The sequence below is a fragment of the Dendrobium catenatum genome, unplaced genomic scaffold, assembly GCF_001605985.2.
Source record: "Dendrobium catenatum unplaced genomic scaffold, ASM160598v2 fragScaff_scaffold_1497, whole genome shotgun sequence".
Taxonomy (NCBI): Eukaryota; Viridiplantae; Streptophyta; class Magnoliopsida; order Asparagales; family Orchidaceae; genus Dendrobium; species Dendrobium catenatum.
In genome coordinates, this window is record NW_021319959.1 from 1,810,472 (window position 1) to 1,882,560 (window position 72,089).

A 72,089-nucleotide genomic window follows, 5' to 3' on the forward strand; every position below is an offset into this window, starting at 1 on the left:
CGATCGTCTCACGTACGCGAACGTCTCGTTTTCGCTATTACCATTTGCCCTACCTCTTTAGCAGCGGCCTCAAACTTGAATCGCTAACTGTAATTGCCTCCACCTTTAGTGGCCACGACCTCTCTCATTTGGGTGTTGATATGAGTTTCTTCACTCACAATTCTTCGGACAATCCCGCAAACTTGTCTCCCTCGATTTTTCCTTCTCAAGTTATCCCTATTACCCTTCTTCTTCTTTTCATTTCAAAATTTTATGATCTTCTTTATCTTATGCTTGCCTTTCATTTTTATGATATCATTCAACGTTGTTGATTGTTATAGTTGTTTTAAGAGGTTAGGGTTGATTTTCAATGGTTGAGTAAAAAAGATCAAATGGTTGCTTCTATGTTGATTTTTACTCTCCTCTCACTATTTTGCATTTAGTATTTTTTTTCTTTTTTACTCAGTCCCTGCTAAATTTTCTCAGAGGCCAGTGATAGCTTGCTAGGTGTTTGTATTTTAGGACTTACGAGAATATTTTACCTCTGCATATTTATGTTTTTCTTTCTCATATCTTTTCCCAACTCTGTTAACTCTTTATTTTCTTATCTTTTCTAGACGTGAGTAGTCTTTCTTACTGAAATTCCCTCATGGGTCCTGCTGACAGCCATGAATCCTTTGTGTTATTGGACTGTTGGAGTATTAAATATCATAGTTTTTTTTTTTTTGAATTAGCATTGTAGTTGAATTTTCCTTAAGCATAATTGTATTTAATAGTGAATTTTCTTCAATGATTTCTCATCTTACTTATTTACATGATAGCAAATATTTTATTTAGTATTGTTAGGTAATCAACTATCTTGACAAGATAATTGTCAGATGCTGATTAGTGGTTGTAATAGCCATAGCACTTTGGTTGGATCCTTTTGATATGATTCACTAATGTGTTAAGTTATACTGATATATTAATTTATGTTAATTTGTGTTGACTGAACCCACAAGTGCATTGTTTCCTTGTGGAACTCTATTTACTCAATTTTATTTCCAAGAATAAACAATGTGCTTATTTTGGCCTTTTCTTATTAGAAAATAATGTCTAATTATTTCATACTTTTTTGTGTAATGATATTTGTGGCTAAATAAGAGCAAAAATAGAGGGACAATGCATTGTTTAAGAGAAACTACACATACAATTTTTCGGCTTTACTTGCATAACGTGATTCTATAGGCTCACTCTTTTATTCAAATCATGGTGGAATATATGATCTAATTGTTGCAGACTAGAATATACGCGGCGATAGAGTTTTAATCATTTATCTTAGCGTTATATGGATATCAAGCTCACACGTAGAGAACACAAGATTTTTTACGTGGAAAACCCTTGAAAGGGGAAAAACCATGGGGCCTAGCCCAGTTGAAAAGATTTCACTAGAACTTGAGTTGGTTATAATGGGCTGACTCATCTTTGAGGATGATCAGATTACAAGTAGCAATTATACAAAAAAAATCCAGGTGTCAAGAGATGATCTGACAGTGCTTCGGGCCTCAGAGGATGGTCTGACAAAAAGTCGGGCCTTAGATGAGGACCTGGCAGAGATAAGGGCCTCGGGTGGAGGTATGAAGAAGATGAGGGCATCTGACGGTAGTCTAACAAAGGTGAAGGCCTTAAGTGGTGGTCCGGAAGAACAATGGTGTTAGACGATGGTTTGGTGGAGCACAGGGCGTCAGGTGGTGGTCCGACGGAGCAACGGTGTTAAGCGGTGCCCCAGCAGAGCACAAGGCGTCAGATGGTGGTACGGTGGAGAAATGGTGTTAGGTGGTGGTTTGGCAAAGCACAGGGTGTCAGGTGGTGGTCCGGCGGAGCGATGGTGTTTGGTGGTGGTCCGGCGGAGCACAGGGTGTCAGGCGGTGGTCCGGCGGAGCAATGGCGTTAGACGGTGGTTTGGCGGAGCACAAGGTGTCAGGTGGTGGTCCGACGGAGTGAAGGCGTTCGGAGGTGGTTCGGCGGAGCACAGGGAGTCAGTTGGTGGTGCGGCGGAGCAACAGCATTAGGCGGTGATTCGACGAAGCACAGGGCTTCAGGTGGTGGTTCAGCGGAGCAACGGTGTTAGGCGCTGGTTCGACGGAGCACAGGGCATCAGATGGTGGTTCGGCGGAGCAATGTTGTTGGGATGTGGTCCGGCAAAGCACAGGGCGTCAGGTGGTGGTCCGGTGGAGCAACAGTGTTAATAGTGGTCTGACGGATGTCCGACGTTGGTGGAGCAATGGTGGTTCGGCGAAACTCCGGCGGTGGTCCGGCGAATCTCCGGCGGTGGTAGAGGAGGCTAGGAAGCAAGATCGATCTTTGATCTCTCTCTTTTTTACTTAGGCTCAGGGGGTGATTTTTAAGAGGAGAGGGAGCTCTATTTATAGATTTTGGGAATGACATACCCCGTAAATAGATGGAGGATCAAGGGTAAGTTGGGAGTGGTTGGATGGACAGCCGATCTTGAATCCCTTGATCATGAATCGTTTGATGGACATTTGAATGTGTTAGTGATGTTGAAATTCAGTTATCTTGGGCTCGTTAGATTTGGCTCATCGAGCCGCTTGATTCGAGTATAAGTTCGTTAAGTTTGGAAACCATTTGGTAATCCAAATTGGGGTTTAAAACTTCCAATAGTGCTACGGGTCCATTATTTGGACTGATTTGGGCTCGGATTGGGTCAAATTTGGTGTCGTTGGATTTGTATTTCCGAGATGCTTAGTTTGAATGTAAGTTTACTGAAATCGGAGATCGGATGATCCTGATTTTAATTTTGAAAGTTTCTAACTTGATTTTGCTTTGAGATTCATGCCCGATCAAGATTATTTTTGGACGATGTATCAGTTACCCCATATTTTCAGACGTCGAAGCTCCAGGAGTCCAAAAATATGCATTATAATCGGTGGAAATTTTTTTGCGTGTTTTGAAACTTGAATGTAGTCTGATCATGGGCGTAGAGGAGAGTCTCGAATCACTTTAAAAGTGCAAAAATTGAGTCTGGAACGTCAAAAAACGGTTCCGAAGACCCAAAAAATATTCGATTTGACCTTTCTGGGCCCGAAATTGGGCCAAAATATATTATGTAACTTATAATTTAAATAAAAAAATATGTATAATTATATCAATTCTTCCTTAGTGGATGAGTAGTAAACCTTTTGTCATCCATGCCTAAGGTCTCGAATCCAGGGGAAGGCAAGGATTTTTTGTGGTGATGATGTGGCAGTGACATATAGGACGGATCGATGATGTGGCAGTGGCATGTAGGACGGATCCATGATGTGCCACCCATAACCTGTTGGTTCGTGGCTAACATGGCCACGTCACAGATCATGGTTGACATGGCACCCATGACCTGTTAGGTCATGACTGACGTAGCCACGACATACAGGATCATGGGTGACATGGCCATGACACGCAGATCGTAGCTGATGTGTCACAAATGATCTGTTGGGTCATGGCTGAAGTAGCAGTGCCATGCAGGATGGATCGATGATGTGGTAATGCCACACATGATGAATGGTGACATGGCGTATATATACAGGTTGGATTGATGATGTGGAGCTGATGTGGCTGATGACATGGCACCCAAAATTTTTTTTTAGGACTACAATGCCTCTAACTCCCCTATAAATAGACCCCCCTGGGCCTTATTCCTTGCACCTTCTTCTACTCTTCTCTTATCTCATTAGAGGCCTTCCTCTGCCCTTGGACGATTGGTATCCATTGTCCAACAGCAGGGCCTCTCTTTGCGAGAAAGAGTTTTCTTCCTCTCCCTTATGCGCTCTTGCTGTACGGGAGGCTTCCCCTCGCCCTTGGATAATTGATATCCATTGTCCAACAGCAGGGCCCCTTCCTATACTGGAGTAATATCAAGTGACCACTTTCCTTTGAGAGATTCCACGGTCAAGGAAAATCCTGCCGTTCTGCCTGATAGTGGGCGGAGGCCTGACAAAGGAGCTAGGGTAGATGATCTGGCATCCACCATCACTAGTGATTCTTTGATTATTCTTCACAAGAAGTTTCACTTCCCAAATGACGTGGTGGCGGTGGCCCCTAAGAGGTCCTATCTTGCTTGCACTCCTACTTCCAGGTACTTGACCATCTGTGAGACCCATTTGCGATCAAGGCTGCGCTTTTTGCCTCCTACTGAGCTGATCAAAATTTTGATGCATTGTGGGATGTCTCTATCCCAATTTATGTATAGAGGCATGTCGATGATGATCAGGATGATTGCATTATTCAGGGATCGAGGGGCCGTTATGACACCTGAGTGTCTTTCCCGGATGGGCCGATATACCAGTGACACACAGGGGCGCATTACTTTCAGATACAAATAGTTGGACATGCATACCCGGGATCCCGCAAAGAGTTTGGCCAATATATTTTTCTTTGTGAAATTAGAAAATTAGAAGGTGAATTAAATGTTTAGGACCTATTAAATTGGCTACTCGTACTAGAAAATTAGAAGGTGAAATAAAGGTCAAAGTGGGGAACTCTTCCCCTCTTAACCATTAATGGATTCCTTAATTTTTTGGAATTGTAGAGGACCTAGGAATAGAAAGGCTTCTCTATATTTAAAAGAGGTGGTGAGGGATTATAATGCGTTTTTTGTGGGTTTATTAGAAACAAAGTTGGAGTCCTTTGATAACAGAGATGTTATTTCCTTAATTGGCAATGGGTAGGATTTTCTACATGTCCCTTCCATTGGTCTATCAGGTGGTATTGTAGTTTTATGAGAAAAGAACATTGCTTCCTTCAAAATGCTGGAATTATCTTCTCAGTTTATTATTGGTTAATTGGAAGTCCCTAATAAAGGGAAATGGAGAGTGACAACCATTTATGGGAGCACAGATGCTTGCAAAAGAAGGAATTTGTGGGAAAATTTGAGTAATTATTCCAAGACTGATGTGTATTTGATTTTGGGAGGAGACTTCGACTGTTTACTCTCAAGAGATGATAAGAGGGGAGGTAGAAGGTTTTATCTATCTTTGGGCTCTAAAGAGATGAAACAATTCATAATTTGCAATGATCTTTATGAAGTTGGCTTTGTTGGACCAAGGATTACTTGGTGTAACAACAAAAATGGTGGTGATCGCATCATGGAAAGGCTGAACAGATGTTTTGTTAATCATGCGGGTTTAAATTTATCTCAACATTTGTTGGTTAAGCATTTGTCTAGAGTGGCCTCAGACCACTATGCGATCATGATAAAGCTTTTTCAGAATTTTCCTGCAGCTAAGAGAAGTATGAAGTTCAAAGATATTTGGGCATCATTTCCAGCTTCTGTTGCAGTTGTAAAGAAAGTCTGGAATTCAAATTATCAGGGAAATTCACCTCAAATTCTAAATGCTAAACTGCAGAGAACTCTCAGATCCATGTACTTTTGTAATAGAGAGAAGCATAAAAGTTTGACACAGCTAAAAGAAAAATTAAATAAGGAAATTCTGGAGATTCAAAATAAAGAAGCAGAGGAAGGAAATATTATTGCGGAAGAAATTTAGCTTCTCAGTGCAAGATCAACGAGTTGAATTCAACGTTGGCCCGTCTGAACACGTGGTGGCATCCACGGGCAAAGGTGAAGTGGATTACTGAAGGTGACTATAATACAAGATTCTTTCAGTCTTATGCCAATGCTAGAAGAAATCAAAATTTTATCATGTGCATCAAGAATAAAGATGGAATTCTGGAGGATGAGCGAGATAAAATTTACGAGACTTTGCTGGATTTCTTCAAACATGAATGGCACTAAAGGAAATGCTATTTGGATGGATGGCCAGAGGCTTGGAGTTCAATTTCTGAAGAAGACTTCAATCTTCTAAGTAAAGATTTTTCTTTAAAAGAAGTGGAATTGGTGATTGAGCAAATAGGTGGCTTCACAGCTCCTAGAAGTGATGGAATAACTTACTCTTTTATTAAGAGTTACTGGAAGATTATGCAGTCTGATTTCTGGAGTGCTCTGCAGCATTTTTTTTCTTACAGTTGACATGAATAAGTCCTAGAAGGAGACACTTATTCTACTAATCCCGAAAGTTAGCAACCCTTCTACTCCCTCAAACAATAGACCAATCAGCTTATGTACCACAATTTACAAAATAGCAGCTAAAGTTTTGGTAAATAGGATGTCTTCCATCATTCCAAAACTCATTTCTAAGGAGCAAGTTGCGTTTATCTCAGGCAGATCCTTATATGATCATGCTCTCTTGGCTCAAGAAATTTTCCACAAGTTCAGGTACTCTAAATCTTGCAAAGGTTTAGTCTCTTTTAAAATAGATATGGAACAAGCTTATGATTCCATGGATTGGCAAACTTTGAATAAAGTTTTAAATATTTGTGCTTTTCCTACTTGCTTCTTTAATTTGATTATGGAATGCGTTTGTGATCCTTCCTTCACTTTATTAATTAATGGCAATCAAACTACTCTGATTGAAGCTAGAAGCGGGTTTAAACAAGGTCATCCCTTATCTCCATTCCTTTACATTCTATGTTCTCAATTATTGTCCAATGTTCTTAAGAGGACTGACGACATTGCTATTCAAGTTAGCTCCAATGGGCCTAAGATTTCTCATCTGCTCTATGCAGATGAAATCTTATTTTTTTCTGAAGCAAATAAGAAGAATGCTAAGGATATTAAATCTATTCTAAATAGATTTTGTGGTTGGACGGGTCAATTGATCAATAAAGATAAATCTATTATCTTGTTTGGGAGGTCAGTAAAGAGAAGAAAGAAGAGAGCAATATCTCATATTATGGGATTTAAGGTAGTTAATGAATTTAACTACCTTGGCATAAAGATTGCATTGAGAAGATTGGTGAATTTGGATTTCCAATTCATCATTGATAAAGTGCTGAAGATGTTAAACACTTGGGGTAGGAAATATATCTCTTTGGCGGGTAGAATCACTCTGGTTAAATTGGTACTGCTCTCTTACCCAACCTTCCATTATACTCTTTCTTTAATTCCAAAGAGTTTATTATATGAGATAGAGAAGCATTGTAGAAGTTTTTTATGGAATAAAAGTGATGGAGGATATGGTCTTCATTATGTGGATTGGAACACTATGTGTCAGCCGATCAATATGGGTGGTTGTGGCTTACCTTAATGTTAAAAAAAGATTAGTCCACTAAGAGCTAAATTAGCTTGGAATTACATTCAAAATAAAGATTCTTTGCTTGATAGTATTCTTTATCCGAAGTATGGTGACTTTTGGAACTATAATGGTGGTAGGAAAAATTACTCGCCAGCTTGGAAATTGATTTTGGATGGTTGGAAAGCTCTTAAACCCGTTGTCAGGTGGATCATTGCTACATGTGATTCTATTGATATCTATGATGATATCTGGATAATGGATAAACAGATTAATAAGTGGTCAACTTTCATTGTTCTAAAAGAAATTGATGAAGACAATGCAACTGTCAATAAGCTCATCTCTGAAGGCAGTTGGAATACTCTTGAGCTGGAAAGAAGATGCGGTAGTGACCTTGTGAAGTTTATTTGTAACATCAAAATCTATTCTGAACTGACAGAGGATCGGATTGAGTTGGTTAAAAATGTTTCTGGAAAATCCATATCTGGCTTGGCTTCTTTGACAATGGTAGACTCTACCCCGATTCATGTTTACTGGAAATGGATTAGAAAAACTAAACTCAATGCTAGAGTTGAAAATTTTTGGTGGAGAATGTTTAATAACTCTATACCAACTTGTAAATATCTTTCCTATATAAGATTGCAAACTGGAAGTCTCTGTCCTAGAGGCTGTAATGAAGATGAAGATTTACATCATATTTCTAACAGCTGCATTATGATTAATGAAGTATTCAGTAACTTAAATAACTAGAGATTTAATATTAAGAGCTGCTAATCTTTCTAAGATAGATGTAATTGGGTGGAGAAAAAGAGCTTTTTCATGATCAATAATTTTTGTAGCACAATTTATCTCTTTTGGAAAGATAGGTGCGGACTGGTATGTGGTAAAACAGAGAAAAGCTCCAAGTTTGTTGCAACTGAAGCAATTGGGTATGCTACTACTTCTTTAAGCTGTAATCCTCAGAATTCAGGCCGGTTGGGTGTCAATCAACAAGTATTGTTGGATAATTCTTGGCATCCTCCTCCACCTGATTGAATTAAATTCAATCTAGATGCTTCTTTGCTTTGCTCTTACAAAGGAGGCGTAGGAGGTGTGTGCCGAGATCAAAAAGGCATATTGTTGTTAGCCTTTGGGAAATCGTGTGTTCATTGGGACATAGCTCAATTGAAGTTATTAGCCATTAAAACTATCAATGAAGTAATCAAAGAGTGGATGCTTGAGTATAAAGGTATTATCATCGAAGGTGATAATATAAACATCATTAATTTCATCCATAAGAAGATCAAAGGTGGATTGCAACGTACGGAAGATCTTTCTTTTACTAAAAGCTTTAACTATGTCATTTGTAATTGGATTAATCGTGATAGTAATAAGTTAGCAGATTTTTGTGCTAACTATGCTATTTTTTCTTCTTTTGTTTGGGAATATGTAAACTTGAATAAGATTCCTCCTAAATTTTTTAAAATGTTAAAGGAGGAATCGGTAGGATGCTTTCTCTAGTTCTTTTTTAATAAAATTGCATTTTATGCTTTCTTCAAAAAAAAAAAAAAAAAAAGAAGGTTGAGGAACTTTATTGGTATGGGTTACATATACATATATAATCAAAATGAGCTATAATGTCAGAATATGAATATGCAGGTTCCAGCCTATTCCAACTTCAGATATTAAGCTAAGTTTAGTTTGAGTCATATAGGCCTTAAGTTTTATAAGTTTGGGCACAAGCTGCTTCATTAATTGATTTAATAAGTGAGTTCAGCTAAAGAGTGTGAGGACATGAATTGATTTGTGATTAGGCTGCATGAGTATGAGGCATTGCTTAAACCTTGGTGAAAATTTTAGCATTTTGTGGACTTAGAACAACTCTCTCCAGTGGTAAATAAGATTAGAGTGAAATATCTTAGATAGTTTGGTTATAGAAAAATATTCAGTGTCCTTAATATTACACACTCAAAATTAATATTATTTCACGCACATACATCATTGAACACTTAGTTGCATTTGTAAGATTGATTTAGTTTTTTACAAGCTTGCACCAGATGGTGCAAAATAATATTTACAATGCTTGAAAACTGCAATATTAGCATTACTCTCTTGTGCACCTTCATGCACCAACATTTTATGACTCTTTGTTTAATTTGACTGATCATAATTTGTAATCTTAATAGGACTGGGTTGGGAAGAATTTTGCAAGAAATTCAAAATTGCCATCATGTGGGAGAAGTCCAATAGGATAGCTTGTGGGGACTCAAAGTCAAGGCTCGAGAGAAGTTTTAAAAGAAGATACATGAGCTACATAAAGAGGTAGAGAATGTGTAAGAGGGAGCCCTATTCGACTTCATATTATGGGTGGATATCTCGAATTGGGACTAAAAACATGGGAAATCCACAAAAATAAAAATAAATAGTCTTTGCGAGATCAGGAAGCAACGTATAACATAAAAAACACAAACGAACTAACTTAGTATGAACATCCCGATGGAATTCACAACCAATAGTAGATAAAAATAAAAGGTTAAAAGATTTACTTTTTTGTGATGTACCACCAAGTTGTGTTGGGTGATTAAAGTGATTGATCGTTCAGAACGAAATAAATTATAGTCAAATTAGGGAACGCAAGAACCTTAGGCAATCAAAATAAGAAACAAAGAAATTTTATTGAACATACATTCCAAGGACTACATCCTATTGCATTCGGTGAAGATTAAAAGGCTAGAACAATTAGAAGATTTACCTGATGTGCTTGCAATCAATGATCAGCGATGTAGATGCAACGAGAGTTGGGCGCTTGCGGCGGTCGACGTTTAGAAGGAAAGAAATCACAATCATAGATTAAAAATTAGAAACCACAAAGAATTAGGAATCACATTTGAAGGAATACGGCGACACAACAAATTTAGGAAAGAAGGAAAAAAAGGCTTGAGAATACCTATTGCTCTCGCACTCGAGATATATTTTAGCACCAAATAGTTATGAAGCCCTAATATATATTTTTTTAAGACACTTAAATAAAAATGTCTTGATATAGTTGTAGTTAAAGCTACATTTTTTTATAGTGCACACTAGTAACTCTGGAGAGGATTCATTAATTTCTGTCCTTTAAAACCTATCAAACATGCACCCACACAAAAAACATGCAAAATTAAAATCTGATATAATCAAAGAAACCAGAATAGTAGCTTGATTAAATCCTTCTTAAATTTATATTTGCAAGTATATCCTTTTAAGGATAATTTTGCTAATATTCTTTAAAGCCTCCTAAAATAATGACTCAACAGTTTAAGATCATTTTCTTTTGAAAATGAGATCTCACATTTTAATTGTCTATTGGATCTGTCAATCTAATGACAAATAAGATCCAAATCTCTAAATGAGGTACATAAGACTTACGGAATAGTAAAAAAAATACTAATTCAATTGCTTACTCTTTTCTGAGTAAATTGAGTAAACAGTGAATAAATTTACTACTAATATCTAAAACTAAAGGATAATAGCCAGTAAGTTCAAAACCCTTTCTAGATATTGGACTCGATAGGCAAAGTGATCAAGGTGTATTTGACACCAAGAGGTGGCCAATTGCTTCAGAAAAAGAGAGATATTGTTGAGATTTGTTCACAATGAATTAGGTTGTTAAACCTAAGCTTATGTCTCAGTGGCTAACTAAGAGGGGGGGGGAATTGGTAATTAAAATTTTGAACCCTCTTTTTAAACTTTGGAAATTAAAAACTTAATTGTTAGTGAATTTTTTAGAAAAAGATTTTTCAACCACAAGTTGTAAATGATAAACAAAATAAAAGGCGGAAAAGTAAAGAACACCAGATTTATAGTGGTTCAGTCAAAACCAGACCTACATCCACTCCCCGGAGGCACCTCCGAGTATTGCACTAATACCACTAGTGACTCTCCTTTAGCACCCACAGCGAGGCGTAGAAGCATTTACAAAAACTCTTTCCACCACTACCCGATGCGGCAGAGAACCATCTTCCTTTTACACTTATTCCCAATGTTGGCAGAGAACCGTCCATCCTTTCACACTCTCCTAGTGTGGGCATAGAACCCTTCGACTATTCACACTCTCCTAGTGTGGGCAGAGAACCCTTCGGCTGTTCACACTCTCCTAGTGTGGGCAGAGAACCCTTCGTCCTTTCACACTCTCCTAGTGTCGGTAGAGAATCGGATCTCCTTGACAGATCTCCTCACAAGAAATCTAGAAGGAAGAAAGAAAAGAGTGAAGTAATCCCAAATCATAAGTAGAGATTCTTGCCTTTGAACACCAAGCGAAACCTTCACGCTCATGTGGTAGGAATCCTCCTTTGAATGCACTCTCACACACTCTCCTTGATTCTTCTTTTAATAGGCACGAAGATCAATGAGCAAAAAGATTAGGTGGCAGTAAAAATTGGACCTTATATATAAGAGAAGAAAAACTATCCAAAATTGCAAAATTTTCAAGTCAACATGAAATGCATCGTCCCGTACGATCGTAGATCATCTTGGACGATTTTACTTAAAGTGTCGGAAATGATCCTTATGTATATTGGTACGAACTATGTTCGTACACGATCATCGTCCCGTACGAACTAGGTTCGTCCGGTATTATCAGTTATACCATAGGTCGGTTCCATAATAACTGCAGGACGTAACGAACTGTGGTACGTCAGTTCACATCGTCTTGGGATGAACAGGACTTCATCCGGATGAAATTTTTACAGAGAGCAACTCGTCCTGGCACGATAATGAATTTTGTCTGAACGAAATTTTTACAGAGAAGAATTCATCCTCGGATGATTTGGATTTCATCTCGATGAAATTTTTACAGAGCCCAAGTCATCCTGGTACGATTATAGATTTTGTTTGAATGAAATTTTTACAGAGCCTAACTAATCCTGGGATGAAATTAATATCGTCCTAGACGATCAGGACTTAGAAAAATTTTCTCCAAATCCTGTTCGTTCCATTGCTCCTACGAGGAGATAACTGACCTGATCATCTCGTACAAATTAGGTTCGTCCCATACGATCTGTACAAATTTTGTAAGATCTCCTTAAATATGTGTGTGTGTTTTTATTCACTCAATTACAATCACTCTCTCTCAATTCAAAGAACAATTTAAAGCTTCAATTTGCAAAGGATTGTATGCTGAATTTGATTTGAAGTCTTCATAGTTTGGAGTTCAATTTTCCTGAAATATTAGTACACACAAGAACAAAAACAAATATTCCAAAAGTGTTAGGAGATAATTACGCATAAAATAATAATATTTGAAATCATCAAAACTATACAAGTTGCAATAATGTAACATATGCAAATAGCAACTCTCTTAACATATATAAGGAGGAGGGGAATCAGTTGTCATGTTTTCCATAATAAAAAAAATAAAGATGGGAATAGGAAGCTTGTGACATAATAAAAAAAGAACCTGCCATCACATATGAACCTAACTTGTAATTAGATTATAAATTTAGTCTTAATTATGAATCAAAACATCTAATGGAAACTAAATCTATTCTGAAATGTAAAACTAAATTAGTAATCAAAATTGATTTTGTTACTAAATGTTAAAGTGAAGAAATCATGCATACTATAGTTAATGAAGCAATTAAAAAGTTAAAGTATAATAAAGCTAATACTATAAATCAAACTAAAATTGATTTTATCTTTTATTTTTTATTTTTTATTTCATTGATTCTAAAATTTATAGAAGGAAGATCATGAAGAAAGCTAAGTTGCAACAATATTTAAGGTAAAGTGGGAGAAACGATTTCTTAATTTAGGACCACTTTTTCATGTTTGAATTCCAGGATAATTTGCTACGTTAGACTTATCTGAATTTGGTTTAATACATAAAATTTGGATGGCTAGTTTTTAAATACATGTTATGAAGAATAAATTTACCCAGCACCCTCATCTCACATGTGCTGATTGCTTATGCATGTGAGTATGAGACGCCAATTGCATTTTTAGTTTTAATTTACTTAACTTTGCTTTCTATAGAGCCAATTGAACTAGCTTTTAGATTCTCTTATCTGATGTACCATTCTCATTTTGATCATAGAAATAATGTTTTATTATTCAGCTACTAGTACTCTAAAACTTTAATGGCCATACGATATTACTCAAAGTTCTTGTTTGTTTAGGATTTTCTTTAATTTTCTTCAATGATGTTCTCGTTTTAGTTATTTTCATGATAACAAATATTGACATATACAGTTTTGACATTTGAGAGTAATAAATGTTAAAGCAGAGTGTCACTTTTTATTCTTGGTTTAAAATAATAAAAGGGATTATTAGAAATGATAGAGATATATTCAATCTATCAATAATCTCATAGAACTTGTCACTAAGGTATATGCTAAAAAAATAGGGTTAACTAGTGGCTGTAAGGTTTGTTGTTTGAAGAAGTGATGAATGATGCCTTTCACAAGGCCTTGTTGGTTGGTTGAGATCATCCTCTTGTTGGATTTAAAGGAGGTGTTAGTTGGATGATCTACATCCCATTGACTTTTTTGTTTGTGTTTTATCATCCATGTTGCAAAAAATTGATGATTATAAATTTCTTTAGGTCTTGTAAGTAGATGACCTTCGCTACATCTCATTGACATTTTTATAAGTTATGTTCTAGTTTTTCACAATGAATTTTCTATTATCTTCACAAAAAAAAATTTCATATCTTAAATGATTTGAAGCATTTTATTTATGAATATTTGCCTAAATTTAAATAATTTTTTAAAAGGGGTATAAGATTAGTCATGCAATAATTATTTTTTCTTCATAATTTTGTCAGGCAAAAGCAATGTATAAAAGTTGGATTAATCTCAATAACAAAAATTTGCGATAATATAAAGATGGAGTTACTGCATTTATTAAATTTTCCCATGAAAATAATCCTCAAAAGGAGAAGAATCGGTGCCCATGTCGATACTGTGCAAACGTCTTTTTTCAGACTTAAAGTGTTGTAGAGAATCATTTACTAATTAGTGGAATGCAAACATCATACATTGAGTGGACATGTCATGGTGAAACATCTCAAGCTTTCAGTGATGCAGATTTAGGCAGAAAATATGTGAATGATCTTAATAATACAAATGAAGAGGTTGATGAGATTCAAGAAATCTTAGAGGATATACATAGGGGAACTTTCATGAACCCTTCTCCCAATAATTCACCAGATGAGGAATGTGATAATATTATTGACAAAGATGAAACAACTTTTTTTAATGTATGCCAAGTAAATGTTTATGATCAGACAACCAATTTGGTTTTGGAAGAAAACTCTTCTTCTATTAGTGGAATTCTTTGGAAGATAAAAGTTTTTTCTATGTCTAAGAAATGGTTCATTTGAAATCCTGACGCCAAGTTGAAGTTCTTTGGAGTCTAGACAAGTCGTCATATCTGCACAGACAATTCTGAGTTAACACTTGCAGGCTTGAGAAACAGTAATTTTTAGAAGGCGTAATTTTGTTTTGCGATCAAATGTAGTTGCACTTTATGGTGCATTGACGTGATCCTTCATTTTTTGGGATGTTCCTTTAAGCAAGATCTTGATTAGAACTGTCAGAATCTTGTGGAGATTAGATTGATAGGTTGTGAGCAAATAACTGGTAATGGGATTCGTTCCTTCTCAGGCCACCAGTCATTGGAGGACCTTGTATTGGATTCTTTTTATAATGTTTCTGTTGATGATATTGTGCAGTAGTATTGGGTTTTTTGTCTTTGAGTCATTTGAGGTTGCATAGAGCTTTGAAGTGCTGGATGCCAAGTTCAACACAAGAGCAGCTTAGCAAGTTATGTAAGATAAGCCGGATATGAATAAATGAAATGCGAGCATTGGGCTCTTACTTTTTCCCGAACTGAATTTAATGATTCATTTGTTCAGGTGGGCTCTTCTTTCTTGCCTTATTATTAGTAGGTATAATGTTTCCTGCCATTATTTACCAAAAAAAAAAAAAAACTATTTTACATTGATTTTACATTGGTGAGTGGGAAGCAACGTAAGAGTCCCTTCTGTCTATTAAGTGTACCATAATAAATTAGGAGCATATTTTTAATATCAACTGTCTTGAATAATATTGTGCACCTACTCCATGTAAAAAAAATATCAACTGTCTTGAATAATTATTTTTCTGCTAAGCATCTTTGGTCAAGCTTATATTTGCAAGCATGTTGTTATAGGCAAACCATGATCTTTCAATTTTCTTTTTCATAGTTGAGTAGCATTTGATCTGTTTAACTTATATTTCATCCACCATTTGATCTGTTTCACTTTTTTTATAGTTGAGTAGCCCACCATCCCATTCCGTCTCTGTCATATGCAAATTTCAGCTCACAAGAGATGTAAGGATTTTCTAACTTTTTGAAACCACTGCTCTGACTTATTTGGGAATGAAACCACCTAATCATTCTCCTCAACATTCAAACTCGCCCAACTCAGCTATAGGAAAATGCCTATTCGGAGGACTTATTGTTAAATTACAACCATCTGGCCTAAAGCTCTTCATGCCCGCAAAAGCTATATTTAATTTGAATAACATGTTTTTTATTTTCATGAAATGAATTTTATAGTATGCATTTTTTAATTCAAACAACATATTTTATTCACCAACATAACTAAATTATTAGATAATACTGCTAAAATTAAAAGATAGACATAATAAAATTATTAAATAATACAACTAAATTATTAAATAAACTTTTTAATAATTTGTTTGTATTGATTAATATTTTAATTAAATTTATTTTTAAAATTTAATTGAATTATATAATAATTTAATTATATTAAGGAATAATATATGACATAAAATTAATGGCACATAAATAAATTAATCTCATTATGATGCAAGATGTGTCAAGACATCCTGGTATAACTTTTCTTCATTTATTATGTATGATTAATAATATCTATTAAGGATTTCAATTAAAATATACTAATGTGCTGCATTAATATTTAAGAGGATTGTACCTTTCATAAAAGTTCAATAACTCACATCAATAACATAGTTTTAGATGAAATAAATTAATGAGAAAATAATTATTTTAGGGAATTATTTTGAGTTAGATTGTATCATAAATTTATTGGATTATGTTGAAATAAGTATAATACATAAAATATCAATTAGATTTTATTTTATTTTATTACACACTAGAAAATTGAATCAATAGAGCGTGTATTTTACTTATTAGTATTATACAAAATTTTAGCACGCATAGATAAAAGTAGTAAGACTAGTTTTTTTTTTTGTGAAAAACGTGAAAAGGAAAAAAAAACCACGGAGGCTAGCTCACCTAAAAAAATTTAATATATAAGTAGATGATACAATCAATTTCTTTTCCTCACAATTGAGGAAGAAAAATACTATTTGAGAATAAAATATCCAATTTATCTTTGTAGGATTACAAAAGTATGGTATCCACAAGTGGATGATTGAAACTCAATAGTAGGGCTTGATTTCTTCTATGAGAATTATAGAAAGCAAGCGTGTACATAGGCGGACAATTATATCCAATAACAAGGTTAAATCTTGTTAAAAGTTTGGATATGATAATAACAAATGATGATGGTGGTCATTAGCAAGTGGTGGTCATCAGTAGCAATAAATGGTGGTGTTCTCTTTGATGAATAGCTAAAAATGTAAGATAGCTCTCCAAATCTCTCCCTACTTCCTTCCCCCCCAGTGAATATAATGTGGTTGGGATGGACATTTTGATGATTTGAACCAAAATCTACAACACTCCATCGTATGATCCATATATATTCCCTTGATTATGAAATTTTTTTTTAGCATTTTGAAGCCTTAATGATGTTGGAATTGAGTGAATTGGTTTATTTATTTGTGTTATCGAGCAGCTTAATTTCATTTTATTATACACTAGAAAATTGAATCAATAGAGCGTGTATTTTACTTATTAGTATTATACAAAATTTTAGCACGCATAGATAAAAGTAGTAAGACTAGTTTTTTTTTTTTTTGAAAAACGGGAAAAGGAAAAAAAAACCACTTCCCTTGATTATGAAATTTTTTTTTAGCATTTTGAAGCCTTAATGATGTTGGAATTGAGTGAATTGGTTTATTTATTCGTGTTATCGAGCAGCTTAATTTCACTATAAGCATATCAAATTTAGAGTTCATAAAATCATTATTTTAATTTAAAAAAATTTCAATTCAAACATTTCCTTGAGATTTGTACATATCAAATGAACTTTTTGGAGTCATATCATTTGCCCCCTCATTTTTTGAAATTGAACTTTATTATGTACAAAACATATTATAAAATTTAAAATGTCCTTTTTTTTAAATTTAAAGATTTTTTTTTCTCATTTTATTATTATTTTTTATCTTCTTTTCTTTTTAGGAAAATTTGTATCATTTTTTTAAGGAAACGTTCTCTATTATTTTTTTTAAATATTTTTATTTCCTTTTCTGGTTCTTATTTTTAAAGAGAAGTTCTATCTTTTTTTACTTAAGAATTATTTTAACAGTATTTTCTTAAGTGATTTATTTTTAAGAGAATTTTCTTTCTTTCTTTTTTTAGACATATTTATATTTTTAAGAGATTTGTTTTTTTTTTAATTTTTGGAAGATTTTTTGTTTGCAAATTGTTTTACAATTTTTTGTTTTTCTATATATTAAATTTATTTAATCTTTTAATTAAAAATTTATAAATATCTTTGTTAAAGTTATGTAATTCTGTTCATTAAAGTCATTTAACATTGTTGATCATAGTCATGTAACTTTTTTCATTAAAGTCACATAACTCTATCATTTAAAACAGTTTAATTCTCTTCCCCTCTTTTCAAGTATAAACACGCTATTGTGGGAGGAGAGGTTTACACTACTTCTCTTCTCCAATCTTCTCTTAAGAGAGAAATTCCTCTATTTTGAATAGGCATTATTCTCTTTGAAGCTCAAGTGTCACTCTCTTTAGAGAACGAGTTGCTATTGCTTCTCTTCTCTTCTCTACTTCTTCTCTCAAGAGAGCCATTCCACTATCTTAAATAGATGGTATCCCTTGTCAAACTCTAGTTCCTTTCTCTTTAAAGAACAAGTCATTGCTCTTACCTCCTTCTATTCTCCACTTTTTTCCTCAAGAGGGCATTAAACTATCTTAAATAGATTATATTTGATTTCAAGCTCTAGTGACCCTCTCTATAGAGATCAAATTTCTTAAGCCCTCCATTCTTTTCTCTAATTCTTTTCTTAAGAGAGGCATTCCACTATATTAAATAGGAGGTATTCCATTTCAAACTCTTATGTACCTCTCTAGAGTGAGCGAGATGCTCTTGCCCCATCTCTTCTTCACATTTTCTCTCAAGAGAGGCATTCCACAGTCTTGTATAGGTGGTGTCACTTTTAAAGGTTTGGTGCCTCTCTCTTTAGAGAATGAGATGTTCTTACAACCCCTCTCTTCTTCACTTCTTCTCTCAAGAGAGGCATTTCACAAACTTGTATAAGTGGTATCACCTTTCAAGCTCCAATGCCCTGTTTCAGGAGAATGAATTATTCTTCATGTAAAGTTATAAGTGATACTTAGGATTTTTATCTTAAAAAGAAAGCTTTAATCTTTATCTTGAAAGAAAGTTGACTAACACTTTTTTAAGAAAATTCTCATCATATTTTGATGCTCCAACATTTCTCCCAATAGAGAGATAATCATTACAAAAATAAATTATTATAGTAATAGATATATTAATAATGTTGATAAAATTACTTTAATTCAAAGTGTTTTATCTTAAACTCCTTGCATTAATCTTTTACATAAAAAAATATTGTATGTTTGAATTTGATGTAGAATTTTAAAATTCATTATATTTACATCATGTAAATACAATAATCTTTTATCTTTCTTTGAGATGTTTATATGAGTTAGACTAATGTTTTCTTTTAGTTTCAAAGAGATTTGTAAACTTGCTGGAGATTCAAAGAGATTTTTAACCTTCTGAGATTTTTGAAAAATTGAAGAAACATATATATATATTTTTTAAGGTTTTAAGCCTTTTGAAAATTTTATGTACCTTTAACTGTTGAGGCATTAGTCTTTTAAGATTTTTAGTTTACCTATGCCTTATGAGGTTAATGTCTTGTGATATTTTTAGATATCTTTTAAGACTTTTGGCTTTTGATATTTTATATTCCTGTGTTCCTTCAAATGGAGTGTGTGATGATAGCTAAGAGTATACTATTTTAATTTATGTTTGCTTGGATATAACCACAATGAAAATGCAAGTGCACATGTCGATCAAGTAATAAAGTGTTTGAAAGAGTGTCGATTCCATGAGAAAATACTATGTTACATATAAATGTTTCTAGTACCATTTACTCAAGCAACATAATTTATCATACACAGTAAAATCAAGGATAATTTTTGTCTAATGGGACATGCAAAAAATAGGGAAGACACAATAGTTTATGAAGTGTTTTGTACTAATGATAATGAAATAACCTAAGCTCCCATACGTATAGTAACTGCGAATCAGAGTATACACATCCCAATATCTCAATCAAGCTTGTAAGGATGTAAAGAAGGTTTATGACATTCCTATAAGTATTATATCTCCATATATCCTATAATACTAAACATTATATATCTCGACGTGCAAGCATTCCATTCCTATTCTCTTATATGTACTAATATTTCTTCATTGAATAAATTTATCACACTAGTTGTTAATTTTATATATGGCCACTGCTTAAATTAAAAGAAGAATGAGTGACATTAAAAATAATTATGCATATTTTAAATCACAAGAGTCAACATTAGGATTTACATAGGAATTCACAATATTAATCTAAAATTATAAGCTTAATCAGCCATAAAATTAAAATTAAATAAATAATTTGTATTTATTGCTCAAGAAAGAAAGAGTAAGTAGAGAAGCTAAAGAAAATATCACCCAATATAAGAATCCTAAATAAAGCTTGTAGATGGACCCTTCCTAAAGTGAATATGTAATAGCCCATATTTTGATCCAACCAAATAAAGTTTTTATGGAGTCATTATAAGTTCAAATTACAAACCATCTTCACCATAACATAGATATTATAATGAATGAATAACACTAATTTTTTCATAATTTTTTGGACATTGTGCAAATCTTTAAGAAATTGAAACATATTAGTACAAGTGAGGATTTGTGATCATTAGGTTTCGGTTTGCAAACCAATTTTATCATAATTTTTTAAATAAAATTAACTATTTTATGAATAGTTTTTATAATTTTTGAAGTCACAAGAAGATTTATATTAATTATATGCAAAATATTAATTAAATTATATAACTATATTAATATTAGATTATTATTTTATTCCAAACATCTTAAATCATTATATTAATTTTATTAATCCTATTTTACTTTATGGTTTTTGCTAAGAGAATGGGATAGGAAAATTGAAAGAAAAGTGAGAAAAGAAAAGAAAATTAAAGATTTCAAGGCTCTAGAGCAATTTTTGCCACTCATCCTATTGGTGCTCATCTCATTGTATGGAACTATTATCACAATTTTGATTTCGATAATTTGATGCTTTTGATATTTTTTTGATCGAATTTATTTTTTTCTTCCCAAAAGGAGGATGATTTTATATTGATAAAATTTTCACTACATAATGTTTTTATATATTATAGAGATTGAGATTAAGAATGTTTTTAATATTTATTTTAGATTTATTAATGGGTAATTTTTTTAAAAATAGCAATTTTTATCAATTTAAAAATTAATTTTAACATCTAAAAATAGTGTTTTAGTTCAATTAAAACTTTAGAATATTTTTTATATATGATCTCTTATAATTTAATTAATTTCTAAAAATATAAATTTCTACATAGTAGAATTTTATGTTACTTATAGTTACGACATTTTAGCCCTTTCTAAATTAAGTTAAATAATACTTTATTTACTATAATATATTAAAAATTAATATGTGCTGGTGGCTATCTAGTCGTTATTAATATTATAGTATCATGATAATAATATGTGTGTGAGGAAAAATATATAAAGACTTATTATTCACTAATGTTGGCTGGAGACTGATTGACTTATATATGATGGTGGGCTAATATGCTTTCCTTTAAGTATTATGGTTTGATGTTATTCTCTAGTGATTCATGTGATATAGATTGAGATTTATAAGAAGAGGATTACTATGCTGATTAGAAAAAGTGGCATCTTTATTTATTGAGTTAAAAGTTTAAAGATACTAATACAATACTAGAAATATTTTAATTAAGCCAGGATTTCTTACTTATTTAGTGTAACTTCTGAACTATATTTTATTAAGGCATTGATCCTAATATTATAAGAATTTATTTTTACAATATGGATTTACTATTATTATATTATTTTACTAGTATAACCACCAATTTTACTAATGACACTATACTTTTACTCTTATTGATACAAACATTGATAAATTTTGATACTACTAATTCACTGTTGAGATCGTTGCAACTTAGTTTTTTTATTGTTGATATTCTTGCAATATATATATTTTTTATGATTAAAAATATTATTGTTTTAATTATAATTTCTCCTAACATATTTTGGATGCATTATTTTGTTATTTGTGTGTACTAACATTTCAGGAAAATCATGCACCAGATTGTTGAAAACTTCAAATCAGATTAGATTAGGGTTGATTGTAAATGAAGACTATATTTTTTATTTTATTGAGTCTGAGAGAGTTTGATTATAATTGTGTAACTGTGCACACAAACACTGGGGGAGTATTTTAAATTTATAATTTTTAAATTGATCGTACTATAGCAAGTCATTTCGTATGGGATGATTTGTTTAGTTATTTTCCCCTACGAGCAGCCAAACAAACTACAGGTAGAAAATTTTTTAAGTATTGATTATATTATACAAAGCTTCCTTCATACAGACGACATCTAAGTTATGAATTGGATGGGTCCCTTTTCATCCCGATAAATTCAAAGTTTTTCTGAACTGATCGTACTATACGATGTCGTGTTCATACGTGTCTTCCAGAGTATAAATTGGATGAGTTCCTTTTCATGCTGATGAATTTAAAGTTTTTTTGAACTGATCATACTATATGATGTTGGGTTCGTACGTGCGCCATCAAGAGTATGAATTAGATGGGTCCCTTTTTATAACGATGAATTCAAAGCTTTTCTGAACTGATCGTACTGTACGATGTCGTGTTCATAAGTACACCATCTAGAGTACGAGTTTGATAGGTCCCTTTTCATCCCGATAAACTTGAATTTTTTTTTGAATTGATCATACTGTATGATATCCCATTCGTACAGATGTCATATAGAGTATAAAAATGTGGGGTACCTTTTTATCCCAACAAAGATAAATAAATTTCTAACTGTTCATACAGTACAAACTTGATTCATACTAGACGATCATCATGTATGAAATCATTTCCTACAGATTCATAAAAGGTTCATACACAAAAAAATTTGAACTATTCGTACATATGTGAATACGACCGTACACTTTCAAAATAGAAAATTTTAGTTTTCTGGATAGTTTTTCATATGTTTCATATAAATAGTCCTTTAAAACTTACGTAAAAAGTGTTATTCTTCATGATTTTTCAAGGGAAAGTGAAAGAGTGATTGTGGGAGAGTGTTTGAAAGAAATTTTATGCAAGTGGAGTCTGAAGGATTCACATAGTTACTCAAAGGTAAGGATCTTTTTGTATTTTTGGTTATAAATCCTCTTTTCTTATTTCTAGTTGCTCATGAGAAGATCTTTAAAGAAGATCTAGTACTTTACTAACATATAGAGGGTGTAAAAGGATGACGGTACTCTACCAAAACTTTGAGGGTATGAAAGGATGACGGTTCTCTCCCAACACTTAGAGAGTATTAACAGACGACAGTTCTCTGCCGACACTTGGAGGGTGTGAAAGGAAGATGGTCATCTACCGCACCAGGGATTGGTGGAAGAGAGGATTTGTAAAGGCTACTCCGCCTTATTGTGAGACCAAAATGAGAGTCACTTTAGTAATAGTGCAATACCTAAAGAGGGAGTCTTCAGGGAGGGGATGTAAGTCGTATTTGACTGAACCACAATAAATCTTTATGTCATTTTTAATTTATATATTTTTTATTTTCTATACTTTAGTATTTGTGGTTGAATTTTTTTTAAAGTTAATCAAAGTTGGAAAATTGTTATAATTAGTTTTTTATTAAAAATCCAAGATAATTTTTAAATTACTAATTCTCCCCCCCTCTTGATTAGCCTTGGGATAATTGCTTAGTTTTAATAACTTATATAGAATGAACAAGTGATATTAGAGCTTTATTTCAAAACTATAAGTTTATACTACTTTTTGAAAACCAAAATAGCTTCCTTTGGAAACCAAAACACCCCTGAAGGGTATTCGATCACTAGACCTCCATTTTTTGACAATATTCCTTTCAATATTTGAAAAAAACACGTCTATATTTCTTCAATCGCTAGATTATTGCATGTGGATTTTAGTTTAAGAAGGGTATACTTGGCCAACTAGACTTATAGATAACATTATAGTTGAAACACCCTTTACTGACTTGACTGTAAAAGAACATGACTTAGCATAACTAAATGCAAAATATTTAAATAGTTTCTTTTATACACTTAAGTCTAAAGATTACATGTGAGTTTCTACTTACAATAGTGGAAAGGACATTTGGGATAGGCTTTATATTACTTACGAATGGACTAATAAAGTAAATTAATCTAGATTGAATATCTTGTTACTTGATTATAAATTTTTTTGTATGAAACCCAATTAATCTATTTCTAATAAGTACACAAGATTCACTCGAATAGTCACTTATTAGCATGCATTAAGTAGGGAACTAATGAATGCTAAAATGGTTAATATAATTCTTTATTATTTGCCTACTAATTATGATGCTAAAATAACTACGATTATAGAGTCTAAGGACTTAAATATTTACTCTATTGATAATCTTTTTGTATCACTAATTGCTTACGAGCAAAGAGTGAGTCAAAGGAAGATTGATGCAGGAGAACAACAAAAGGAGAAGAATATAGCACTGAAAGTGGATGACTCGAAGAGTAATTAGTCACAACCTGAGGATGAGGATGACATTGCCTTGATGATAAGGTAGTTCAGGAGTTTTCTTAAAAGGAAGCAAATTGACGCCAGCAGTGGAACAAAGGTAGGTTCCACAAAAATATTAAGGTTTCCAATGATGTGATTTGTTATGAATGTAAAAAACCTAGACATATAAAAATGGAATGCCCTAATCTCAAAGCCACTCATAGCAAGGAGAAGGTGGAGGAGAAAGTGAGTGTGAGAAAGGGCAAGAAGAAGTTTTAGAGAGCTTTTTTATTGGACTCAGCTTCGGATTCATCAAAAATATTAAAGGAACAGAAAGTCACCAACCTGTGTTTAATGGCCGATAATCTTAATTAATCAGATCAAGAAAATATATGTGACTTAACCTACAATGAATTGCCTGAAGTTTCTTAATACAAACTGCATATAAAAAACTAAAGAAAATGCATACTAGATTGAACTTATAGTTACAAGAATTATAAAAGGAGCATGAAACCCTTATGAAAGATCACATCCTAATTGATAACAACCACATGAACTTACTTAATGAATTCAATGATTTGAATAAGATAAATGAATTATTAAAATCATCCTATTCTGAATTGAAAAAAAGATTTTATGAATTTTAAGGATGAATATGAAAACAAAGAGCATTATTTAAAATATGATATTAATGTGTTAGAAGATGTAAACACATTTCTTAAGTTGAAAGTGAAAGCTCTAGAGGAAAATAGGAAACCCCCTACACTTGAAGATTTTATTAATCTTATTTTTAAGTCAAAAATTTTAAAACTTAGGAAGAGATAAATTTATTATTGGATATTAAAAATACTTTTCCTGGAGTTAAATATTTTACTTGAGGGATGATTAGATATATATCATACACTTATACTTTAGATATAAAAAGTCTGTTAGTGTGGAGACCTAAGATACATAAATCAAGTCATATCATATATATTTTTTAGTTTTATTTTGCCAAAAGGAGAAAGAAAACTTGTTTGGGTTCCCAAGTTTGATATTTAATTATTTTATAGGTACACTCTCATACAAGACCTTATGAGAGCATTTGATACGTGGATAGTAGTTGCTCTAAGTATAATATTGGAGATACTACATAATTTATATCGCTGGAAGCCAGGAATGGAGATAAGCTTACACCGGGAGATAATATTGCTAGGAAAGTGGTTGGCACATGTATGATCGAAAACCTGAATAATTTTTTCATAGAGAATATTTTATTAAGTATTATCCAGTTATGCGATAAGGGTATAATATTAAATTTTCTCTCACTAGATGCATATTAAGCCTAAATAGAAATGATGTTTTGCATGGAACCAGGGTAAATAATATTTATATACTAGATTTGAACTGTATTAAAACTCCTAATACATTTTATTTAAAAACAATTTCTAATGAATCTTAGTTATGGCATAGGAGACTTTGTCAAGCTAGCATGAAAAACCTTAGGAAAATTATCCAAAATGAATTGGTTAGAGGTATATCAAAACTAGACTTTATTAAGGATCACCTTTGTGATGCATGTCAATTAGGAAAATAGGTGAATTCCTCATTTCATTCTAATTAGGATCTTAGGACTAGCAAACCATTAGAGATTATTCATATGGATCTTTTTGGACCGATTAACACTGTAAGTCTAGGAGGGACGGTATACGAATTTGTCATAGTTGATAATTTCTCAAGATTTATATGGGTTAAATTTTTATTTCATAAGAGTGAATCATTTAAGGAATTTAGAGACTTTTTGACTTGGATTTAAAGAAAACTAGGTTGTGAAATTTTAACAATTCAAAGTGATCATTGAGGTGAATTTAAAAATGAAAGATTTGAGGTTTTTATAAAGAATGAGGAATTGATCATAATAGAGGATTTATATTTTATCAAATGGATGTTAAAAATACCTTTTTGAATAGGGTGATTTAAGAAGATGTTTATGTAGAACAACCTCTAGGTTTTGAAAATTCAAAATTTTCTAATCATATTTTTAAACTAAAAAAGGTATTATACGAATTAAAAAAGACACCTAGGGCTTGGTATGAGAGGTTAAGTATTTTCCTATTGAGATCTTTTAAAAAAAGAAGTGTGGACACTACTCTCTTTTTAAAGAAATTTGGGGATGATATGCTTATTGTTCAGATTTATGTTAATGATATCATTTTTGGATCTACTAACAAAAATCTTTGTGATTATTTTTCCAAAATAATGAGTAGTGAATTTGAGATGAGCTTAATGGGAGAACTTAGTTATTTTTTTGGTTTCAGCATTAAGCAAATTGAGGAGAGAATATTTCTTAATCACTCAAGGTATATTAAGGACATCTTCAAGAAGTAAGAAATGGACAATGCTGAACTATTAAGTACACCTATAAGTTTCTCAGTTCAGTTAGATAAGGACTCATAAGAAAAATCTATTGATCAAGAAATTTAAAAGAATTATTGAATCTTTGCTTTATTTGACTACTAGCAGACCAGATATTATATTTAGGGTTTGTTTGTATGCTAGATTTCAAATAGATTCAAAAGAATCACATTTAACAGTAGTAAAAACGATTTTGAGATATCTTTTGGAAACTCAAAACTTAGGGATTTAATATCCTAAGTACAACTTTTCATTTGAAATTATTAGATATTCAGATTCAAACTTTGAAGGTTGTAGGTTTAATCAAAAGAGTACATCTAAAACTTATCAATTTATATGAAATTCTTTAGTTTCTTTGTTCAATTGAATATATAATTATGTAGCCTTATCTACTATTGAAGCTAAATATATTTCCTTAGGAAGTTGTGTAGTACAAGTTATTTGGTTGAAACAACAGTTGATTGATTTAGGATTTATAATAGGCACAATTTCAATTTATTTTGATAACACTAGTGTCATTTATATTTCAAAAAATCCTATTCAACATTCTAGAACCAAACATATAGACATAAGACATCATTTCATTAGGGAACATGTATACAAAGAAGAAATTGAATTGAACCAAGTTTCAACAAAAAATCAACTTGCAAATATTTTTAGAAAACCACTAACCTTTGATACTTTTAACACATTAAGAATAAGATTAGGTGTGATTGATCTTATTTCTTAGATAAAATATTCTGCAAACTTAATATATTTTTATGTGTGTTTTGATTTTATTTTTTTGTTATTTTTATTTTAGTTGTGAGTGTGTTTTTTTTTTGTTTTTGTTTTGAGTGTTTTTCAGACATTTATCACTTGTATAGGTTGATTGAAATTGAGATTTTTTTGGATTTTATTTTCTAAGTGTTTTATTTATACTGTACGAAATTATTTTTGACTCATATGAATTCTATAGCATATCAATCGTTGTTTTGGAGTGAATGCGTAAAATTTTAATTTTTTAACATAGATCATATTGTATGATACTATCATCATCCCATATGATCTATTTATATTTGTTTGTACACATACATATGGTTATCTAGGTAGAATTAGTTATTATAATTGATCATACGTACGAACCCAAATTTCATATATACAATCCACAAGTCATTTTTTGTAGGGGATGAACTTAACCATCATTAAAATGAACTTAAATAACTGATCGTCCTCGTTAAACACATATTCATCTCTACCATCATGTGGTCAAAAATTTTGTACAAAAGGATTCCTCATAAATTTTGTGTTTATGAAAAGTCATTTCAATTTTGACTTTATCGTTCATCCATATGAAATTTTTTTCATCCTATATGATCCCAAGATTGTATGTACAAATTCTTTTTCATACTGTATGAAGGGTCATTTTTACTTAAATAGGAGGGATTTAGAATTCATTTTCATTCACTTTCAAACCCTCCTTGAAACCTTCTATAGGCACTAACTTAGGAATGACAAGTTCTAGCAAGTATTCTAGAGTTACTAAGGGGTCATCATCTTGGGGTGGAGATGATAATTGTTTGTCTAGAGAAAATGAGGATTGCTTCTATAGGTTTATAACTAAGAAAATCACTCCTTCAAAACTCCTTATTCAAGATGACATTCATTTTTCTGTCATGACTCTCTTTGCCTTAACCCAATTCTTCTTCATTTTGACTTTAATCTATGCTTATCATTATGAAACTTTTCTCTATTTTCTTGTAAATATGAAGTTTAGCGAGGATGAGAGTAGGATAACATCATTTGTTAAAATACAATGGGTAGATATAAGTAAGGAAGATCTACGAACCTTCTTTCATTTAAGGACTCATGGGACTAGAGCACATATATTAACCTCTAAATCTGATTATGACTGGTTTGATATAAATAAAACTCTTAGAGGTGTAACTCAAGTTTGTCACTTGGCTAGAGTCTACACCTTGAATCAAAATGCCAGTGTCATCCAGCATGTTCTCAGAACTTTAATAATTTCTAAAGCTGGTGATCGCATAAACATTAGTCAGTCATTCCATAGTTACCTATTTAATAATGATTGGATAACCAATTAATGAGGCCCAACTCATTTTGGATTACATTCATAATCTTTCTGAAATTGGGTTTCCTTCTCATAAGAGAAAAAAAAATTGCCCTAGGACATTTAGTGACTTATATTTTGGAAAAGAAGTACAATATAATTCATTCTGATACTCCCACTAAAATGCCTACCTTCTTCACCGATGCCACTTTTTAATTTGTTTTTGGGAGAAATAAGAGTTCAATTGAAGATACCATGGGAAAAGGGAGAGCACCTACACCTGCACAGGGACTTGACTTTCAGGAGTTGGTCTAGCAAATTGATTGGTTAGAGAGTCATTTTGATCATATTCAGACTCATTTAAACCAGCAGGATGCACATCACCAATAAGATATGGGGTGGATTTGAGGTCAGTTTGACTCGGTGAACACTAATGTAGCTATGATGAATAGCTATTTCTCAGTCTTCAACCAGCCTCCTCATCCAAATCAGGGTCATTCAAAGTCTTTGATGTACTTTTTTGTAGTTCCTTTTGCCAATCCATTCTTGATGATGTGATAATGCCAGTGTTTATTTCCTTCTATAGTACTTATTTTTTTGTTTAGATTTGTAATGATGTTTGTGATGTTTAGAAGTTATGTTAAATGATATCAAATGCTTTAATGTATCTAATCTTTATTTGATATCAATAAAAATGTCATGTTTTATTTAGTTATTTTTTTTCCTTGTTTGAAATGTGAGTTTTCCTATATAAAAATCCTATTTTAATTGATCTAAAAAATGTTATAAATTAACTTGCATTACAAAATTAATTTCATTATGAAATCTAATTTTTAAAAAAATTAAGTTTACTTATAACTCGATCAAGTTAAGGATATCAATGTCATCTTCTTTTTAAGCAAACATAATTTGAATATTATTATTACAATTTTGATGTCTTATTATGTTTTATTTCTTTTTCAATATAATTTTTTTTTTGTAATCAAAGAAATTTGATTTTTTTAGATTATTGATTTTGGAAACACCAAATAAAAAAGGTTATATAAAAAAAACCTACAATGTGTACTAAAATTGAAAGAATGCACAATAGTTCACAAATTGAAAAAAGGCACAAAATTAGTCCAAATAGAAAAAGATGCACAAAGTGTGCCACAAATTTTTGAAAAGATGTGCAATATCGCCAATTGAATATGTTCTTTTTTCTATCGTTTAATCTTTAATTCAATTCAATCTAATGTTCAATTATGTTATATTTTAAAAATTGAAATTAACTAATTCATCTTTTTTGTAATAATCCTACATATCTAATTGTCTAGAATGCTTCATGAGCTTAATAAATTTTTCTTATCTAAGTTATTCTTTAATTTAAAATTTTTGAATATTTCTTTTTCATCTAATGGTAATTAACTTTATTATTGCAACTCTATTTCAATATCTTTCAAGATCAAAATTATTATGGTTTCTCATTTGATATCTTTCATTTCAACCTTATTTTTCGCTTTTTATTATAGTCAAAAGGGGGAGTAATATTATTTTGTGTTGTTTTATGTTTTTGTGTTTCATGTGTCTGTTCTTGGATTATGTTGTTTGTGTTTTAATTTTATTATTTGTAATTTATATGTTTAAAAAAATTTTAGAGTTCTCTTCATAGAATTTCCCTATATTCACATGTTTTATTCTTTTAGGGGGAGCTAAGGAGAAATTTAGGGTATACATTTTAATACAAATAATAATTATTTTTCCATCATAAAAAAGGGGGAGATTATTGAGATGGTTATAACTTAGTTTTTCGATTGTTGATATTCTTACAACATATATGTTTTTCATGATTTTAAATATTATTATTTTAATTATAATTTCTCCAAACCTATTTTGGATGTATTATTTTGTTGTTTGTGTACTAAAATTTTAACGAAATCATACTCCAGATTGTTAAAGACTTCAAATTGGATTAGATTATGGTTCATTATAAATGAAGTCTGTATTTTTCATTTTATTGAGTTTGAGAGAGTGTGATTTTAATTGAGTAACTGTACACACACACACTAAGAGAATATTTAAAATTTAGAATTTTTAAACTGATTATACTATATGAAGTCATTTCATACAGGATGATTTGTTCAGAAATTTTTCTAAGTACTGATCGTACTATATGAAGCTTCCTTCATACAAATGGTTTCCAGAATATAAATTGGATAGGTCTTTTTCATCCGGATGAATTTAAAGTTTTTTGAAAATAATCATATTGTACGATGTCGTGTTCGTACATACATCATCCAGAGTACGAATTGGATGGGTCCCTTTTCATCTCGACAAATTCAAAGTTTTTTTGAACAGATAATACTGTACGAAGTTGTGTTTGTACATACGCCATCCAGAGTACAAATTGGATGGGTCCCTTTTCATCCTAACGAATTCAAAGCTTTTTTGAACTTATCGTACTGTACGATGTCGTGTTCATACATATGTCGTCTAGAGTACGAATTGGATGGGTCCTTTTTCATCCCGATGAACTTGAAAATTTTTTAAACTGATTGTACTGTATAATATCCCATTCATACAAACATTGTCCATAGTATGAAAATGTGGGGTGCCATTTTATCTCGATGAAGATGAAAACTTTTCTAACTGTTTATACAGTATGACAATCATTGTGTATGAAATTATTTTGTATAGATTCTCAAAAAGTTTATATGCAATAGTTTTTAAATTATTCGTATATACAAAAATATGATCATACTATATGATCATACATGCTCAAAATGGAAAATTTCAGTTTTCTGAATAATTTTTTGTGTCTTTCATATAAAAGGTCCTATAAAACTAATGTAAAAAGTGCTATTCTTTGTGATTTTTCAAGGGCAAGTGAAAGAGTAATTGTGGGAGAGTGTTTCCGAGAGATTACTTGCAAGTGAAGTGTGAAGGGTTCATAAGGTTACTCAAAGATATGGATCTCTTTGTATTTTTTATTATAACTTCTCTTTTCTTCTTTCTAGTTGCTCGTGAGAAGATCTTTGAAGAAGTTTTGATACTCTACTAACACTTGGAGGGTGTGAAAGGAAGATGATACTCTGCCAACACTTGAAGGGTGTAGAAGGATGACGATTCTCTATCAATACTTGGAGAGTGTGAACAGACGATGGTTCTTTGCTAACACTTGGAGGGTGTGAAAGGTTGACGGTTCTCTGCCGCATCGGGGATTGGTGGACGAGAAGATTTGTAAAGGCTTCTCTGCCTTGCTATGGAGGAAAAAGGAGAGTCGCTTTGGTAATAATGCAATACCAAAAGAGGTAGTCTTCAGGAAGTAGATGAAGGTCGGTTTTAACAAACTACTATAACTCTTTGTCTTTTTTAATTTTCGCATTTTTTATTTTCTACAGTTTGGTATTTGTGGTTGAAAAGTTTTTTTGAAAAGTTAATCAAAGTTGGAAAATTGATATAATTAGTTTTCTATTAAAAAATCCAAGAGAATTTTTAAATTACCAATTCACCCCCCCCCCCCCCCCCCCCCCCCCCCCCCCCCCCCCTCTTGGTTAGCCTTGAGAAAATTGCTTAGGTTTAACAACTTATATGAAATCAACATTCATTGTATTCATATTGAATATACTAAGCATGTGACATATTGGATAGCATATAAACATAGTTATAAAATTTTACTGTATTGATCTGAGTTTGATATTTCATTACTGATGCTTTGGTTTTGCCACTTTATATAATTGATTTATTGATTGATAGTATTGATACGATAGCGGCTTTATTGATTTGACACCCTTACTGATTTATTTATTCCCCATAATACTATTTTACTATTTATAAATTCTACTAATATTGTATGTAAGATTTATTATTTTTGCATTAATTCATAGTCATGTGATTATTACTACCATGACTTAACTGCTAACATACATATTACTCCTTTACCAAGCTTTGAGTTCAGTTATAGGATTTTGTTATAGGATAGAAACTTAAGCTAATTATAAGTTATTAAATAATTTTAGGTCAGGTCAAGAGAGAAAGTGTGTGAGATTGACCAGGATCCTATAGGTTTAGTTTCTTATTAATTTAATTATTCTTTTATACTCAAAAAAGAGAGTTCCTGAGTAATGTATATTTTTTTTTAGAAAATGAATATATATGTATATATTGGTATTTTATTTGATAGTTTTATTTTCAAGTGTTTATATTATAAAAAGAAATTAGATAGAAATGATTATAATATATTAAAAGATAAAAGAATAATTCTTTCAAATGAGATTCTCGAGCATGACAAAATCTCCCCTTACAACTTCGCTCTCCACGCTCCTTTCCTTTCTAATTGATTGTTTGCTCACTATATTATTGACCAACCACACTAAATGATGTATCTCACTATTCACCAAACTTTCTCAGAGTTTTCTAAAACAAGATCTAATAACTTACTACACAAAATACAAAATATATATTTATACTTAATATATGAATAGACTCTGGCACCACATGGTTTGATAAGTAATGGGGTGTTAGCTAGGATGTGACTTGCTTAGTTGCAATATGCTTAAGTTTTATTTAATAAAAAATTAATGAAAGCCCACTACAATACGTAAGTTTATGTACCGAATCATGTAATAAAGTGATAGAATAGACTGTTGATCCCACGAGTAAGTATTCTTGCTTAGTTGTAATTAAGTTGTGAATGTTTACTCTAAATATAAAATTTGTCCTACTAAAAATTTGATACTTTCATATTTTGTCAGGGGAAGAGAAATGGCAAGGAGATTTTGATACTTCTAAAATATAATGTTTGGAACAAATAAATGTAAATAATAATTTTTTTTTTTTCATAAGCATCCCTAGATCTTTATGGTGTGTAGGGGTGAAAAGATAGGTTTATGACTTAAAAAAAGGTTTATGGCCTTCCTATAATTATTTTATCACTATAAAACCTAGAATATTCAAATATCATATGTCTAATCATGTCAATATTATATTTTAATGCTCTTAATTATTTCAGCTCTTCTCTGTTAAGGTTATACTTCATACTAGATATTAACTACACATATTGTTATTATATGCATTAAATAAAGAATGAGTGATATTGAAAACATTAATGTATCATTCAAGACACAATAGTCTACATTATTACTTGCTATAATTTTTACATCATCAGCCCAAAATTAGAGAATTCGTTAGACATGAAAGATTCAACAAGCAAACTCATTTTCTTTTCATTCATTAAATTAAAAGATACAAGTGAGGTAATTAGAAAAATATCATCCTGAAGGATCAAATGATCCTCTCTACACTCCTTCCTCCTTTGACCACATAGGCTAAGATATCCATAATAAACAAATCTTATAGTTTCTTAGACTCACTTAGATTTTACTCTGAAGGGGCACTAAAGAAATACACTTAAAATTAGAGAATTTTGCAAAGCAACAAAACTCTTTAAATAATAGAACTAAAAGAGTATTTATAGTAAGTACAAGGATGGGTTCAACCATCACAATGCTCAACAATGTGGCATAATGGCGATATAAAATGAGCTAGCACCTTGAAGATGTAATATTTGCTTTGGCACTAACTAACCTAGCACATTTAATGATTGAAATGAAGTATCTTTTGCAAAGTTAGTGTGGCTCCTCACATTGGCAACTAATCTATAATTCCCTAGAATCAAATTTTAAAGAATTGTTTTTTTATCATTTTAAGAATATACCACATATTCTATAAATCATGAATATAAACAATAACTAGCATAAGCAACTAAAATCATATATATAAAAAGATATTTTACTATTTTTCACCCAAAACATCATTTACACTAGTTACGAGATTACTTTATAAAAGATCTAAAGAAAATACATAACCAAAATTTAAAAAAACTTAAAGATCTCTAACAATCTAACTCATACTAGTCCTGACCCATACCCTGTCCTATAATTATTAAAAATTTACATATTAAGATCAAAAGCCTAGTAGTAATCCAAAGCCCACAAAGACTTTTAGAGCAAAAGTCTAAAGAATCAATATGATATGCTTAGTTTAATATAATCAATAATAATCAATACAGTTAATGACCAAATATTATCATTAAAACTAAAAATAATCAATTATAAATGAAAAGAATCATTATAATGAATTTAAAAATCAATAATTTGTAAATAAATAAATAAATAAAATAATAGTGCAAATATTATTTATAACCCACTAAAAGAATCTATCTTATTTATTCAAATGCATCATCTATTTTTGTGTTATCAATGCACCCAATACTATCAATGATATTAATATATATGTTAATGACATCAGTGTTATAAATATATGCATACATTAATGTTTGATCTACCAAGATAAGACATCTTGCTTTAATGTGGTGTTTTTAACATCTTTTACCCTAACTGATTCCCAATAGCTCATTAATCATATTAAACATCACTTATCTAACTAATTAATTATTATATTCATTTAATTAATATCATTATAAGTAGTTATATTAAATAAATAAAGAGTCATCACTCTCTGTAGGTCAGCATAATCAGCCATCTATTATAGATTTCAATCGAGATAACACCACAAACAATCTTTAAATAAAAGCCAGCCAACCCCACCCTCCTATATAAGGTATTATATTTTAACAGCTGACCCATTTTATAGTGTTTATTACCAACCTTTCTTACTTATGCAAATGCCATTATCAAAATATAGTATGAAATAATCAATTATATTAACTATAAGAAAATCTATGTAATAATCAAAATTATTAAAATCTAGAATGAGATTTGAGTTACTTATAATAAATATAAGAAATCTCAGAATAAAATTGATAGATAAAAAAGCCCTAAATAATCTCTCTTCCATCTCTCTTCTTCGATAAGCTATGATGCTAAAATTCAAATTTTTTATTAAAAAAATAATTAAAAAATTAAAATATTACATAATCTGCTATAGTAATCTTGAATTTTAGCATTCCGGTGCTTGAATATGAATTTTAGTGCTGAAGCATTGTATGGCTCAACACTCTTATGCTCAATTTCATGAGGCTCCATTACAGTAGTATTGAATTTTGGGCACTACGATGTTGCATGACACCCCGATACTGACCTTAGTGTCACCACAATATTGGAAAATAGAGAACTTAGTACTATCATGTCTGAATCTAGTGTTGGGTGCTGTGAAAGTGTTAGTTATAGTGCTTATAATGATAGCATTGTGACGCTGTACAATACTTATAGTTTTTACCATTTTCTGTGTATTTCATGAACAAACACAAGTAAAATAATTTTTTTAAAATAAATTTAAATGTAATAATAATACAAAATTTAAAATTAATAAATTTCCTCCATCTTAAACTCTCGCTTGTCCTCAAGCAATGGTAAAAATTACATATTAATCACTTAATAGCCAAAGTAAGAATTTATAATTTAATTTTACTAAAATATAAGATAATACATCACAATCTAAAAGAAAAATTGAATTAAAAATGTTATAATTCAAATTTAAAAAATCTTACGAATTATCCCAATCAATCACCCTTGATATTACTTGAATTGAATCTATCGGGGGGGGGATTGAAGATACTTTGGTACTAATTTAAACCTTATAATTTTGCCCATTTTCTTGAGACATTTTTGTATAACATGAACTAAAATACACATCTTTATTGAAATTTATAGAATAAATACTACATATTTTTTACTTAATAAATTCCTCCCAGCTTAAACTCTTGCTTATTCCCAAGTAATTATATTTTCACCTTTAATTAACTCATTAGTTCAAATAAAAAAATTAGTAATTTAAAATTAATTAAAAATAAAGACAATACTCTATCACTTAGATGTGAATTAGAATGATTAATGTATGAAAATTTTAATTTAACTAATCATAGACAATCATCCTTATGAATCACCTTTATTAATATTCAAACTGAAGTTTTCTACTACAAGTGTAAGTGCAATGTTGACTTACTTGTTTCCATTAAACAATTTATTATTTAGGAATTAGTTGTACATTAGTTAATTTTTATAATTCATTTGGAAACTTTCATATGTAATATCTCACTTATGATCTCCTCTTTAAAATTGAGTATTATAATCCTTTACCAATTTAGCATTCTTAGATACAAATTTTTGATGTTATACTTCGCATCTTTCTTTTGACTTTTTATTTCTTATACTTCAATTTTTTTTTTGAATGCATATGAATACTAAAGTAATAACTTTGAATATCTAATTAGCTTTGTTCCATTAAGAGACCCTAAATTGAAATTATGTAAGGATGGTATTGGTTTACCAATTCCATACTTAATTTCATAATGAGTTATATAAATTTATTTAAGTACCTCCTTTTTCTAAACATAGCTATTCAATCATTTCACCAATAGACAACACTTAGGTGTAATAGTATTTAAGTTCAAAAATGAAGTAGTAACTGAGATAATTTTCTTTAGTTGATTGCTATGATTTTCAAATTAGAAATTATTATTCTTCATTTAATTAATTTAACAACTATAGTTTTTTATTATTCTTAATTTTAAATAATTTTTAGTTTTATTTTTCATTTTGATTAACTTTGCTATCAAAGGGTAATATGTGGAGGGCATTTCAATAGTTAATCAAATTAGAACTAAAAAAATTAGTTAATTAAAATTCTTCTAAACAACATAAACAACAAATAAAAGAAAGTGCTAATATATTAAATTAAAAGAAACTAAATATTGTAAAGGAAACTAATTATAAGTATAACAACATATAATACATTTGGGTTATCCCCATCAACAATATATTTTTAGTCTTCATTCAAATCATGATAATCATTAATCTTGAGGATAAACTTGTAATAATCTGATTTTAAAAAAAATAAAATGAAAAATCTAAATTTAAACGTTGTTTTCTTGAAGAAGAAAGAGGGAATCACTAAACTGGAAAATGTAATAAATGAAAATAGTTATTCTTTAATTTAAATAACAATACATAACAAATAAATAAATTGAAATTCATATCATTGAGTAGTTCAAATCACATTTCTCGGACCTAGAAAGAATCTTAAAAGATTATTACCACTTATGACTCCCTTTTTTATTTGGGCTTATAGAATTAGAATATATCACATATCCTTGTCTTAGATAGAATCTCAAAGGATTTCGGCCCCTTATAATTCCCAGCAATTCCCTGAAACATATAGAATCTCAGAGGAATATGGCCCTTTATGTCCCCTAACATATATAACTTACTCACACATGCAAATATATCATCACAATATAACAATAAAAGTGTAATTGAGCATGTATCAAAATTGCACAGCATTGTATAATTGTAGAAAATAAAAAATTCAAGTAGGCAAAAGTTCACTTTTTTAGAAAATTACCAAATTACGAGTGATTGTGTAAAATGATATTTTAAGTCTTTTATTATATTATACCACTATTTTTCAATATGTAGATAATATTCAATTCAATAAAAACCTCGCAAATTTCAAAACCCCTGCTGTAAACTTTCCAAAAAATATTAAAAATATGCATAATAATTATCCCTATAACATATAAAAAGTTACGCAGTGAAAGTTTTACTGGTGCAAAGTTATCTCCATTTTTTCTAACAAATATAAAATTTTAGTAAAGAAAATCACTAAAATTAGCACATATATAATCCAGTTTTCCTCTTATAAATTATTTCATTATTCTTTTAGATATTTTCTAATTTTTTTATTATTAAGTAATATATAGTAATTAATTTTTAGTAGAAAAGTCATAAAATTTATTTTAGGGATTCCCAAAGTATAAAAAATAAATAAATTAACTCATTTAATTTAAGAAATTATGGTAAATTTTATTTAAAAAATGGACACCTAGCAGTCTCAAAAACCCCACTTGTACTAAGAGGTGCCTATTTCTTAAGAAATTTTAAGAGTGCTAAAAAATTATGAAAAATTAAAGGAAGCTAAAACACAACATTATAAATGTTCTGGTGAAGACGATTTATGATTTGGACTTAATATGAATCTTGAAATAAATATTGATTTTTATAGGTAAAAAATTCTTATAAAAAAATTTAGGGGTTTTACAATCTACCCACCTAAAGAAAAATGTCGTCCTCGACATTCCCAAAGAAGAATGAGTCAGAATAAATCTGGCTACAACTGCTTCATAACAGATTCCTTCTCCCAAGTAGTCTCTCTAAAATTTTTATGCTTCCACTACACCTTAACAATAGGAATCTGTTTGCTCCTCAATTTTCTCACATCATATGCAAAAATTCTTTCGGGTTCTTCAAAATAATATAGATTCAGAAGAACCTTAACATCATCACCTGATAATCTCTTTATAAAATCAGATACCCACTTTCTTAAAGAAGATATATGAAACATATTATGTATATCAGATATATGATAATGTAATAATAACCTACAAGCAGAACTACAAATCTGCACAATGATCTCAAAAGGTCCATTGTACCTTAAAATGTGCTTACTAATTTTCCCAAATCTACTGACACCTTTTATAAAGATGACTTTTACATAAACCAGGTCTGCAATTTAAAACTCAACCAACCTGTGTTTTTGAATGCAATACTTTTTTTATCTTTCATGTGCAGATTTTAACCATTCTTTAATCTAATTGATATTTGCATTATATATAAACTCTATCAATGGGATATGAACCTTTCAACTACCCCCAAAATATAAAATACATAGTCTCAAAAGATCCTCCAGTATTCGAATTGTCCTTTTAGAATGTCTGCCTGTCTACAAATGAAAAGCCATACTGAAGTGCAACTTCGAACGTAGTCCCTGCTGAATACCTCTACATAATTTAGAGGTAAACCTATCATTTCAATTAGGTACAATCACCTTCTATACACCATGCAACCTAATAATATTTTTAGCATAGATTTATGCTTACCTGACTACCAAATCTATCTGTCAAATTAGAATGAAATGGGCAGATTTTGTCAGTCGATTGATAAAAACCCAATTAACATCATGTCCCTGTCTCAATATGAAGAAACCCGTATTAAAATCCATTATTACCTCTTCTTATTTCTACCCTAGAATAGGTAAAGACTACAGAAGACCTCTTTATTGCTGATGTTCTACCTTCACTAGTTAACATGCCTTACATTTAGACACAAACTCTACCATGTCCTTCTTGAATCAAGGCCAACAAAACATAAGCTTTAGATCTTCGTACATCTTGCTACTTCTTGGATGAATAGTATAGCCTGAATAATGAGACACATGTTGAATCTCCTGCCTTAGATCTCCAAAAATAGGAATCCAAAGTCTTTCCTTGCAAAAAATAACACCGAAATCAAAAAATCGTAGTTCATATTTTTTACTAGATCTGATTTGGTCAATCAACTTCAGGTATTCAACATCTAATTTTTGAGATTCTTGAATATTTTCTTCTAAAGAAGGCTGAAGAATCATTTGAGTCACAATACTAGAATCCCAACCAGAAGAAGAAAACACCTCCAACTATAATCTCTCAATATCTCATATCAAATACTCATTAAAAATGAGCTGTATATATAATAATCTAGAAAACTTTCAGCTCAGAGTATCTACCACCATATTAATCTTATTAGGCTGATACTAAATAATAAGATCATAGTTCTTGATTAGCTCAAGTTATCTTCTTTGTCTCAAATTTAGATTATTTTGAGTGAATATATACTTTAGTCTCTGATTATAAGTAAAAATCTCACACCTAATACAATATAATTAATGCAGACAAATCTTCAAAGAAAATACAATAAAAGACAACTTTAGATCATTCGTAATCTAATAAGTCCTTTCATATGGCTTCAACTATCTTGAAGCATAAGCTATCACTCAACCACACCGCATCTAAACACACCTAAAACCTCTCAGTGAAGCATTATTAAATACCTAAAATCCATTTGTATCACAGGGAACAACCAAAACTAGAGTAGAAGTTAAGTAATCCTTCAATCTCTAAAAACTAGCCTCGTACTATGATGTCCAGATAAAAGCTACTAACTTTTGAGTCAATCTCGTCAAAAGTATACAAATCTAAGAAAAACCCTTCATAAACTTCATGTAATGTCTAGTCATACCCATGATATTGTCTCTAAAACACGGTATTAGGCCTTAATCAATTAGTGTCTGTCTAAAATTTTTAGGGATCAACAGAGATACCATCACCACTAATCATGTGTCCTATTATAGAAATAATCCTCAACCAGAACTCATATTTGGTGAATTTTACATACAACTGGTATTACCTCAAAGTCTTTAAGACACTCCTTAAATGTCTAGCATGATCTTCCTCAAAATCAGAATATACCAAAATGTCATCTATGAAAATGATCACAAACCGATCAAGATAATATTTGAATACTTTGTTCATCAGATCCATAAAGATAGCTGGTGCATTAATCACCCCAAATGACATCATCAAAAACTTATAGTGTCCGTACCAAGTACTTAAAACTATCTTCAACACATCAGCCTCTTTCACCTTCATCAGATAGTAACTTGATCGCAAATAAATATTTGAGAATATAAAAGATCCAGCAAGATGATTAAATAGATCATTAATGTGTCATAATGAATACTTATTCTTAATAGTGAATTTGCCCAACTCCTTATAGTCAATACACATACATATAATACCATCCTCTTTATATAAATTGAATAGGCGCTCCCCTGGGTAAAATGCTATGAAGAATAAATCCCCTATCAACCAACTCTTGAAACTAAACCTTCAACTCATGTTTGGTCCTTTGGTTTCATCCTATATGGAACTTTAGATATCAGGGTTATACTAAAACATATATCAATATAAAACTCTAAGTCTCTATCTGAAGGTAAATTAACTAACTCTTCAGGAATTATATCTAAAAAATCTTGTGCTACCAGAATATCAGAAAAAGAACAAACATCTATACTCTTATCTTGGACTGATGTCAGAAATACCATACAACCCTTCTTCCACAATCTATCTGCTTCCAACGTAGAGATAAAATAGGATAAATACCTCCAACTCTCTTGAATACACAACTTTCACTGCCCATAAATAACATAACTCACTTTTTCAAGCAATCAATTTGAGCCTCATACTAACTCAACCAATTCATACCCATTATAACATCATTTAAGAAAATGGGTAATAAAATTAAACTGAATTTTCACTTCTTATCAAAAATCTCAATATCATAGAAATAAAATTTACTTGTTATTATACTATCTCCAGCCGACAAAATAATAAAAAGAGAAACATGTAGTGCAATTGAAGCCAAATGTAGTGAATTAAACAAATGCTCAAAAATAAAGGAATGAATAGCTCCAGAATTGAATAAAACATTATATGGATGCTTAAAAATATAAATAGTTCATGTCACAACATCTGGAGAATCACAGGCCTCCTACTAAGTCAAACTATATACAACTGAACTTGAGCTGAAGCTACAAAACTACTAAGTTCTCTTTGACCACTACTAGATGGTCTCCTTACCATTAAAATTAAACCACCAACTCTACCAGATGGTCCCTTAGAAAAATTATGGAGAGGAACTACCCTCAATTTCTCTACTGATCTAATAAAGCTCTATGATTTGGACTCAGAATGTCAGCTAAATCATGCATATGGACACTCTGCTATCTGAAGTGCTATTTTACCACATCTGAAGAACTATCCACTCATCTTATAGAACTAACCAGAATGATATTGACTATAACTCTTACATATATGTTCCCCACTAATAGAACCAAAACTGGCTACACTGTCACTACTAGAGACTGTTGTAGATACTGACTATCAACATCTCCTTGAATCTCTAAGTATAAATATGCTCTTTTTTCCAAAAAAGCCACTACAAGAAGTCTCACCACTAAATCTCTTCCTACTAGCAATCATCACTACTGAGTAGCCATCATCTTAGACAAATCAAAAATGTGAAATAGCACAAGAGGCTATCTTAGACTATCTCAAAGTTCTCTCAGAAACCTGTAGCACTTCTTTGTAGGAGTGCTAACTAACTATGGAGCATATCTAACCAAAGTAGAGAACACTACCTCAAACTTCATAACTGTCTTGCTCCCCTATAAAAGTTTGTTAGGGATGTTAAGCCCTTATGAACTAGTTCCAAGGCTAACCAAGATGAGGGGTGAATTGATAATTTAAAAAATCTTTTTATCAAAATACAATCTTAAAACAAAAAGCAAGATTCACCACAGTGAAAGTTCGTTTGGGATGTTAAGCCCTAAGAACTTAGTCCCAAGCTAACCAAGAGGGGGGGTGAATTGGTATTTTAAAAACTCTTTTCACAAAGAATAAAAATCGCATAAACCAAATCACACCACAGAAATAAATACATAATTAAAAAGTGCGGAAGCAAGAAAAAGAACACAGAAATTTATAGTGGTTCGGTCGACTCGACCTACGTCCACTCCTTGGAGGCACCCTCCAAGTATTGCACTACAAAACGTGACTCTCCTTTAGCCCCCACGGCTAGGCGGAGAAGCCCTCACAAGAACCTCCTTTTTGCCACCCCGGCAAGATAGAGAACCTACCTCCTTTTGCTTCCTCATGAAGCTAGTAGAGAACCTCAACCAAAAGCAAACTCCTTACCTCTACCGACCCTTCCACATACGAGAAACTCTAGACGAAAGACAAGCAGAGCGATCCTTGAAGCAACCCTTGTGAATCCCCTCACAAGCTCTCCCTCACAAGATCCTCTCTCTCTCCCTCTCTCTCTTTCTCTCCTTAAGGTCTTCTCAGGTCAAGGAAGCAGCCAAAGGTCTTGAAAAACATTTGAATAAGAGCTCTTAAATAGAAGAGCTTCAAAGGAGCTCATTAATTGCAAGTAGCCGACTTTATCGTCCAGGCTGATATGGACATCAGCCTGGCCGATCAGTACAAAACTTAGAGGATCTGCCAGAGCATCACCCTGGATACACTCATGGACGATTGAAATTTGGCTTGATCGTCCTGGCCGATCTCACGATCGTTCTGGCCGATCAGTTCAAATCACAGGCAAATCGTCCTGAGCATCGCCTTGCTTTTGTGCTGGCCGATATTTATCGTCCTAAAGTAACTTAAGGTTTTTTACCAGATCGTCCTGGCCGATTTTGCGATCGTTCAGGATGATATGATCGTATCAATCATCTTTAATTACTCCCTTGATTTCCTGATCAATTAAGGCATAATTTTATAATTTTGTCCAGGCAGATCCTTGGATCGTCCTGGCCGATAATTTAAAAATACAGTATACCTTAATTATCTATGGAGGCTACTTCTTTCTGTTTTGAGCTTATCGTCCTAGCCGATACATGTATTATCCAGGCCGATATGTTAATGTCGGCTGCCTTAATTAAGAATCCTGATTAGAGTCTCTGTTTTGAACTCAATCGTCCAGGACGATCAGAGGGATCGGCCTGGCCGATGTGAGCAAAAACAGAAATTCTAAATCTCTCAAGTGTGTGTGTGTAGGGTTACTTAGTATCAGTCTCTTTGACCATTACATGTAGACTCAAAAGATAAAAAACAAAAGTATAGACTGACTCAACTCTAAACCTACGCAATCCTGAACTTGGCTTCTTCTTGATCGTCCGATCTTTGACTCCTGAAAAGTTAGAAGCAACAAGTAGTCCAAGAGAAATAGTGTTTGTCAATCATCAAAACATAAGACAAGAAAATAGGTTTGCAACACAGAGAAATCAAAGTGCAAAAAATAAATGCGGAAGTAATAATAAAGAACACAGAAATTTATAGTGGTTCGGTAAAACAACCTACATCCACTCCCTAGAGGAACCCTTTGAGTATTGCACTAAACTCAATGTCTCTCCTTTTGCCCCCATAGCAAGGCGAAGAAGCCTATACAAACAACCTTTCCACTAACCGAGGTGAGGCAGAGAACCCAAATCTTTTTGCTTCCTCCAGAAGAAGGAAGAGAACCCAACTCATTTTTGTTCCTCTAGAAGTAGACAGAGAACCCAACTCCTTTTGCTTCCTCCTGAAGCAGATAGAGAACCTTAATCAGATGCTGAAGTTTACATCTCTTGATTCCCCAAGGAACTATGGATGATGACCGGAGAAGACGACAATAGATCCTTGCTTGGAGCAACCTTTATGAACTCCCTTACAAATGCCCCCTCACAAGATCCTCTCTCTCTCTCTCCCTTGCTCTCCCTCTCCTCTTATCTCTCTCAGGTTAGATCATCATTAAAATATGAGCTCTTGGGTAGAACAAGAGCTCTTAAATAGAGGAGTTTTGGAATAGCACTTATTTTATACAAATTGACTTTATCATCTAGGATGATATGGATATCATCCTGGACAATCACCATAAATTTTGCTCAATCAGCCCAGATGGTTTGAGACGATCAGAAGATTTTTTGTCGTATCATCCAGGCTGATATAATGTCATCCTATATGATCAATATCCTATATGATCAGTATAAATCCTTGATTATCATCCAGACAATCTCTCTGAAAGAATGTATTAACGATGCAAAAAATAGCTTGATCGTCCAGGCCGATCTCATGATCATCCTGAATAATGAGTTCAAGTCTATGAAACTCATCCTGAGCATCGCCCTAAATAGAAGCTGGCTAATGTTAATCATCCAAACAATTGTCCCAGATGATCCTGTGATCATCCAGAATAATATGATCATGTAATCAAACCTTAATTACTTTTGTTAATTACCATATTAACTTAGGCATAACTGTGCTGCATCATCCAGGATGATATCCAAAAATAAAAATACCTAAATAGATATGGTGGCTGATTCTTTCTAATTTGAGCCTATCATCCCGACTGATACAAATATCATCAAGGATGATGTGCTTAATGATGGCTGCCTTAACTAGGATGCCCTAATTAGGGCTTCTATTTTTAAGGGTTTCTATTTTTAATAGATTATCCAGACCGATGTTTGGATTATCCCGGACAATGTAATCAAAACAAAAAACTCTAAACAATAGAAAGAAAATTTTCCCCAATGTGTGTATGTGCAAGGTTACTCAGCATCAGGAACCATATCATTTATAATAGACTCAAGAAAGGGAAAAAATTATAAATTAACTCAGACGTAATCTACCCAATCTTGAGCTAGCTTGAGTTGCACTCGATCTTATGATCCTGAAAAGTTAGTAGGCAAGGCAGCCATAGAAATCATGAATATTTGCTATCATCAAAATTTTAATCCATAAAATCAGATTTTCAACACCCTAAACTAACCTTAGAAAAGTCTCTTACATTTTCTATTGAGTAGAAGGTAGTCTAATCTAGGCTCTAAACACCTCAGAGAATTCCTCCCAATTAATCAAAGAGTTTAATATCCCTTAAAATTTCTCCCTATGCTGGCCTATCCACTAGCGCTCTACTTCACCATCTAATAAAAAAATTAATAATGGTACCTTCCTCTTAGGAGGACACTCCTTACCATCAAATGTCTTTTCCATCCTCCTGAACCAGTACTTTATTGCTTTGGGCTTAACAATACCCTTAAATCTTAGAGGGTTTAATCTCAAAAACATCTATAGATATCTTTCTTCCTCTCTAGATCTAATAATATAAAACTAGTTATGCTCACACATCATCTAGGCTATCAAAGTAGTAATCTATAAAACTATATATGAATTAATTGTCATAGTAGTATTATATATAGGAACTACGTGACTAGCACTATGTCTATTTATTATTTATGGGTCTTATGGATACATGATCATACAGAATATACACCTAAATACAATTGTATATGAAACAAAAATAATGAACACTCATATAGACTTGAAATTATCCCACTAGATTTACACATCAATTCCTATAGCTCTATTTTATGATCCAATTCTAAAACTAATGCTCTTATACCACAAAATCTTGTCACAACCCAACCTAACCAGGATAGGTCCTATTGTGTTGAGATGTGATAGGCAAATCCTAATATTTAGTTTTGGAATTATTTCAAATTTTCTATCAATATTCATTGAAATAAACTATAGACTATATAGCTACTAAAATATTCAATTTCAAAAAATAAATCCATCCACCAAGTTCTTTCATTTTATTAAAATAAATATCTATACTATAGTACATTGCTACAAATAAGAGCTATAGAATTGAAAATTTAATTAGCCATGACTGTACAAAAGTCAAAATAACAAAATACATATAACCTTATATCTAATCCTAAACTGCTAGTCTAATACCTAGTTCCCTTTCCCAGATCCTGAAAATTAGAAGTAAAGCCACTGTAAGCTATAAAATCTCAATAAGCCACACAAACAAATCTAAATTTTAAAATATTCTTTTATCAAATATTTTGCTAAATATTTATAAGCAGTTAAATGCAATTTAAATAAATCACCAAATTGAGAATCACTAAACTGTGAAATATAATAAATGCATAACAGTTATTCAATGATTTAAATAAAAATTCTAAATAAATAAATAAATTGAAACAAATTTTACAGTAATTCAAATCAAATTTTTTAGACCTAGACATAATCTTAAAGGATTCTAGCCCCTTATGACTCCTTATAACTCCCAGCAATTTCATGATACAAATAAAATCTCAAAGAATTTTGGTTCTTTATGGCTCCTAACAATTATAATTTACTAACATATACACATATATCATCTCATTATTATAAAAAAAGAGTAATTTAGTACATATCAAAATTTCATAGTATTGTATAACGGTAGACAACAAAAAATCCAACTAGACAAAAATATTATTTTTTTTAGAATATTAGCAAATTATGATCGATTGGATAAAATGATGTTTTTAGACTTTTATTGTACTACACCACTATTTTTAATATACAGATAATTTTATATTCAATAAAAACCTCTTAAATTTTAAAACAATAGTGTAAAATTTCTAGAAATATTCAAATTTTACATAATCATAATTTTTATAACATATAAAAAGTTACGCAGTGAAGTTTTACTGGTGTAAAGTTATCCCCATTTTTTGCAAATGGATATAAAATTTAAATAAAAAAATTCACTTAAATTTGTACATTTTTATAATATAGATGGGCATAATGTGACTTATTTTGAGACGAATAAGTTTCCTTACTAGGCTGATAGACGAAAATGGTCGAAGTCGCCAAAAATCCAAATTTTCTCCTTTCTCTTTCATCTTTTTTTCTTATTTTCTTTTTCTTTTCTCTGCTCATTGTGAATTGATTTGCTTAGGGAAATAAGAATGGCTTTATAAAATATTTCATTATGCTTTTAGATATTTTCTAATTTTTTATTAAATAATCTATAATAATGAATTTTTAGTAAAAAATTCATAAAATGGATTCCAAAAATTATTGAAAAATATTCATAAATTCACTTATTTAATTTAGAAAATTATTGTGAAATTTGTTTGCAAAACACACACCTGGTTGTCCCAAAAACCTTACTTGTATCGACATGTATCAATTTCTTAAGAAATTTCAATAGTGCCCAAAATTATGAATAGAATAGGGAAGCTAAAACATAACATTATAAATGTTCTAGCTAAAATGATTTATGATTTTGACTTAAGATAACTCCTGAAATAAATATTGACTACCCTAGGTTAAAAATTCTTATAAGAAAATTTAGGGGTTTCATAATATTGATAGATACATTAATATCATTGACAGTATTGGATGCATTGATAATAAATAAACAAATGATGTATATGAATATATATGATAGATTCCTTTAGCGATTTCTGAATAATATTTACACTATTATTTTATTAACTTTTATATTTTTATATTAATAATTCATTTTTAAATTCATTATAATAATTCACTACTTTTATTATTAATTATTTTGAGTTTTAATGATAATATTTGATCATGAGCTATATTGACTGTTAATGATTATATTAGATTAAACATATCATATAAATTTTAAGCTCTTGTATGAAAACTTTAGTGAGTTTAAATTACTCTAGGGCTTTTGAGCTCATTATATGGATTTTTAATGATTTCAGGTCAGGAAAGAGATTAAGACTAGTTAGAGTGAGGTTGGTAGACATCATAAAATTTTTATAGATTTTATTTTTCAATTTCTTTTATTATTTTGTAAACAAAGCTTGTAATATATTAGTGATAGAGTGATCTCCTAGCTAGTGTAAATAATATTTTAGGTTAATAAATAAAAAAATATATTAATGTATATGATTAGAGTTGCTTTCACTAGTTATTATTTATATTGATGATTTATAGAAGCTTTAATATGTTCTTAAAATAATAAATAGACAATTATTTTAAATTTGATTTTAGGGTGTTATAAATTGATATCAGAGAGGTTCTTAAAAGAATTGGATTGTAACTAGAGATATAGAAATTGATTTATGAGTAAGGTAGAAGTTGGGTAATATATTTATTCATTTTTGCATTTAATTGATTGAGTTTGTTGAGTTTTAATTCATGATTTATTTTGATTCAATTTGAGTTTTGATTTTATGAATTTTTTTAATATTGATTTTATGCTCAAATCCTTATGGAAAATGTTGTGAATGGCATTTTTCTAAGGTGGGTAGATTATAATAATCCAATTTTTTTAAAATAACTTTTTTTAATTGAAAATTTTGAATTTCATATTTACGTCTTCTAAAAAAAGTGAGATGTAAGAGAAAGAGAAGATTATTCAAGGATTTTTCTTCTTTTAGTTTTGTTTAGAGATTTCTTTTATTTATTGTAACTAAAGTATCATTTTAGTTTTCAATGATTTTGATTATTATATTAATTTTTATGTAATGAACTGAACTGATTTTTTCATACTGCATTTTGATTATGGCATTTACATAACCAAGAAATGCTGACAGTTAATTCTATTAAATGGGTTGATTGTTAAAACATAATACCCTGTGTAGGAGGATAGCCCTGATGGGCTTTCCGTTAAAGATGATTTATGGTGTTATCATAATTGTTATTTGTAGTAGATGACTAATTATGCCAACAAGTAGAGAGTGACAACTCTTTATTTATTTAATCAAATAAAAAATAATAATAATAAATTAATTAAATATGATAATTAAATAATTGAATAAGTGATAATTGATATGACTAATGACCAACTAGGAATTAGTTGATGTAAAAGATGTTGAAAATACCACATTAAAACTGGATGAGCTGCCATGCTAAATCATATATAGATGTATGCATATATTGATAGCACTAATGATATTAATATAAACATAAATATCATTGATAATTTTTGATGCATTGATAATACATAAATGAATGATAAATATGAATAGATATGATATATTGCTTCAATGATTAATGAATAATTTTTTTACCTTTGTTTTATCGATTTATTAAATTTTATACCAATTATTAATTTTTAGATTCATTGTAATGATTCCCTACTTTTATTATTGAACTTTTTTATTTTTATTAATAATATTTGGTCATTAACAACATTGATTTCTATTGATTATATAAGATGGAGCATATCATATTGATTATTTAGTTCTTGTATTGAAGTCTTTAGTGTACTACTAGGTTTTTGAGCTTATTATGTGGATTTTTAATGATTTTAGTCAAGGAAGGGGTCAAGACCAGTTAGAGTGAGGTTGATAGAGATTCTCATATTTTCTTTAGATTTTATTTTGTATTTTCTTTGTGTTTCGTAGTTAGGATCTTGTGATTGATTATTGATAGAATGATCTCCTAGCTAGTAAAAAAAATATTTGTGATGAATAAATAGTAAAATATCTTAATGTATATGGTTGGAGTTTCTTTCAATGGTTATTTTTTATATTAAAGATTTATATAAGCTTTAGTATATTCTTAAAATGATAAAGAGATAATTCTTTTAAATTTGATTTTGGGGCATTACAAAAGCCAACCCATTAATGGTTTTTAGTTGATCCATGTCTCCTAGTAAATAAAGTTTTAACATATGGCATTAACTCTTCAAATTTGGGAAGTCTTTTTATACTTAAATTCTAAAGCTCCATAAGGAAATACCTTTGTAGTAGTGAATCGTTAAGATCACCAAGACTCTAGAATCGATTAAAAATTCCTCTTATCTAGGGGTAAACTCCTTCTTAAGAGTCTTACAATCATACCATTTTTTTAGTTCGTTACTTAGAAATCTTAGCAATTTAATAAGATCACTTCTAAACTCCTTTAACTCGTTCAACTGAGTTAACGTTTTTTTGTTGCCTTCCATATGATTAAAATTAAGCACCTTAATTACCCAAAATACTTTATGTTCTAACTCTAAAGAAAAGAAAAAAGCTTTCCCAAAGACCAAGCGATAAGTATACATTCTAATTGGTATTTTAAAAGCAGTTCTATAGGCCTATAATGCATCATCCAACTTTATAGTCCATCTTTCCTATAAGAATTTACAATTTTTTCTAAATTTATTTTTATCTCCCCATTACTAATTTTAGCTTGACCACTAGTTTGGGAATGGTAAGCAATTGTAATCTTATACTTGACATCATATTTTTTTATCAATGTTTACACTCTTTTATTATAAACATTACTTCCCCATTCACTGAATAAAACTGTAAGCATTCTAAATCTACAAAAAAGTAAAAATTTAAGTACTATATCAGCATCAATTTTAGGGGTTTCCACTCCTTCAATCCATTTGGAAACATAATCAGCAGCAATTAAAATATACTTGTGTCACACCCTAGTTTGGGAATGATTAAATTTGGCATAATTGCTTGTTTCTAATACCTAAATAGTCAACTAGAGCTTCTATTAATTCATCAATATAAATCACTTTGGATGAAGCATCTAAAATCATGTATATCATTATATTTCACTATTTTCATTCTCCTAAAATTATGTACAATATTAAGGAGATTAATAAAATCACTAATCTATCAATAGCACTTAACTACAAAATAATATAAGAAATTAGAAAATATAAGAAAAAAAAATCCTAGGATCTCTTACAACATCACTCCACCTGGTCTTGATCCCTTTTCTAATTTGAAATCATTAAAATTCACATAATGAGCTAAAAAGCCTAATAATAACTCAAATTCATTTTTTTTAATCCAAAGCAGAACAGCTTTATTAATGAACTAAAGAGAAGTATTGCAACCTACAATCATCCGACTCCTTCTTTAACAGATTAATAAATGAAGGAGGGATATTATTAATGTCTAGAGTATCCCAACAAAAAGAACTTTCATTTATAAATTGATTAAAACTTTCAATGTAAGGCTTAAAAGATAAATATGCATGCCCAATTTAGTCAATATAATTAGTAGTATTCAAATTTTTTCTATCATTTATAAGGCTCAAAATGATTAATAATAAGAGCAAGAGACCATTTCAGTGAAATATATAAATTAATAGTTAGTGCAAGAATCAATAAATCCATGAAACAATAATAATGAAATCATTAAGAAACCAATAATGGAATTATAATATATAAATGTCAATATGATCAATCTTATCTATCTTATCTATTATCAATCCCATGCTATCAATACATATATATGTACCAGTCATGATATATTTATCAAAGCTATCTATGCATATTACAGTTCTATTTATCATTACAATCAATGCATAAATTATTTTACTAAATGATTTAAGAAGACAAGATGTTTAGCTTTAATGCAGTGTTTTCATCATCTTTTAACCCCAATCGCTTCACAGTTGGTTATCTGTCATATTAATCAAAATTAATATTTACCAATAAAATAATTATCATTATAAGTGGCTTTTATTAAATAAATAAAGAGTCATCACTCTCTGCCCCTCGATATAATCAGCCATATGTTATAGGCTATAATTAGAATAACACCATAAACCATTTTTAAAGGAATGATTGGTGTCCAACCCACTTGCACAGAGTATTATATTTTAAGTCCTAACCCATATTAATTTATAGTCAATACATTCAGTCTTTCTTTCCTTTTATGAAATGTATTTTAATGTATGATATACAACCTAAAATGCCCAATTCAATAAAATATAGGAATATATATATATATATATACTTTTAAAGGCCTAGCTCCACAACACTCAGACTCAATTCCATAGAGCTGTATGCTAAATGTATAATTAATGTTGAACCGAGACTCAAACGCAATAGTGGCGATTGCTGGCGATGCTAAGTTTTATGCATAGTGCCACAACATTACAAGACACAACACTGTAGTGATCTAATTCAAAAAGAAAAATCAAATTTTTCATAATTTTCTATTTTAAAATGCTTTTTATGTCATTGAGTTATTAGAACTTGCATCCATGGGATTGCATAAAGGACCCATGAATTTAATTCCTTATTAATCAAATAATTTAACTTCCGAAATATAATTTTGGACATTTCATTTACTTTATTATTAATGCCTACTCGTTGATATCGATCACTTTTTTTAATATAAACATTAACATCTTTAAATAAAGTAGGCCAATAGAATCCTAATTGAAGAATTTTAGAAGCAATTCTAAATCTTCTAAAATGCCCTCGATAATGTGAATCATAACAAAATAGATAGTTTATCTATAAAAAAATCAATGTCATGATATATTAAATTAGAAAAAAATAAACATCATACATCGCTAAAATGTTGTAGGAGCATTGCATTTAACAAGTGGCATTCTTCTAAAGGTAAATATCTTATTGGGACTAGTGAATGTTGTTTTATCTTGGTCCTCAAGTGCTATGGGAATCTGGTAGAATCCTAAGTATCAATCAGGGAAATAATAGAAGACTACCATGCCAACCTATTTAATATATGGTAAAGCAATAGTAAGGTAAAATGTTATTTCCTAGTGGCTTTGTTCAACTTCCTATAGTTTATACAAATTTAATAACTAGTAACTATCCTAGTGGGAACAAGGATAGTTACTATCCTTGTGAGACTCAAACGCAATAGTGGAGATTGCTGGCGATGATAAGTTTTATGCATAGTGCCACAACATTACAAGACACAACACTGTAGTGATCTAATTCAAATAGAAAAATCAAAATTTTCATATTTTTCTATTTTAAAATGCTTTTTATGTCTTTGAGTTATTACAACTTGCATCCATGAGATTGCATAAAGGACCCATGAATTTAATTCCTTATAAATCAAATAATTTAACTTCCAAAATATAATTTTGGACATTTCATTTACTTTATTATTAATGCCTACTCTTTGATATCGATCACTTTTTTTAATATAAACATTAACATCTTTAAATAAAGTAGGCCAATAGAATCCTAATTGAAGAATTTTAGAAGCAATTCTAAATCTTCTAAAATGCCCTCCATAATGTGAATCATGACAAAATAGATAGTTTATCCATAAAAAAATCAATGTCATGATATATTAAATTAGAAAAAAATAAACATCATACATCGCTAAAATGTTGTAGGAGCATTGCATTTAACAAGTGGCATTCTTCTAAAGGTAAATATCTTATTGGGACTAGTGAATGTTGTTTTATCATGGTCCTCAAGTGCTATGGGAATCTGGTAGAATCCTGAGTATCAATCAGGGAAATAATAGAAGACTACCATGCCAATCTATTTAATATATGGTAAAGGAATAGTAAGGTAAAATGTTATTTCCTAGTGGCTTTGTTCAACTTCCTATAGTTTATACAAATTTAATAACTAGTAACTATCCTAGTGGGAACAAGTTCATTATGTTTTTTAGATAATACAATGAATTCACCCTTCTTAAGGAACACAATAAATAGGACTAACCCAATATTATCCATAAATGGGGTAAATGATCCATGCATCTGATAATTTAAATATTTCCTTTTTAACAACTTCTTCCATAGATGGATTCAATCTTCTCTATGGGTCAGCTTTTGTTAAGGAATTTACCTCAATAAGAACTCTATGCATACACAAAGATGGGCTAATATCTTTGATGCAACTATGGTCCATCCAAAAGCTTTCTTATGTTCACTTAGAACCCTAATCAACTTACCTTCTTGATCTCTTTCCAAACCAACAAAAATAGTGATAAGAAATGTTGAATTACTACACTAAAAGTATAATTTTGATGGTCAAGAAGGGCTTTAAGCTCTTAAATATGGGCTTTCTCTTCAGATGGTTTTAAAATTTTACCCGAAGATGTGGTATCTAAGGTTTAATATTTCCCTCCATGCTAATCAAATTTTCCTCCAACAATCATAATAGGTACTTCTAAACTCTAGAAATTTTCTTATGAAGATTCATCCAAAGTCCTTTCAGTTATCACATCTATCTTAAAATTCTCAACAATAATCTCTTCCAAATCAACCCTGAAATAATCCTTATTTTTACCATTAGGGAATTTCATTAAATTAAGCACATCTATAGTCACTTATTGATCATATAATCTCATAGTTAACTCCTCTTTATGAACCTCTATCATAGCCTTACCTATTACTAAGAAATGTCTCCCTAGGATAATGAGTATATCCATGTCCTCCTCTATATCTAAGAAAATTAAATCTAGAGGGAAGATACTCTTATCTACCTTAACATGAACATCTATTACAACCACCTTATGATAAGTCAATTATCTATCAGCAAGATAAAAGGTGATAATGGTGGGTTGAACATCTCTAAAATATTATATTAAAAAAAATGGATAAAGGTATATAACTGATGTTGGATCCTAGATCACATAATGCTCTTCCCAAAAAAATATCTCTTATAGTCTGGGAAAGATAAAACTACCAAGATCTTATAATTTTTTAGGGAACCTGTTTTGAACGATGGCACTACGTTTTTTAATTAAAGCCATAGGTTCAAATTTTCCTTTTCTTATTAAGGATGTCTTTCATGAATTTTACATAAGTGAGCATCTGCCCAAAGGCTTCTGAGAAGGGTATTTTAATAGTTAGTTTCTTAAGTACTTCTAAGAACTAGATAATTGATTATCAAAATTTTGGTTGATCAGCCTCTTAGAAAATTGTGATGATGGTATCTCTATACCTTCCTGGTAGGTCTTTTATTTTGTTTAATTAATTCATGTTATTTTGTAAGTGTTCAACTTAAACATGCTCTTTTACCATAATTTTTTTATACATACGATATTCTTCCTTAAAAGTTTCTCCTAAATCTTTCCCACTTCTAAGTTTTATAGTATAGAAATGCTCTCTTAATTTTTTTATCTTTGATATTAGATTATTCATTATGGGATTTAGTATTAATTAAGCTAAGAAGTTTCCCTATTTAATTTTTTATATTTCTAAGGGTAGAAGCTTCACTCTACAATTGTGAATCACTAAATCCACCAAAGGTGTCTTTCTATCTCATAATTGATTATTCTAATTAAAGCGTGGGGGGATAAGAATGTATATGGTTCACTAAAGGTTGTTAAGGATTACTCTAATTTCCTCTAGGTTTTCATTGACTTGAATTCTATTAATTTTAACTATTATTATTATTCCAACTAAAATTAGAGTGTTTCATCCAACCTGGACTATTAGTATTAGAATAGGGATTGTTAGGTTTTCCAATCAAATTCACATTCTCAATCTCTTGAGTACTATACTCACTAACAATATTCAAATCATTTTTTCTCCAAAAGCATAGATGATCATGATCAAAACTAACTCCAATGCTATCTAACTTCTAAAATAAAAAACTACTTGAGTAGTCAAAATTGATAAAGCGTTCAACTCATACACACTAGCTACTCTCTTAGGATTCACCCTATTAGAACGCTACTAAAAAATATTTGTTATCATTTTATCTATCAAGGCATAAGCTACCTCAAAAGATTTTAACATCAAAGAACCTCTGATTGCCACATCAATTATTGAGCTAAGGGATCTTGCAAGCCCATTATAAAAGTATAAATCACCAACTAATAAGCAATGGCATGATGAAGGCACTTTCTAATCATCTCCTTAAATCTTTCTTAGGTCTCATAAATTGACTCTCCAATTAATTGGTAAAATGAAATTATATCGCTCCCAAGCTGAGAAATTTTAGATGGTAGAAAATATTTTTCTAGGAACTTATGTAGGAACTCAATCCTAGTGGTTCAGGAGCTTAGGGATAAGAAATTCAACCATAATTTAGCTTTATCTATTAGAAAAAATTAAAATAAATGAAGTATAATAACATCATTACTAACTCTATTATACTTGAATCTTACACAAAATTTTAAGAAACTAAAACTAAAAATTTTATATCTTTTAGATTATGATGAGTTTCATCTTAAAATTTTTAGCTTGGATAGTATGTCAATTGATTTTTTTATTAATTCCATCTAGTAAGAGATTAGCATACTCTATAAGAGGTCTAGGAAGGTCATGATCTAGATTTGGTTCAAGGATTTCTAATGCTAAAGTCTTTTTAGATTATTTAAATTTTGTAAGGTCCTTTCTGTTGCTAAGTTAAACAATAAGGGTTCTTACTGATTCTACAATGCATAAACTAATAATAAATAAGAAGTGAAATATAATAAAATAAATTAAAAGTATTAAATGAAAATAACAAACAAATATAGTTTTAATATTTTATAAAAAATAATGATAATAAAATAAGATATAAGTAGGATTAAATATTGCACCTTTTTGAACAATACAGAAATAATTGCAAAAGCACACATTATTTCCTCGAAAATAATGCCAAAAGGTTTATGGGGTGTATAATGATAGCTAGGGGTATGTTGTGTTTAATTTATATTTACTTGGATATAACACCAATGAAAATGCAAGTGAATGTGCCGATCAACTAAAAATGTGTTTGGGAGTTTGTCAATACCTTGAGAAAATACTATGTTGCACAAAAATGTTTAAAATACCATTTACTTAAGCTAATTAATTTATCCAACGTAACAAAATAAAGAGAAATTTATATGTCTAATGAGAAATATAAAAAATAGTGAAGATACTTGTAGTTAAAGTGTTTTTTGGACTAATGATAGTTAAATAACCTATGTTCTCCTAGGTAAAGTCTCCAATATTAATAATGAATTAGAGTAATATATCCCTAGATCACTATTTAGCATATAAGGATATATAAAAAGGTTTATGGACTTCCTATAATTATTCTATCTTCATAGATCCTACAATACTAAATATCCTATGTCTAGGAATGTAAGCATTTCATTTCAGTTCTTCTATTCATTTTCACATTCCTCCATCAAGGTAATGCATCACACTAGATATTAATTTCATATATGATCACTATATAAATTAAAACAAGAATAGGAGATATTAAAAATAATTATTCATACTTTAAATCACAAGTCTACATTATGAATCACATAAGTATTCACATTGTTAGTCCAAAACTATGAGTTTAGTCAAACAAAAAATTAAAATTGAACAACATAATTTTCATTTATAACTCAAGAAAGAAAGTATAGGGAAAGAACCTAAAAAAATATCACCTAGAATGAAGAACTCCAAATAGAGCCTACAAATGGACCCTTCCCAAAGTGAATATCCTCTTAAAACTTTGCTCTCCACACTCATTTCCTCTCCAGTTGATTTTTAACTCGCTACATTATTGACCAGCCACTCTAAATGATGTATCCCACTATTTCCTAATCTTGCTATGAATTTCTTTTTAAATAATCTCTATAAAAAACTACGACACAAAAGATAGAAAAATTATTTATACTTAATATACAAGTGAACTCAGTCGATATGATGCTCGATAAAGTGGTGCCATAGCGTTGCAATATAAACTAGCTCCTAGGCAAGGCTTAATGTTCTTTGCTGTAGTGTTAGGCTATCCCAATGTGACTGTTTGTTGACTGACATGATGCTTGGCTGATCCAGTGTAGCATTTTCTTTTCCTTAAAGACTCTGCCATAATGCTACAAAAGTTGGGCCCTGCTATACTCACTTTTATCATCTGGCTTTATGTCACTTTTAAGGTTGATGATTCAGTGTTAAATTAATTATATTTTTTTTAGAGCCCAATAATGGAATGTTCACTCTTGGTACTACGACATTGGCCTTTGTTCCTCCAGGCATTGAATTAAATCAAATTTTCATGAGGCTCCTATGCTATGATGTCCCAATCCGACACTAGGGTATTGAAGAAGGTGCGACACTAATAGTTTTGGAGTTATAGAGTTGGTTTTAAAATTTATAATTTTACTCCTTTTCTTGAGAAATTCTTGCGCAACCTAAACTAAAATACATAATTATATGATAATTAATAGAATAGAAATACTGCATAATTTTCACTTAACATCATTTGAGGCATTTTCCATTTAAACATTTTTTTGATAATCATGATTCTTCTAGGGGTTTTCCTTCTAAGGTTTTTGAATGAGTAAAGACCCAATAAATCACTTGCTCTCATGAACTCTTTCTAGTGAGGATTGTATCCACTACTAGCTTCTCATCAAGACTACCTTATGGGCATACCTTCCAAGGTAGTGAGTGGGAATCCTTCTATTCCGCTTATCTTCAATAGATTTTTTTAGGGAGGACCCCATCTATTACTATCTTTCCTTTAAGGCTACCTCATGAGCATGCCTTACTTGGTTATGAGTGGAGATCTTATCTTCGACTTTCCCTCATGAGGTATTTTTAGTGAGAATTATATCCACTATTAGCCTCCCATTGAGGCTACCTTATGGGTATGCATTCTTGGGTTTTTATTAAATACAATCTTTTTTATATAATAAATAAAGCTTCATTAATAATTTAAATTAAAACTCATTTTAAATATAAAAAAAGTTAAAAATTCAGAAGAGTTTAGATTCTTTGAGTTATTTTATATATGATGATACTCATAATCAATAATGCCAATAATTTATTTACCATGACTCTTCTAATCTACTCTTTTCTGAGCCTGATGATCTATAAGTTGCTCTTATAAATGATGTAATGAATGTCCTTGGTGAATCAAACCTTCAATCTCATCCTTCAATTGATATTATTTTTCACTTTACTGTCCTTTAGAATTTTGAAAGTTACAGTATTGATTTGATCTCCACCATTTGGATTCCTTAGAGGCTTTGTCCACTTTAGATATTTTGAATTTTAAATCCCCATCAAAATATTAGCCCATGATGTATTTAAAGGACTATAATTAGGTAACACTTGATTACTTTAATGAGGATCATATTTTGACTTCCCTAATCTTCTTCATTGTATACACTGATAAAATTTTTATGAGTTTTTAGATTTGGTGGAGGACTACTCAAACTACTTTTGATGAACATTGTTTGTCTTATTAATAGTTATTTGGGCTTGTACTTAATGAGTTATATCAAAGTATGAATGAAGTATCTCTCATATTAGTGAGGAGTAGAATGGCCCATGGTTGAGTCCACAAAGAAAATATATCTTTGTAATTATAGATCTACTCCTAAAATTTGACATGCTTTAGAAGAAAATCTTTTAAAGTACCTTTTTCATGTTTCTCCCACATTTTGATGAATCCTAAAAAGATTTTAGGAGTCTTTGATAATTCCTAGATTGATAATGGATTGATCTATGAAAAGCCTCGTAAGGTCAATAAAGTTATAGATATTGTTTTTGGAGAGCGACTAGAACTAAGTGTGAGCTTGACCCTTCATAGTATCATGAAAGAGGCTTTAGCATTCTGAAGTTTTTAGTTTACTTGGACCTTTTGAGGTTCATGAAATTTTAGGCTTTTACCTTGTAAGGTTTTACGTACATGAGTTCCTTCTAATGCCTTTTCCTTTAAAGGTTTTTAATTAATTTTGAATCTTTTATGGTTTTTGGATGGGTGGAGACCCTATAAATCACTTGCGCTCATAGATTCTTTCTGGTGAGGATCGTATCCCCTACTAGCTTCTCTTTGAGGCTACCTTATGGGCATGCCTTATTAGGGTTGTTAATGGAGACATTATCTACGACTTTCTCTCATGGGGTCTTTCTAAAGAGAATAATATCCACTACTAGCTTCCCATTTTGGCTTGCTTATAGGTGTTAATGCTTAAGGTTTTTATTAAATGAAATATTATTTATAAAATAAACTAATTTCATTAATAATTCAAAGAAAAACTTACTTTAAAGATGTAGACGTTAAAAATTATGAAGAGTTCAAATTCTTTGAGTAACTTTAATATGATGAAACTCCTAATCAATAATGCTAAAAATTTATGTGCATGACTCTTCTAATCTCTTGTATTTTGAGTATGACAATATACAATTTGCTCTTACAAATAATGGCCTAAATGTCCTTGGTGTATATGATGTTCAATCTCCTCATACAATTGATAGTGTTATTCAATTAAGTATCCTTTTAAATGGTGAAAGTTATTGTATTGAGTCTGATCTCTGCCATGTAGATTTTTTAGAGGCTTTGGCCTCTTGAGATGTTCAGAGTTTTGAGACTCAATCGAAATATTAGTGCTAGACATATTTAAAGGGTTAAAATTAGTTGCTTATGGATGAATTTATTGTTGTTGGTCTTTTAACTTCTCTAGTCTTCTTTGCATTGATTTTCTCTTCAAAAAATTTTTGTGCATATACTTTATGAACTAGGTCAGTGTATGAATAAAGTGTTTCTCGCATTAATGTGTAGTAGAAAAGCCCAAGGCTAAGACCTCCAAGAAAAATACATCATAGTAATTTTGGATCTACTCCTAAAATTAGGCACGTTTTAAAAGAAAATCTTTACAGTACTTTTTTAGTATATCTCCCACATTTTGATGAATCACAAAAAGATTGGAGGAGTCTTAGATAAATTTTCAATTGACAATGAATTATTATATGAGAAGTATGGCAAGGTGGGGGAGGTTATGGATGATATGTCTGGAGAGCCAGTATAACTAATTTCATTCTTGACCCTTCAGAGTACCAGGAAAGACCTGACAAAGAAGTGACTCATAAGATTACTTTATGATGGTACTATAATGATTAACTTGTTCATAAGGATTAGAGTATCCATTAAATGGATCAATAGAGGGTAGTTTGAATCCCATTGGAATAACATGCTAGAGAAGTTCATTTTATAGGAGTGATGACTATTGAAAGTTATGTTGATGAATAAATTGATTCCCTTTCCTTAAAGAAAATTTCTTCTGAATAAGACATCGTAGCACATCTCTTATAACACCACGAGGGCATCCACAAAATGATGTTGATCTAAGTCCTCTATGAATGGTGCTTGGATTATGGTTTGGTTGATCAATGTGGGGAGGATATATTGAACAAGTTGTATTTGAGAGAATTTGATGAGCTTGTGGGAAAAATGTGCGCTTTGATTGATGTTATCCACAAAATGTTATTGATCTTATGGAGTAATAACTCCATCATACTATGATGGAACCCTTTGTTGTTCAGACTCCTCTAAAAGTTATAAGAATTGGCTTTGAAGTTCCTCTATCCTACGCATATTGTCCTTTAAAGTGAGGCATGGGGGATTCACCGCCTTCATTTTATTATTCTTGATTGAGGATTTATTATTATACATTTAATAATTATATTAGGAATATTTCCTATAGACGGAACCAAACTATTATGTGCTAGAAAATTTGAGTTAGTAGAATGTGTATTTTATGTCTTATCGTTATACAAAAATTCAACATGTATAAATAAAAGTAATAAGACTAGATAATTTTTACATCAAAAATTCGGAAAGGGAAATAACTATGGGGCCTAGTCAAGTCAAAAAATATTCTACATATTAGATAATACAAGAATCTACCCTTCATAAATGAGGAATAAAAATACTATTTGAAAATAAAATGTCCAATTTTTTTGTTTTAGGATTACAAAGTATGGTGTCCACAAGTGGATGATTAAAACCATACAGCATGGCTTGATTTCTTATATGGGAATTATAGAAAGAAGGTGTACACAGATGGACGATTATACTCAATAACAGGGTTAAATCTTGTTAAAAGTTTGGATATGATGGCATTGATTGGTGGTGGTGGTGGTCGGCGAGAGTGGTGGTTGTTGGAAGTAATAGTTGGTGGTGGTCTACGATAGTAATAGCTAAAAAATGCAAAAGATCTCTCTAATTCCTTCCCTCTTTCCTCTCTCTCATGTGGAGAATGTGATTCTATTTATAAGCTTTTTCAGATGATCGTTTTGGTAATTTTAATCAAAATCCAAAACACTCAATCGTATGGTCCATATTGACTCCCTTGATCATGAAATATTGTTTCAAAATTTAAGAACCTTAATAATGTTGGAATTGCTGTGTCTCGTTGAGCCACTCGATTTGACTATACATATGTCAAATTTGGAGTTCAGATGATCATTATTTTAATTGTAAAGTTTCTAATTTAAAGATTGCCTCGAGATTCATGCAGATGAAATGATTTTTTCTTGAGCCATATAAAAATTTATCTCAAAATAGATTTCTAATACTTTGTGACACATTTTAATTAAAAAATTAATAAAAATATTCCATTAAATATATTCCTAATTAAAGCTACCATTAAACACTATTTAAGGAGATCATTAGTTGATCAAAATAAATCAAATTCTTTGGTAAGACTAAAATAAATTAGAATTTATTTATAAAATTTGAACATGTTAAGAGGCTTAAAATTATTGTAATTTTAAAATAAGATCATATTAATAAATGAAAAAAAAAAATTTCTGAAGATTTTTTGATAAAAAAATGATTAGGATGGGATTTAAAGTTTTTATATTTACTTAAAGATTTTTGTAATGCTAATTATTTATGTACTATCTTCATCTTAAATCTTATCCAAAAATTTTATGACTTATCTTAACTAAAATTTTGTCATGATATTCTAACAAATATCATATCCCTATTAAATAGCTCAAAAAAGGCAACTTTATCCTTTCGATTGAAAGTTGAGGGTTAAATGTCAATGCTAATGACTTAAAAATAGCACTTTATGTTAGAATTATATATATGCTAGTTTGATTGAGTGAAATTAGTAAAAAAAAAAAAAAAAAAATATTTCCACAGTAGTTATTATTTGAGAAAAAAATAATGCTTTTTTATCTATAAAAAACTATAATTATTTTAGTTTGTCTCACATGTGGTATGCTATATAAAGACAATGTATTAAAAAAAAGTATCATATAAGTTATAATATATAAATTTAATATTAAAAATATGTCAACTTAAATAATTGAAGAGCATTTAACTATTCAACATTCACCATCACAAAAATATAATATTTCTCAAATAAAAAACACTTTCGTATATTTTTATCTAATATGAAAAAAAATATTAATGTAAATGAAAATAATTACTATGCATGCATTCAGTGTACTTATGAAGTACTGAATATGATCATTCATTATATTTGGGTTTTTAAATATTATTTTCTTAAAAATGAGAAGAGATTCATTCATACATGAATATATCAATTACAACATTTAGTTCAACGATAGTTTGATTGCAGAGTTGATGTGAGTCCATATTATGTGAGTGAGCTTATTGGTTGGGACTAATCGTCATCCTTACCACTAATGTCTAATAAAGGTGCAATAAATTTCATGGATGAATATATGGTAAATTTGAAAGATGACGGGGCAGGGAAAGAATGCACCAGGATTGCAAAAAATACCTCCATATAATGCTAGAAGGGCACGCGGATGTGTCTACATACATATTGATAGGTTTTTTTATGAGAATGTAATTCCATTTAATATGACAGCCTCTTCTTCTTGCTGTATCATGATTCGTTCTAGGGATGTCAATAAATGATCCAATTTAAAAAATGTGAATTCAGACTGACAAGCAAATATAATTTTGAATCTCTTTCTGAGCAGTAAAAAAAAGGACAAAAAGCATCACTAAATGAAACCTTTCGATGAACACTATAAACGACAGACATCAATGTATAATTGGATGTCGATTAGCAGCCAAAGCTGAGAACATTTTAGGCATGACCAACATATAATATAGTTAGCGTTATAGTACTTGTTTGCAGATTCGATAATTGTGGCCATCCACTTAAGATGCCAAGGACATCGCAATTGTTCTTGCTAAGGTCACCGGATAAATTTTAATTGCAGGGCACCGTCCCTTTTATTCGAGTAAAGAGGAGATTAATTAGGACGAGTTTTGTATGGGGAGTAAGAATTATGGAAATTTTATGAAGTGGAGCTGTTGACAAAATGGTGAAAATTTTCAGTCCAGCCGCTGCTATAGGCGTATTTCTAGTGGTGTTATAGTTACAAAGTTCGGATCGCTTTTATGATTAAGTGAAATTTTGAAGTGCGAATTGATTCTTTAGTCCTATTTGCTAGAGTTATTAGAACTATTTGTCAAAATATAAATATTAGAATATACATCTAGTATTTATGATGACAAATTATAATATTTATTATTATGGGGTAAAACTTTTATGATGATAAAGAGCGAGCATTATATCCTATTTTTACACGAAAGTCACAAACATTGATAAAAGAGAAGAACATATGAGTTCTTAAAAATTTTAAGTGAAAAATTAAGAAAGTAAAGACCCCAAGGCCTAGTCCAGTTCAAATAATTCACTATATACTTGAAATTATGGAGGTTCACTCATCTCTATTAGTGCAGAAGATCGGATTAAAAATTTGAGAGCAATGTTGGGTCTCTTATAGTTGTAATGAATATTGTGGGAGAGGTGAGAGAGGGATGATGAAATGACCAGACAATGTTGGCCAAATGATGGTGACATTACAATATTTATTGGCTGACGATTGTGGTCGGATGATGGTAGTTGGGTGACATGAAATGGCTATGATAATTGAGCGGTGATGGTTGGGTGATAACGATTGGATGAAGATAGTTTGATGAGGCCGTGACTAGCGGTGATCATCAATGTCGAACATTAGGTTAAGCTTTAAGGTTTATCAAATCTCTAGGCTTCCTCCAATCTCAAAGGTCTCTTTTCTGTGGAGAATATGAGTTTATTTATAATATTTTGAATGTTACATTTTGATAAATTCATCCAAAGTTATGTAACACTTCATTTATAGCCCATATTGAACCCTTTGATTATAGACCATTCATTCAGAACTTAAGTGCCTTATAAGTCTTAAACTTCAATGATATTGAGCTCGCTAGATTCAATTCGTTGAGCCACTCTTTTTATTTATAACATGCAAGATTTGCAGATCGTTCGGTTCCTCAATTAATGTCCGAAAGTTTCTAACCATACTCCAAATGCATGATTTGGTTCATTGACTAGGATTAGACCACGTTTGGCATTGTTGGGTAAAAATTGTCAAGATGTTCAAATTGACAATCATATCATTTATTATTATAATATAAGACTTTTTAAATAAATGATCCTGCATAAATTTTAGTTTTAATTTTCTATTTTACTGTACATATTAGCAATGCTAGCGGATTATGTTTCCTTGATACAGGCGTTTTTGGGCCGAATAGTTTGTTTTTGGTTCTATTTTTTTTTTTTTTTTTTTTGAATTTTTTTATTTTGTGTTTTTCTTAAGCTCAACCTCTCTGAACATATAGCTCTGTTTCTGTCTTCCACTGTAATAAAGCTGAAGATTCAGCTATTTGAAAGGATTTGGAGTTGTTGTTTCTTGTATTGTTTTCCTCTCACAATAAAAATTAGAAATCATCTATTAACATATCACTTTCTTCCCTTCTCTCTTATTTGCATTAGCTGAAATCAAATTCTTTTCTTTTTCGCTGTCATTCTTTAAATCACATATTTCTTGGTTATATCAAAAAGTTTCAATAAGTGATCTCAGAGCCGACTAAGAAAAAGGAATATATTGTCAATGCATAAATTCAACAAATTCACTAATGCGAATGATTTTAGCCTTTGATGGATCAAAATAAAAGCTTTGTTGGTTCATTTGCTGCTTAAGGATTTGCTACAACGACAAATTGAGCTAAAATAAGAGAGCTGCAATTGAAAGCACAAAGTACAATTCTCCTCGTGCTTTGTGATTAAGTACTGAGGAATGTTGCTGAAAGAAAGAAAAAAAGAAAACAATATAAAAGAAAGCCTAAGCCTTCTAAACAAAAACTCGTTAGACACAACAACAACAACAGCAACAACAACAACATCGAGCCTTTGTCCCACTATGTGGGGTCGGCTACATGAATCCTTTTTCATCATTGTGTCCGGTTAAAAGTCAAATTCTCATTTAAATCTAATAAAGAAAGATCATTTCTAATATTTTCTAACCAAGTCTTTTTAGGTCTACCTCTACCTTTCTTAACATAACTCAAATCTAATACCTCAACTTTCCAAACCGAGTCATCGGAAGGCCTCTGTTTAATGTGAACAAACCATCTAAGGCAAATCTCTCTAATCTTATTATCCTCTGGATCTACTCCAACCTTTTCACATATATACTCATTTCGTATCTTATCTCTAAGGGTCAAGCCACTCATCCACCTAAGCATCATCATCTCTACAACATTTAACTTATTATTATGCTTCTCTTTTAATGGCCAACATTTGGCACCATAAAGCATTGCAGGTTTCACCATCATCTTATAGAATTTTTCCTTAAGTTTGAGGGGGACTTTTCTATCGCACAATAAGCCTGATGCATTCCTCCACTTCCACCATCCAACTTAAATATTGCTGATAATATCCCCATCAATTTCACCATCACTCTGAACAATAGAACCAAGATATCTAAAATGTGTACTCTTATTAATGACTTGATCACCCAAAGTCACAATCCCCTCACTAGGTCTATTGTTACTTAAATTACATTCTATATATTAAGTTTTAGATGTACTCAAGTAAAAACCTTTAGACTCTAAAGTTGATCTCCATAATTCAAGTTTACCTTCAACTCCCTCTCCAGTCTTATCAACAAGAAGAATATCATCAGCAAAAAGCATACACCAAGGTGCATCCTCTTGCAAATGTCTAGTGAGAAAATCCATGACTAAAACAAAAAGATATGGGCTTAAGGCTAATCCTTGATGTAATCCCACCAAAATAGGAAAATACTTGGTCAAACCACCTTGTTTTTGAACACAAGTAATAGCTCATGCATACATATCTTTAATGATTTGAATATAAGCATCATTAACTCCTTTCCTTTCAAGAACTCTCCATAGCACTTATCTTGAGACTTTATCATATGCTTTCTCTAAATCAATAAATATCATATGTAGATCCTCCTTATTCTCTCTATATTTCTCCATCAAACCTCTCAATAAATGTATGGCTTCCATAGTAGACCTACCCGACATGAATCCAATTAATTTTGAGAACCAATTTGTTAAAGAAGGAGAAAAATATATAAAAACCAACAACACTAGTAACACTAGTCCTAAACAAAAGAAAAAACTAAAAGAGAAAAGGAAAGACATTCCAGCTCCAAAAGCTCAACCTGCTCCAACCCCAAAAGCTCAATAATCAGTAGATATGCAGCTCCCATATCCAACCACCAAAGCAATAACCAACAAATCAAGCTTCCAACCAAATCAACTAAAAGAACCATAAAACTTTCAGGAGATGCTAGCTAACCATTAAAAAAAAATATAGATCCAGAAGCCGAACATATAGCCAATCCATCGAACACTCGACCAACAGAGCATACTACTATCAGCAATCCTAGTTTAAGCATCCAACAAGTGAAAAAACCATGCTGAGCACTTTATGATTTTATCTTCTTTGTTTTACTGTGTTTAGCTTGTGTTGAGTAAAGATTTAAACAATTTCAGTGCCTTAAAAGCCTTAAACTTGATTGATATTGAGCTCATTGGATTACACTCATTGAGCCACTCTATTTATTTATATGCATGCAATATTTGTTGATCATTTAGTTCCTCAACTAATGTCCCAAAGTTTTTGAACATGCTACAAGTTCTTTGTAGGTTCATTTACTTCTTAAGGATTTATTGTAGCAAAAAGTTGAGCTACAACAAGAGAGCTACAATTGAAAGCACATAGTGCAATTTTCCTCTTGCTATGTGATAAAGTTCCAAGGGATGTTGCCGAAAGAAATAAATATTTGAGGTATGAAAAAAGTTTGAATCACTATTCTTGAAATTATCCTTAGCCATTCGATTATTTGTTTAAAAATATTATTATATACTCTTCAAAAGAAAAAAAGTAAAAGATCTTAAAAAATAATGCGGGCTCCAAAAATTCATGCCAAGCCTCCCCGCCGCCGCTCAGTTACTTTTTCTACTATATGAGGGGAGTTTTAATGCTTTAAGTTCTAGGTGAAATTTTGGGAAGGCAGATTGCGTTTGAAGATAAGACATTACCCATAGATTTCATCCTCATTTTGTAAGGACTTTATGATCTGAGTTCTAAATTCCTAAACCCAATAGTTAATTACCCCTCGTGGTCACGAGAGAGAACTTTTGATTAAGGTTAGTCATCGAATAAGTACATCATATTAGTAGATATTTGGTATCCAACATATAGTAGCAAGATGGGCTTTGGTTTGGATGTTTGGAAATTTGGGTTGAGATATTTTGGAAGTTTAGTATTAAAAATTGAAAATTTTGTCATCTTGCACTTAAAGAGGATGCTGGGGGAAGTGATGATGATCCCATGGTTCTGTCATCCCGGGAAGTGAGCCGGAGTAGTTTTCAAATTTTTCCACCTCCACAAACTATTGTGGAGGGTGGATGTATTTTCACTTTAAGTGTTTAATGGTTTATTTCAATTTAAAATATTTTTGGGCTTTAGAATTTTTGGAAATTTTGATTTTATGGGTATTTGGGATGATATTTTGAGTGTTTGGAATTATCCCCATTAGTTGACATATATATTCAACACAGCCATCATCGGGGTGTTAATGAGAAATTATTTTTTATTGATTTAGTTCTTTTATGGACTTGGTTAAGGATAATTGGCATGCCCCTTTGTATATGGATAATTCTATTTCTAGTATGAGAAGATTTAGGTTTAAGCTGAAAAGGCTTAAGCAAGTTTTAAATTGGTGGAATCATAATGTTTTAAAGAATCTTTTTTCCAACATTTTAACTGCGTAAGATAAGGTGAATTCTTATGAAACTCAAGGTCAATTGGTGCCGTCTGAAGCCAATTTCTATTTATTGAGAAAGACTAAAGATGGCCTTTACAAATTACAAGCTTAGGAGGAAATTTTTTGGAAGCAAAAAGCAGCTGTTAATTATCTGATTGAAAGATATAATAATACTAAATATTTTCATTGCTTGGTTATGAGGAAATATGCTATTAATTTTATTCATAAAATTAATCGGGTTGATGGCTCTGGTATCAAGGATGGTGTTGAAATTTCTAATTTAGTTATTCAATATTTTCATAATCATCTTAATAAAGCCTTTAACCCTTCTATTATCAACAATCTATCTATCAAACCTAATCTTATTTCTCATGATGATAATGTTTGCTTATCTAAATATCCTTCTCTGGAGGAGGTTAAAGAGATTGTTTTTGGTATGAATGGTGAATCAGTTGCTGGTCCAGATGGATTTACGATGAAGTTTTTTTAGAAAACTTGGCGTATTATTGGTAATGATATCTTTTCTACTATTATTGATTTCTTTGTTGGTAACCATATTCCTAAGTTTTTTACTTCTACTTCTATAGTGCTTATTCCCAAGAATATTTTTGTGAGTACTTGGAATGACTTTAGACATATTAGTTTGTGCACATTTTTTTATAAACTGCTTTCTAAACTTTTGATGAATCATTTAACTGTGCTTCTTCCTAAACTTATTTCCCCATTCCAAACGGGCTTTGTTAAAGGGCGTGTTATTGCTGATAATATCCTTTTGGCTCAAGAATTTTATCAAGATTTTGATATCAAGGTTAGAGGTGGCAATGTGATTTTGAAACTGGATATTGCAAAGGCTTATGAAAATATTGATTGGAATTTCATTTACAATATCATGGAGTTATTTGGTTTTGATTTAAATTTTATTAATATTATTAAAAATTGAATTAAAAGCCTAATTTTTTTATCATTGTTAAAGGTAAGAGCCATGGTTTTCTTAAGGCTTCTCATGGGCTGAGATAGGGTGATCGTATTTCTCCTGTCACTACAGGAAAACAGCTCAATTCCGGTGGAATTTCCGGCGAAAGTAAATTCGTCACAAATTCCGGCGGATTTCCGACGGAAAATTTTCGCCAAATTTCTGTCATATTTTTTGATTGCATTTCCGACGGATTTTTTCCGACAAAATTTCCGACAGAATTTTCGGCAGATTTCAACTAATTTAATAATTCATTATTAAATTAAATTATTTATTTTTATATTTAAAAAATATTTTACTTTTAAAAATAAATTATTTTTTATATTTTTAAGTTATGATTTCAATAAAATAAAGTCGCAAACTTAACAGTTTTTCTTTGATGACCAGATGGTAGATGGCGCAAGGGCTTACGCGTACGGGAGGCGGGGCGGGGGTTCGAACCCTGCAAAAGACATTTCGCGTGGGCTGCCTACTTCGGGCTGCTGGGCTTGGCGATCCACGCGTGGGCTGGGTCTACCGATCCACGATTGGGCGAATTTCGGGCGGCTGCTAGTGCTGAGCTGAATGTTGGAGTAGCGGGTGGGCTTAGCTAGGCGGGTCCGATCAGGTTGAAATTTTTTGTTTTTTGTTTTCTTTACTTTATGGCTCAAAAACATTCCGCCAGAAATATTTTTCCAGCAAAAAATTCATCGAAAACATTTCCAGCGAATTATTCTCCGCCGGAAGGCCTTTTTCGACGCGTGTTTTACCGGCGAAATAATTTTCATTGGAAATCCGTCAAAAATGTTAATTTTCGAGGGATTTGGGAGATTTTTCCGACATAAATGGTCGCCGGAAAATGTCGTTTTCCTTGTAGTGTGTCCTCATCATTATTGCAGCTAATTACCTTTCTAGAGGTCTTGCCAATATTTTTATAAGTATCATAGCCTTTACTTTAGAACATTAGGTGGTTTTAATATATCTCATTTATGTTTTATTGATGATTTTATGATCTTTATGAATTCTTTGATGAATAACATTCATAGACTTATTATGTTCTTTAACCAATTTGAATTGGTGAGTGGTCTGGCTCTTAATAAACATAAGTGTTACTTTATTCCTGCTAAAAAAGTCCTGAATGATCGTATTGTGGCTATTAAGAATTTAACTGGTTTTAGTCATGACTATTTACCTTTAAAGCACCTTGGGTGCCCCTTTATAAGTGTAGAAAGAAGTCTTTTCTTTTTTATGATTTAATTACGGTTGTGTCAAACAAACTTTTGTCTTGAATTTCAAAATTTTTAAGCTTTGGTGGTCATTTAACCCTTATCAAGAGTGTTATTTATTATATACATGTTTATAGTTTCCAAACTTTTCTTCCTACTCAGGCAATGTGTAATAGGATTGATAGAATTTTCAATAAGTTTTTTTGGAATGGGACTAGTAGTAATTCTAAAATTTACTAGTCCTCGTGGGATAAATGTTATGGCAATTTGGAGGAAGGGGGTTTGGGGTGCAAGTCTATATATGATTTGGCATATGTTTTCTCTTTCAAATTATGGTACAATTTTTGTGCTAATTTGAGCCTTTGGGCTAATTTTATGTTTGCCAAATTTTGTGGGGGGAAGCATCCCACCACGTGTTGCTTTAGTAAAGGTAACTCTAAAGTCTGGTAGCATCTTTGCACAATCAAATGGAACGTTGAGCCTTTTATATTTTTGGGGTCTTAGTAGTGGTAATACTCTCTTTTGGCAGGATTGTTGGTTGGGGGGCCAATCTATTAATTCTATTACCAATAATTTAATGCTACTTTGAAGGTGAATTATTTTCTTACTCATAATGATTGGGAATTTGAGAAACT